Genomic DNA, 68,299 nt, shown 5'->3' on the forward strand with positions numbered 1-68,299 from the left:
ACCGCGCTAAATCGATAATTCGATCCAAAACAATATAAAACATGGCTAGTGATATAGTTTGTTATTGGGAAAAAAATCCGGCTATAATTAGTTTAGTTTGGTTTAATTGAAAAAAGTCAAACCGAATCAAACCAACTCGACATTACATGCATTTAATTTTTAAAAATGTTTTGTACATAAAATATTATTTTGTAATATAATTTACAGATATTTCTTACACCTTTCCATAGCTTCAGTCTTTTAACTTATTATTTCAAGCTCGAAATTAGAATTTTAAATGGTCTAATAAGTTTAATAGCCTAGAAATGTACTTAGTAACTCAAATAAAATTTAAATCAAAACCAAGTTAATACTAATGCTAACACAAGATTCACCTTTTGTCGTTTGACTAAACTTCTCATTCATAATCACATGAAAATCCATTCACTCTTTCAATCTATTTTGAGACTTTCTTTACAATCATATTTTTCTAATGACATGTCGAAAAGGGAAAAATCTAAACCTCATTGGCCATATGCAGGTTACATCAGGCCTTGACCTTTCAAAATAAAAAAGATATCAAAGTGTAAACTGGAACAATTACATTAGTTACTCCAAATTTTGAATTTAACCTTTCAAAATAAAAATATTGAACTAATGCGAGCACCCCAGGGTCACCTAACTCACCTCTTATGCAACTTCATTATTTTTGTTGTCGAATATTTTAGTATAATATCATCACTCATATCACATTTTAGGTTATTTTCTTAAAAAACATCTTAATTAGATAGTTGTATCTTACTAGGACTAAAGAAATATTTGAAGCACAAATTAAATGTTTTGTATGAAGCCAGTACCAAAAAAACCCCGAAAAAAACTAGAAAACCAAAAATCCCGATGTTCAAAAACTCGACTTTTATTGGTTTGGTTTATAAATATAAAAACCCGAGCCAATTGGTTTGATTTGGTATTTGAAAAATTCGAATCAACCCAGCCTATGTACACCCTTACTATTTACATTTTCTCCAGTATTTTCCTTAAATTATTGCCTCTATTTGTCATGTAATTTTAACCAAAAAAGATTGTTGGAACTTAATACTTAAATCTCTAAATATGGTGTATATAGGTGACACATTTGTTATCTATAAGTGTTCAAACCAGTATTTTAGTAAAACTAATTTTTGTTTTAAACAACAAAATAGAAACAGCGTTAAGAACATAAAGTAGATGAAACCGAAATTTCCGAGCTCATAAGTTTCTTGTATGCCCTTAAGAAATCTAATCCCCTCACAGTTGCTAAGGTTAATGGATTAATTTCTCCCAGGTAGAATGGAAAACTATTCTGCATTAGCGGCAATGCAAATTGTAGAACTTCAGCGAACTCAAATGGTGGCCGTAAATCACACCGGACACTTACGTTTTGCTTTTGAAAAATGATGCAGAATGCAAGAGAGAGAGACAGAGAGAGAGAGAGAGAGAGAGAGAGAGAGAGAGAGGAGATATAAAAATTCGTAATTTTTCAGTGGTTGAAAACTAAGGCAAAGCCTAGGAAACGGTCCGTGAATTTCATTTAAAATCTTGTGTGGAAATATTAAAAATTGGAAAATAAATAGTGGATCATTTAACCAAATTCAAATCCAAAGCCAAGCCGAACGACAACTACGGCGCGAGGAGACACTCTCTTCTCAACTCTTTAAAAGTTAGAAGAAGTGATGTTATATATAAGCACATAAGAGGTGCTTTCCCTCACCAATGTGATACAAAGTACCTTTGCACATATAAAATCTATTTGAATTTCATTTCCCTCCATTTCCAATTCACACTGCACTCAACTTTAAAGCTCATTTCTTTAAAACTTAACAACATATTCTTAAAAAATGACTTAGGACAAAATTGTCATTGAAGGCAAAAGCAGAACATTTAATCAAACTCAACCAGTTTATTATTCAAGGATGATCCTTTTATTCTTATTGGATATGCTATCTTATCCTATAGGTTCTTGATTCAATATTTCAATTTGAATATTTCTGAGAATGTGTTGACGTGGATCCACATTGTCATAAGTTGGCCAACTTATATCCAAGCCATGCCAATAACAGATCACATTGTCATGTAGCATGCATTTTGCTTTTTGGTAATATTTTATTTCTAGAAAAACGTATAGAAGAAAAAAGAATATGAAATCTAGCAAGAGGACTTTAAACGGGTGTTTGTCTGCTTGCACTAAAATAAAGAAATAATTCAGATTGTTACCGTCCCGGAAAAGACAAGACTTTTCCAAAAGTGTGCATATTCGTGACTTCGAGTAAAAGCAAATCTGGGTCTTTATATTTAAATATGACTACTTCGAATATTAAATTTAATGATTATAATGTTTTAAATTTAGCCGAGGGTCTATGGGATATAACTTCTCTACCTCACAAAAATAAGGATAAGACCTGCGTATATCTTACCTTGTGAGATTACACTGGATATGTTATAGTTGTTGAGACTTTTCTTGCAAATAAAATAGATATAATATTTAGGATAAACAATTAGATGATGAGCAAGTATTTGAAACATTGGCAAATATTACTCCCTTCGGACATCAAATTTAATATAATGTATTATATCAATTTTCTTCTTGCGGACAAGGGCGGAGGGAGGAAGGGTCAATTTCCTTTAGCGGAATATTACACTTTTTATACATAATTAAAATTATTTTTTATGTATATATAGTAGACGTTGAACCCCCTTTGGCTTCTTCATGTGTTTACTTATTTAAAATTTGAACCCCCTTAATGAAAATTCTAGCTCCGTCACTGCTTGCGAACAAAAAGTAATGTAACAAAATAATTAGGACAAACAATTAAATCAGAAGCAAGTCTCCGAACAATTTTAATTACATATGAAACAACAAGATTCATCATATTCCTGACAAAGAAAAATTGTTCCACAATGGAGCCTATAGAAATAAACTAAGATTAGCATTAAAAAAAAAAAAAAGTGTTGGAACTTTGGAAGGCAAATTTTATTAGACTGCATTATCCATTGCGCAACTTTTAATCCATTGCAACGACTTTTAGATTCCTTTCCCTTGTGACATGAACCACACCCGTTGCAACGGACTTTAGATTCCTTGCCGTTGTGACATGCAACACACCAGTTGCAACTGTTAACTTGACCGGTTGACCTATTTTGGAGCACGTGGCAGGAGAAGATAATAACTATGCAAGTCGTCTCATTTAATTCGGACAAAGAGCTTCGGTGGTGGCAGAAACTAATCCGCCAAAAGCAGTGACACCGGGTCATAATGGAAGAATAACGTTAAATGACCGGCCATAAAGGTGCAGACGTTATGATTCATCATTAAAACAATATTTATTTTCCATTATTGTTATTTATTAGAATGTAATCATAGCCTAAGAGGAGGGTTACTTGTATTATAAAAGGAAGCTGAAGGGCCCTTAGGGCGATCATCAAATACTACAAACTACACTTTATTCTTACAAGCTTTTGCTATTTAAATTCAGTCTCTTAAGTTGATCTCTTGCTCCGGAATATTACTATAGTTTGAGTACTGTCCCACTGGATAAAGCTCATGAAAGGATTTGCTCCAAGGATTAATTAAGCCCAGTATTTCATTCTTATTTATCTTGATCATTTTATTTGTCTATTATCACAATAATCTCCGTCAATCATTTTATATCTTTACTTATAACGAAATAAATCACGTATCTTTTAAATCCCTAAATAAATTTAACTGTTCCCTCATTTTTTTAGGTTAAACAGTTTGGTGTCTACCATAGGGATAAGGATAATAGTGATATTGTTTTGTTGCTCTAACCTTTAAACTTACAATTCTTATTTTTCTTTCACCAGATAAGTCTTGAAAGATGACGAATGCTTGAAACCAAGCAGATGGAGTGTTGAACAATGCAAACACTCAGGGAAGGACCCAAACCGTAGAAGACAACCTGACAAGAAACGAACAGATGCAGGAATCACCTCATGGATCCAAGCACACTGGTGATGATTTCATTCCAAATGATGATCATGAAGAAGAGGTGATTGCAACAGCAAATCCGGCAATAGCTAAGATATTGGAGTTACTGAAAAAGCAACAGAAAGCCATTACGGATTTGCAAGCAGGAAGAAACAATGCTGGAGGTGATCTACCCAATATAGAGGTGCGGAAAAAGAAGGTAATGGTGTAGCCCACGACAATAGGGGAGCACCCGAAATAATGCAGTACCTGGAAGCTCTTTCCAACCGGTTACAGCAAAATGAGAAAGAATTGAATAACTGGTTGGATAAAAGAGAAAAGGAATTCAAAGTGTTCAACTCCCAAATAGATCAGATTCCGAGAGCCCCGCCAGTATTAAAGGGACCATACTCAAAAAGATATATGCAACTGCCATACTCACCGAGTGCGGTACCTAAACTTATTTCAAAAAGATTTATGATGCCGGATTTGACCAAATACGATGGGACTACAGATCCTCAAGAGCACGTTACTTCGTACACGTGTGCTGTTAAGGGAAATGATATGCAGCCGGATGAAATTGAATTTGTGCTGCTCAAGAAATTTGGTGAGACTTTATCCAAATAAGCAATGACCTGGTACTCATTGCTTCCGGATCATTCCATTCATTCTTTCGAAATGCTTGCGGATGCCTTCATCAAGGCACATGCCGAAGTGAAAAAGGTGTCAGCAAGGAAGGCGGATATATTTAACATCGCCCAGGGAGATGACGAGTTGCTCAGAGAATTCATTATCCGGTTTCAAAAGGAGCCATTGCTGCTTCCAGCTATTCTGGATGAATGGGCATTTGCAAAAGGATTAAACCCAAGGAGTTCAAGTGCTTCGCTGAAGTTGAAGGAAAACCTATTGGAATTTCCTACCACCACATTGGCAAACATTCAATAATAGGTATGAGTCAAAAAGTCGAGTGGAGGATGATCAGTTTGGTTTATCAGCTGGTGCAACTAGTTGAAGTCGAAACTATGATAGACCAAAAAGAAACATTGATTCTGATTCCAGAGTTGGAAAGGACAGATATCAGCCGTATGGTCAACAAGAAAGGTCTCGAACCCAGAACGAAGTCGGAGCAGTCATTATGAGAGACCGTTCTGGATAGAAAGGGTAAGTCTGGTTAGAGAAAGCGTGGACTGTAGCCTAAGGTATCAACGATTGAATTGGTCACGAACAAAATTGAGAACCCAAGGCTATCAGAGTATAATTTTAACATTGATCTAGTAGAGCTGATTGCGACGATAGATAAAATGGACGGTGCAAAGCAACCTAGACCGATGAGAACGGATCCAAGTCAGAGAAATATGAATGTATTTTGTGATTATCATGGAACTCATGGTCATCGTATAGTCGATTACCGACACCTTAAGAATGCGGTCGCTCGGCAATTGAAGGATGGGTATTTAAGGGAATTCCTAAGTGATAGGGCTAAAGATAACTACGGAAAACACAGGGACTCGGTTAAGCAAGAACCACAGGTTGAGCCTCGTCATGTTATTAACATGATAATTGATGAGCCCGAACAATCTGAAGCAATACCAGAAAGGAAACAAATTGCCCTTTCGGATCGACAATCGGAAAGAAAGGTATACATGGGCACTGGATTACCCCCGAAGCTCAGGCTTAGAGTTTGTAGTTTTTTGTTAAAGAATGTTGATTGTTTTGATTGATCAAATTCAGATGAAGAATGATCTTCACCAGAAAGGGTGCTTTCAATAGTAAGGATGCAGGTACTCAAGCAGGAGACTACGAAATTGGAAAGGAAAGTTGTGTTGTCAGCAAGGGATAAAAACATACAGAAAATTTTGCCTCGCCCAAATGATTTGGTGATTTTGGCTTTAGTCAATGGTATTATGGTCTCTAGAATGACGGTAATGCCGAGGAGCATAAGGAATCTTATCCAGTGGGATGTTATTGAACAGCTGATTGAAATGGGGGAAATGGAATTGTCCGAAAAAGGAGTCGTTAGCCTATTTCGATCCGGAATTATGGAGCTAATGGTAGCCACTGGAGGTGGAGAAGGAAATGTGGAGTTTCGAGTAATCGATGATGATGAGGGTTTCAAGGCCGTATTAGGGAAGCCATAGATTCAAGATACAAACGTCGTAATATCGACTCCACTCAAACAGTTGGAATTTCCAAACTTGAAGTGGGTGTTGCATGTTCCAGCAAGAAGTTTTTTTGAATGGAATGGCCGGTAGCGGAAACTTTGAAGTTGCAAAAAAAAAAAATTTTAAAAAAAGTTTGAAGGTCATTCAGGCCAAAATCGTATGGAGGTAAGCTTAAAGTATGAACGAAATTCTATAATAAGGTTTTTAATATTGCAGGAACAAAAAAGACTGATCCAGGGACGCTACCTAGTAAGGATGAAGTCTGAAGGAAAAAAGAAGGATCAAACGGTCAGTTCTGAAACACTTCTCGGTAAAGATGGAGCCCGATGGCAAAGGATTAATCCCGAAATGATTCCCTATAGGGATGAAACCCATATGCAAAGTAGGAACGTAGCAATAATTCAGAGGACTTAACAAAATACGTGCTACACTCTTTTTTCCTACGACCGGTTTTTATCCCTAAAAATTTGAAGAAGGGTCTTTTCGACAAGATTTTTGACGAGGCAGTAACAGGCATGACTCCGAATGATGATCAAAGGATTCAATTTGATGATAATCTTAAGAAAGCTTCCAAAGAGAATGGCTACAAGAATCTTTGTTTGACTTAAGAGTCATATCAACAAAATGATTTTTTAAGATAAATGTTGTAAGAACTGGGGACTGTGTACTAGATGCAAAATTAAAGTATGACTGATTGCAATAAATTTGTTGTTCAAATTGCTAGACTCATAGCAGGAACAGAACTATGTTGATTGAATAAACTTTTTTCAACCAGAAATATTGACTGAATGATAAATCATTTCCAAGTAATATACGAAATGATAAGTTTGCATTCAAAGCAAATAATGCCTAAATGAATCGGAGACGTCTGATTCATTAGCATAGTTATAAGGCCTTATTCAAATAAAATTGAACCGGATGATTTATTCCCGGTCAATAAATGGAGGTAAAATACCTCACAAAAGACAAAGTCGATTTTTTTTTTTTTTTGCATAAAAACGCGATTAAGTCAAGTTCATGAACAGACTCTTGGGTATTTAATCTTGAAAAACCAGGCTCGTAATCAATTGAGTCCAAGATTATCGAGTTAAAATAATTCATCCCCAACAAACAATAGAATTATTTGAAGTCCAATAAAGTAAGAATTTGTTATTTCACCCGAGGAACTGTTGCGCAACTTATAAAAGTAGTAAAGGGAGACTCTTGGGTATTTAATCTTAAAAAATCAGGCTCGTAATCAATTGAGTCCAAGATTATCGAGATAAAATAATTCATCCCCAACAAACAATAGAATTATTTGAAGTCCAATAAAGTAAGAATTTTTTATTTCACCCGAGGAACTGTTGCGCAACTTATAAAAGTAGTAAAGGGAACGCCTTTGGGAAACAGCATATCCGGGTAAGTAATGAGTATTTACGTAAGTTTTAATTTATTTTGCACTAGAATAGTAAAGTCTCGGAATTATAGACAAAAGTACAACAATAAGATATGCATAAAAGTCATGCTACTTTAGTCAGAAATAAAAGACATCCATTAAGTTCGACTAGAAAATCGGAGATAAGTACAAAGGTATTGCAGTGTGCTGCTATTTCAAAACATCTTTTATCCTTAAAATTGGAGTGAGAAGTTCTGCCGACATAACTATGATAAAACAATGCCTAAATGATACTATTACTGCAAAGAACTCTTTTTTTGTCAAGACTAAGTCTATGAGTCGTCTCCTCTTCAAACCTCTCTGGAACCTTCTGCGAGGACGAGCAGGGAAAAGCTTAACAAGTTCATCGGTAGACACATCGAGAAGAATATCGAGATTTATTCCTGTGTAGCTGAACTTCTTAAATGTTCTTTTCTTTGGTTGCTGCCCGACAGTTCAGTTTCAGTATTCCGCTTGAGAGGCCTAAGAAGCAAAATAGCTAAGGGATTATTAGGTAGTCAAAAAGGAAAAAGAAATAAAATTGCTGGTATTAAAGAAGTTTAGAGCAAGTACATAGACTAATTGTCCGGGGCAATCCCAGCGGCTGGTGGAGACCCAGAGTCATCACTTCCCGGCTCATTTGCTTCAGGATCCTGGATGTCCTCAAAAGCCATTTTCGCAGCTTCCAAATCAATTATCGCTTCGAGAAATGCCGTTAGGAGATCAAAATCAGGAGCGCTTGCCTCTTCGAGCGTATCCTTCCTAGTCTCAAGAATGGCTAAATCACGATGAAGTTGAAATTTTTGACATCAGGCCCTCAAGCGTTCACGGGAAACTTCAGCACTAAGAAGCTGCCCCCGGATGTTGTTTAATCATCCTCAAACCGATCAGCTTTGTTCTGAAGTCCTATGTAAAAGGAAGTCAGAGTTTGTAAAGAGTTTTCCCGATCCCGTAACGAATTGGCCGCATCTTCCAAACGCATTATCAGAGAAGCCTGGAGGGAATCAGACTCCTAGATCTTGGCCTGCAATCTCTCTCTACTTCTGCTCAAAGGCGATCATTGTTTTCCTGGAGTTTTACCTCCTAACGGGAAGGAGCAAGTGAACGTACAAGTTCAGAAATAGAGGTAGAGGCAAGATGACCCTAAAAAAAAGGCACAAATTGCAAATAGGTTATTCGAAGATACTGGGGACTGGAAGAAAAGATTAGAAGAAGTGATGAAGCGGGAACCTGAAGGAACATATTGTCAAGGTGAGCTAAGGAGGCTTCCAGGTTAGCAACCGGAGGCTTGGGACGAGGAGATGAGCCCGAGGTTCCTGCTTCAATCGGAGGAACAAAGCTTCTTTGCTATGGCTCGCAAACCGAAGGAGTATGACTCCTTGGATGCTGATTGATAGGAGGGGTCTTGACCTCTCGAGACGCTTTACTGGAATCATCAGGCAATGGGCTTGGGGCACCACCGGCTTGTGTTTTATCATCATCATCATCAATAAGAACTACCCCGGGAGGACTGTTCTATTGAACCTTGCTCCAAGCTTTCATAAGCAAGCAACGACTACGCACGTTAGAACCAATGCCCACCAGAGAAATAGAGGCATCCTTTGGTTTGCATTTCCTGTTAGAAGAAGCAGCATTGATGATGTTCGACAGGGAAACCTTCTACGGGTGAACTCTCCGAGGAGTGGGTTTTCGAATCGGAAGATCTGCAATTTTCGAAAGTGTTAAAAGAGGGAGGGAGAGACTGAAACAAACATAGAGGAGTTATGAAAAGTTCATTTCACCGTGATTCTCTCCTCTCCACCAGTCAGATGTCATGCTCCTCCAGGAGTGAATCAAATTAGCAGAAGCACTCAATAATGCTACCAGTTATTCGAAGATCCCGACTAAAAGATCTGGCTCAACGGGAACCGTTGAAGAAAAGAAGTGTGAAATATGGCAATATTAAGAAAAGGTAAACTGAATGCAATTCATGGTGTTAAAAGAAAAACGAAGGAAAGGAGAATAGCAGAGCAAAGACTCACGAGTGGGATTCCAAGCCTCCGTGAAGGGCTCGAGCTCAAACCGGTGGAGCTGACTAGTCCGGATGATGAACCTACGGAGCCAACCTCGGTCAAAATCATCTTCTGGATTAACTAGGATGCGTCTTCCCCGGGGGTACAAGTGAATTAACCCACCCTGAAAAACTCGAGGATCATATAAGTGCATCAGATGGTCAAGGGATAAAGGAAATCTGGCTTCATCTGCCAGAAATTGAATATAATACACAATACGCCAGATTTGCGGAGCAACCTGATCGACGCAGACTCTATACCGGGGATATAAATCCTCAATTATTTGTGGAATAGGAATACTTAAGCCTATCGTAAAAGGATAAGTGCAAACCATAGAAAAACCATTCGAGGGAATCTTGGCTCCATCACTAACAACAGTGATTGCAATTTCGGGAGTAAAATTGCAATCTGTACAAACTTTAGGGATGGTGTCAGCAGTGATAAATGACTCAATTTCTTCGACACTTATCTGATCGACAACACTGAAGTCGTCGTGATATTTGAACCCAGTGGGAAGAATATCGGCAACAAGAGAGTTCAAATCAAACTGGAGCCTTTCCAAAACGGCGTCCAGGAGAGGGATTGTCATTATGAGCAGACATTGTTGAAATTTGGTATAGACGGAAAAGATGTGGGTGAAGAAGGAAGTGTTTTGCTTTAAGAATTGAGAGGATTTGATTGAGTTTGGTGATTGATTTCTTGCCTTATTTATAACCCAAGCAGGAAGATGAAACGATTGGCATTCAAGGGGACACAACTTCCAAAGAATGTCATTTTTATTTCAATCGTGTCGATTGAAGGGTTGTCGGCGTTTCGCAACAGATGAACTAACTTCAAATTTGGCAGTTGCTTTTTCGAATGAATCGAGGAGACAATTCGTTTTCCTTCCATTAAGTGACGGCTCTAGTGAAGTTTTCAATTTCACTTCATTATACCGGAAAGTGGGGAACTATATGTATACATGCCAAAATACAGCTTGAAACGTGGCAAAGTAGTATTGGAGCATGTGGCAGGAGAAGATATAACGATGCAAGTCATCTCATTTAATTCGGATAAAGAGCTCCGGTGGTATCAGAAGCTAATCCGCCAAAAGCAGTGACACCGAGTCATTAATGGAAGAATAACGTTAAATGACCGGCCATATACGGTGCAGACGTTACGATTCAGCATTGAAACAATATTTATTGTCCATTATTGCTATTCATTTGAATGTAATCATAGGCTAAGAGGGGGGTTACTTGTACTATAAAAAGAAGCTGAAGAGCCCTTAGGGCAATCATCAAATACTACAGACTACCCTTTATTCTTACAAGCTTTTTGCTATTTAACTTTAGTCTCTTAAGTTGATCTCTTGCTCCGGAATATTACTATAGTTTGAGTATTGTCCCACCGGATAAAGCTCATCAAAGGATTTGCTCCAAGGATTAATCAAGCCCAAGCTTAATCATTTCATTCTTATTTATCTTAATCATTTTATTTGTCTATTATCACGATAATCTCTGTTAATCATTTTATATCTTTACTCATAACGAAACAAATCATGTATCTTTTAAACTCCTAAATAAATTTAACTGTTCCCTCAGGTTAAACAAAGTTATTTGAAAATGAAATGCAAAATTTCACAAATTTAGTTCACGACGCACAATTGTATTTTCGGTAGATTGAGAGGTATACTCTATTTAAGTTGGGTTCATGTGTTGACAAAGAGAAGTTTAATTATGTATTTTTTGATAGAAATTGTTGTACCAAACTCTAATTTCTAATATCTAGTACTTGAAGTTTTATTATTATCACCATTTGACTTCAAAAATCATCTTTACTAATCAGAAACTTTTATTTGTTATCTTTTACATAGACTTTGGTCTTTTCACCCTTTTTTTTTCTAATACTTGAAGTTTACAATTTGGCTGTGCATCACAAAATAAAAGTGAATTTTCTAATAATAGTATCACTAAAATTGCTCATAAAATAATTGTAATTAATAATACATAATTAATAATACAAATATAATCATGAAAAATTCTCAAATATAACCACAAAAAATACAAATATGACCGAATTAAATTCCCTGATGTGCGCTTATCCTAGTCATGCGCACGTATCAAATTTATAACGTGCCTTTAATCGACATAATCATGCACTGTAACTAGAGCCGTCAAAATGGGCTTGACCCTTAAGGCCAGCCCAACCCAACCCGCTACTGAGGTAGGGTTGGGCTAGGATTTTTTAAGCCCATTTAAACTGAGGCTTATAAGCCCAACCCAAGTCAGTCCGCTGGCCCTTGAGGCCTGACGGAGGCTGGGCTGAGGCCGGCCCGTGGGCCAAAAGGCTATTCGGATTAATTAAAAATTTAAAAGAAGATTGTGAAAAAAGAAGTAAAAACTAGAAATTGTGATTACCAAATGAGTCTTAGTATCTTACACAATACTTTACTCATTTAACATTAAATCATAATCACCAAGTATTGAAGTTGTATTCTTAATTGAAATTTAAAAGAAAATTGTGAAAAAAGAAGTAAAAACATAGGAATAGTTATTATCGAATTAGTCTTAGCATCTTACATATTTTTTCTCATTTAGCGTCAAATTCCTAGTACTAAATTCCTAATCGCCAAGTACGCCTACTAAAATTTCTAATCACCAAGCATAAAAGTTCCACCATGAAATTGTCAAAAACTTGTTGTTACTCGAAATTAGTTGCAGAGCTTTGCTAAATTCAAAATGGTAATATTTTAAGCAAATTTAAATATTAAGTATTAGTTTCTAAAATCTAGTTATTTGATAATGCTTAACTAATTAAATTTGCATATGAATGTAGACAAAGATGGAGATGTTAATTAGGGCACCTTTATCACAAACGGATTCAAATGTGCTTGACGATGGATAGGTGTTTACTTATATAGGTTGTCGTAAAATTATGTACTTCCATATAATTGTATGTTAGAAATATACCAAATTAGTATACTTAAGAGGTTTGAATTTAGATTGAAAACAAATTTTCTTATAAAAAAAAAATTGGAAAAAAAATGAAGGGCTGGTCTGCCCCAGCCCACGACCCTTGTAGGGCTGGGTTGGGTTGGCCATTTTAAGGCCCTTACAAGTGAAGGGCCGGCCCGCCCCAGCCCATCAAATTCCTTGGCCAGCGAGGCTTGGGTTGGGTTGGGTTGGGCTGACCCGTTTTGACAGCTCTAGTTGTAACCAAATCAAAATTACATGACTGGTCACTAATCAATACTCTCTCGAGATCAAAAAGAGTATTCACTTAGTTTTTTTTTTGTCAAAAAGAGTGTTCACTTATCAAATAAAGAAAAAATTAACTTTATTTTTTCAGATTTACCCCTATTAAGTGCTATGTAATGAAAAATCCCAATACCTATTTAATAAACGGTAGGTTAGTCATATTGTCTATTTCTTTCTAGGAGTTAGTATTTTCTTAAGGGGTGTGTAAATGGATAAGTGGACACTCTTTTTTATTTGGAGGGAGTACTTCCACCTGATTCTTTTCGATTATGGAGAATTAATACGACTACTAACTAAAATTTAATTGGATTAGATCAATTCAACATTTTAAAATTAAAATTTAACTATTAAAAAAATGTATAGCAGGTACAATAATTTACGGTGCTTCTCATGCCAATATAATTAAAACATACACTTTAAAAATATTGATCAAATTCATATAGTTTGAATTTTGAAAAGATAAGCGTCATATAAATTGAGATAAAGTGAGTAATTTAGGACTCGTTTGGCCATAAGAATTATTTATTTTTTCAAGGATTTTTTTTTTAAAAGTTATTTGAAAATCAGTGTTTGGCCATGAAAATTCAAATACAATTTGAACTTATATTTGAAATTTGGAAAACACCTAAAATCCCATTTTCACTTTCAGTTTCAGACCATTGCATTTATTTTTTCTTTTTTTTACCCTAATTTTTTTATTTCTATAAAAATGACCCATCTATATCGGCCACCAAACTGTTGCATGCTCTACAACCCATTATTCAATATTATAAACTTCATAGAAAAGAAAATTGACAGTTTTTGGGAGTTGATCGGTTTTAAAAAAATAATAAGCAATAGAGTTAACAAATGTGGCTTTTATATACTGCATAAAATAATACTAAGGATTAGAGTTAAATGTGATTTTGATAGAGGAAGAAAATAATAAGATGACAAATTCGGGTAAATTAGTCAAGTTAAGTAATTTTGTTACTTTTTAAAAAAAATTAGGAGATAAATTATTGCATTTTTTTTTAGAAAAAATATACATTCAAATAACCAAATATTCTTTTAAAAAAAGTATAACTAAACACAACTCCATTTTTCAACTTCAGCTTCAAAAATTTCAAATAAGTGATTTTTTTTTTTGATTTCTATGGCAAATGCCTACTAATAATTTTATATTTCCTGTATTCCAATTTATGTGATACACTTTACTTTTTAATCTGTAAAAAAATTGATATATTTCTATATTTAGAAATAATTGAATTTAAACTCCCTCTTTAACCTTTAATGAAATGATTTAAAGCCACATAAATATCTATGACTTGTTTTAGACCACAAGTTTTAAAAATTCTCTCTTCTTTCTTAAACTACGTACCTAATCAAATTATATCACATAAATTGGGTCATACGAGTAAGATTTCTTTTCTCCCAAATAAACTCTTTTTTCCATTTACTAATCTAGCAGGCAGGATACTAAGCAATAGTTAGTACTCTCTCCGTTCTTTACTTGTTCAGTATTCTAAAAATATATTTTCATTTTTATTTGCATTTTTAGCATATCAAGATAAGACAATTTATTTTTTTATGTTTTACCCATAATATTAATTACTCACTTCAAATTATTTTTCAAATCCAAAAAAAATAATCAATTAATATAAATATATTAATAAATTATGTACTCTATTTATTATTTCTTAAACAGCTGAAAAGTCCAAAATGGATAAGCAAACGTGAATCCGGGGCGAGTAGTATATAATTTTATATAAGAATAATTTTTTTTTTTCAAATAAAAATCTTACACGCTGTCAGAATTAAACTCTTTTTTCCATTAAATAAGTGACCCTCAACAGTGGGTCAACGCCAACTCAAACTTGGCACACCCCGCCGATTGTATCTCATTTCCCTCTCCTAGCAGTCCAAATAATATCCTTCACCGGAAAAAAAAAAAACTGCAAATATTCCTTCTCCGTTAGTAAAAATGAAGGATGATTTGTGTATAGACATTGATCCTTCTTTAACGGAAAATAATCTCGCTACTGCTGAAGATTGGCGGAAAGCACTTAGTAAAGTAGTTCCTGCCGTTGTTGTGCTTCGAACCACCGGTTGCCGAGCATTCGATACTGAATCTGCTGGTGTTAGTTCCGCTACGGGATTTGTTGTTGATAAACGTCGTGGAATTATACTCACCAATCGACATGTTGTTAAACCTGGTAAGTAGCGGATTGTGTTTGACTAATCAATTTAAAAAATACTGTTGTGTACTTTATGCTCGGCTGATATTTCAAAAGCGCTCCGGAGAAAAGTTGTCTTTTTAAATCTTAAAAGTTTAGCCAAATATGTGCTTCTCAGAAGCTTGGCCAAACAGGCTATAAGTATGCATTTGGACAAAATTCTCTCATTTCTCTCTCCCAATCAGCTGAAGCTAGGTGACGTGGAAGTTGAAGCTTTGATAAAATTCACTTCAAATTACTATTCCAATATTCTACTTGAAGTTCAAATAATATTTACTGGAAACCCGAAACTTCGCAATCGATTGGACATAGATTTGGTTGAAACTTGAAAAAGGGAGTTTTTGAAGCTGTGTTGAACAAAAGTTTTTGGAAATTGAAATCGTGTTTGAACATGCATTTTACTTGAAAAAATGTTGAAGTTTTGTGAGTGGAAGAAAGATTTTCACCCAAAAACTGGCCCAAACCAGTTTTTGGAAATGAAAAGTTTTTCTTCAAAAATTGATCAAATTCCATGAACAAACAATGTTTTCAATTTTTTTGGAAAAAAAGTATAAAAAATTTACGTCTAAACGGGAGTTTCTTGTTGGGCCTAGTATTTGCAGATACTAGTTCAGTATTTAGTTATTTACAGATACTGTCATGTTGTATTTTGATGGATGTATGATTGTTCATTTGCTTGTAGGACCTGTGATGGCAGAAGCTATGTTTGTGAACCGTGAAGAAATACCAGTTTACCCCATATACAGGGACCCTGTGAGTTCACTTGAGACATCCTCTGTTATGTGGCTGTTGCATCCTGTTTATATGCATATATTTTGTTTACTTCAGCTGCACAGTTATTTTTCCACCTGTATTATCTGCACATTGGATTTGATTCACTGGATACAGCTAGGAAGAGTTACTTAATGGAAAGGAAAAATTCTCGGATATCTAAGCGTGGGTATACTACTGAGATATCATAGACACATCTTTAGTCCGTCGTACCAAAAGTGAACCTTAATTGAACTAAGAGTATTAGGATATAATTTGTGTTGCTCGGACTCTTCACTTTCGGTGCCGCACCCGTGTCGACACGACATGGGTGTGGGTGTGGGTGTGGGACTTGTACCCAATCTGGTCAACCAATTTTGGGTACTTTAACCAAAATCGAGGGAGAAATTCCGGACAGATGCAATGATCTATTTAATTAAAACAAAAGCTATGGTGAATTTGAAGAAAATGGAATAACTTGTATATAGAAATTTCTATGTCATTCCTTTTCCTTTAATCTCCTTCCGAGATGCTCCTCTTGATCAATATTTTTTTCCTCAAGTTTTCCACAGAATATCTCATAATTGAGGTTTTATAACTCTACTTTTAGAATTTTGAATTATTTGTTGTCGAATCCCCGCACCCGTACCCGTACGCACAAATCTTAAAATTTAGATCATGACGAATCCGGCCTCTAGATCCGTACCCGTATCCGACACCCGCACCGAGTCCGAGCAACATAGGATATAATGTGGCATTTCATAGATATAAGATATCAATTATGAACTTTTTGCTTGTGATGGTTGTGGCTGTTCTCTGTAGCTGTGTGAATCTGCCAAATGGATTGCCTAATCATGAAACTAGAATCAGTATCAATGTTAGACATCTTTGTTAATATTGTGAACACGTCGAATTACAAGTGTAGACTTTTTAGCTTGACAGAAGCCATACTTAGAAGCTCAATTGGCTTGAAGATGGTGGGTTTGCCTTGTTTAATGTGTTAGGAAAGTTACAGATGATGGTGTGGATCTATTGTATAGGATGCAACTTGGGAATGGTTGTGTATCTTCTTTAGGGATGCGAGCATTGGAGGTTCTCAAGGTGGACTAAGATAAAGATCAGGATAATCCCCTACAATTCCATCTTAGAGCTGATTCTGCCCGAGGCCCTGAAATTGGCTATTGTGGACTGTGAGTTTATGTGGTTTGTATCTTTTGTTATAGTGAATCAAGAAAGTGGCATTGTTATACCATTGCATGTTGGTTCAGCAGGCCCTATCTATGTGATTCATTATAGATTGTACCGAGAAGACGAGCACTAACATGCCCTTTTAATGCCCAGTTAGATAGAACTGTTTTCTCAATGAACAAAGTATACTTTTTGGTATTTCATGAATTCTCCAAAGAAGCAGTGTTGTCAAAGGATCGCTTAAGAGCGCTTAAGCCCTAAAGCTAGATGTAAAACAGGCGGAGGGATCCGTCTAGTCAGTGCTTCAGTGCAGTCACTAATGTGTATGCCTCATCTCCAATGGACATTGTTATGAAGAGGCGACATTAAATAAAAAATATTACCTTTAATTATACTTTTGAAATTCCTTTTTCCATATAATTGTTATTTAGGTTTATATGAATTGTCTTGACTATCTAGTAGTTTTTTTCCACATTTGAGCCTTTCTTTGTTAATTCCCGCGCTTTACCTGAGGCTGTGTGCTTAAGGCCCTGACAGACCTTAAGGTGTTGTTGTGTTTTTTTTTTTTTTGTGTGTGTGTGTGTGTGTTCTTCGCTTTTGATTTTGACTCTTAATGTCACTTAAGAAAATATTTTCTTAATTTATAGCTATCCGTGTAACAAATATTGTTGTATGTTAAATTTATCATTTTACTTAGAGAAGTTTACTTTTAAGCTACCTGCAGGTGTAGCTGTGTGAATAAATCATTGCTTTTAGCTCTGGATTACCTGTTCACCATTTTGGGTTTTGTGTGAATTGAGCAATTCGTCATTTTATCACTCCTCTAGTCCTCTGTCTATAGGTAATATCAACTAGTCATGTTTAAAGCTTATTTGTTGTTACATTTATATTAGATCCGAGTGTTTGCTAGGACTATGACTTTATAGAAAAAGAAAAGAAAAAAAAAGAAGAAAAGGTCTTTCTGAGGAGTATGATCAGAGACTTGTATGATAGTTGAGGATATGTGGGCCTTATAAAAAGATTTGAAGGAATTTGGAGCATGAGGGTCAAATCTTCCAATTGTTGGTCTCAGTTCGGAGATTAATTTCTTAATTTGAACTTTCTTTTTATGTAATTAGAAAACTAGATAAAAAATACCATAAACTACACCTTTTTATAATTAAAATATTTAAAAGATATATGAAAAGTTGTGTCAAAAAAAAAAAAAAAGCTTTCGACTTCCCAACTAGTAATAGTTTCATAAAAAGTGGAACAAAGGGAGTAGTATTTTAATGGATAGAGCATAATGAATGTAGAGGATTCATATATATAGTCAATTCATCATGCTTGTGATTGAGACATAGTTAATCGATTGGTTGACTATTCCTCTATCATGGATTCAATAGTCTTGAACTTTGAAGTTGTAGTTAGCTGAAAAAAGAAGAAGAGAAGCACATTATTGCGCGAGAATATCTCTCAGGTGTTGTCCAGTTTGATGACACTAAGGAAATTGTTTGACTTTCACGGTGTCATTGGTACCTTAATAAGGCTTCTGAATTTATGTCTCTTTTTGTGGAATGGTTTTCTAGTTCAATTTAAAACTTCTTTTTGATAAGGTAATTAATTCAATGTAAAACTTAACTTGGTCTACTCCCACGGTCCTACCTCGAATATCTCTCTTTCCGAGGATGGTTGACACTCATAGAAGCGTGTTAGGTGGAAGCCCATATCCATGATGCCCCTAAACCCTGTTCCAGTAAAGTTTCTGAGAGCAATTGGACAAACACAGATGCAATTTTCTGTGGGATGTCAATACTGATGGGAGAAAGATACATGTGATTAGATTGTCACATGTGAGTAGAGAACTTAAGGATGTATAAGAAGAGTCTTATGTTCAAATGGTTATGGAGAATTGATACTAAAAATGAGGAATCGTGGAAAGAAATAATCAAGTAAAAAATGGAGAGTAAATGGTGCACCAAGGTAACAACACCTTGTGGGGTGATAGTCTGGAAACAGATATGGAAATGATGGAATGAATTTGAAGTGATGGTAAGAATCTGGGTGGGGAAATGGAGGGGAACAGGGTTGTGGCCAAACAGATGGCTAGAAAACCAACCCCTTAAGGAGCTTTATCCGAATCTTGACAGTTTGTCCTACAAAAAGGATTACATTATAGCAGACTGCTTCAGTGGAAGTATCTGGAAACTCCATTTCATAAGGAACCTGCAGGTCCGGAAATGAAAGAATGCGAGATCACTTACTGTTAGACTGCAAGGTATGGTGTTAGTGGATGCATGGTAAGAAGGATGGAGTTTTTAAAGTAAAATCTAGCTATAAATGGAAATCGCACAAGAAGGATCAGTTGCTATGGAAAACCTTTGTGCCAACAAAAATGGCTGGATTAATTTGGATAACATTAAATGATGCCTGCCTCATGCATGATAATCTTCGAAGAAGGGTATGCAACTATGCGGTGTATGTTGCTTTTGTAATAAAACAAGGGAAAAGGTCCATATATGCCATTGAACTTTATGAAGAGGTCCAAATTTGCCATCTGTAAATAGTTGGGGTCAAATATACCCATGCTATTACAATATTGCTCCAAATATGTCCTTATTTACTAACGACAGAAGCTTTCCAACACGTGGACATTTTTCACAAGGGAAAAGGTCAAAGTTACCTTTGAAATATGGGGAATGATCCAGATTTGCCTTTGAACTTTGTGAAATTGAACAGATTTCAGTTTTCTCGGTCACTATGCGTCATCACTCTAAGTTAATCATCACCATAACAATTAATTTTTCCACTCAAAAATACCGCTTGAAGACTATCGTCACTCCACCACCACTTCCACCTATGACACTCACAAAAAAAAACACTTTACCTCTATCGTAAGACCACCTCAACCACTGTAACCCCACCTTGACCGCAACAATATTGTTTCAATTGATTTAGAAGCTAAATTTGTGTCGATGGATGTGGAAATTTAACTTGGTGGTGTACTTTTTCATTGCTTGAGTTCTATTTGAGATGATTCGAGGCTTGAGGGTGGTTGATTTAAGGTTTGGGAACAAAGACACTGTCGTTGGAGGTTCTGAGTGTTGAAGAAGGCGATGTTGCAGTCGCTAGAACAATGACCCCTTTCTTCAAAGTTCAGGGCAAATCTGGACAAAGTCCATAGTTCAGGGACAAATTTGACCCTTTTGCCTTGTGCAAAATGACTCCATCTTGGAAAGCTTCTGCCGTTAGTTAATAAGGGCATATTTGAATATCGTTACGATGGCGGTATATTTGACTCCATCTATTGACGGATGACAAATTTGACCATTTCACAAAGTTGAATGCCATATTTGGACCTTTTCCCATAAAACAGTGAGTATGTCGGACATCTACTACAACGATGCAGATTCCAATGGCAAATCTGGTGTATGTTTGTCAGTCTATTTGAGATAGTATCAAGTACGATGACAATGTTTTTTAAGTGAAAAGTGCAAAAAGGCCACAAGGTTCATGGGGCTTGAAGAGAAAAACCAGAAGTGAAGCGCTCACTTTTCAAAGTGAAAGACATTAAAAATACCAAACATATATGAATTTTGTACAATAATGACGAATTAATCCATCTTCTCAAAGTTGAGATTCAAGAATCGACCACTTCTCTCTGGGATCACTTTGTGTGTCATTGTTTAAAGCACACACTTCTATGAAGCTCTTGGCTTTACTTATGAATCATGAACCTCTTGCTTCAATTCTAACTTTAAAGATGTAATGGTGAGCTGAAGTGAACAGAAGGTGAAAAAGAGTCAAAGACCGGAAAACATTCATTATTTATATTTGGACAGTTCGAAAATTGTAAGGAAATGGACCTTAGGCCAAACTCAACACCAAAACCTAGCTCATGGAGGCAGGATTGCCCAAGACCATATAAGAAGGCCTTCCCATCCTTAAATGAACGATGTGGGACTCAACACTCCCTCACACGCCCAGGACTGGACATCTGGAGCGTGGACAACATAAGATGGGGATCCAACATCGGTAAATGAATAGGATGGGCCTGGCTATGATATCCTGGGCCTAAATCAACCTCAAAAGCTAGCTCATTGAGGGAGGATTGTCCAAGACCATATAAGAAGGCCTTCCCATCCCTAAATGGACGATGTGGGACTCAACAGAAATAAAAGAACCATAGATGTCTGAGTGTAAGTGTCTATCCTTATCTTTAAAAAGTTCAAATGTTTAAAAAGTTTATATTTTAAGTGTAACAGAAATGCCGTAAATGTTTTGGATCATTTACAGGAATTCATGGTATGAAGGACTGAACTCCAAACTCATTTATTGTAATATGAGCAGTACACGCATCAACACATATTATTGTTCCTTTCCAGAAAAGAAAAAAAGGGTAAACTTTGTGTAGTGTAGTAGAAGACACAAATTATGTCTTTGAAGAACTTAAAGTAAAGATTAAATGCAAAGAGTAAAATACATGTTGCAACATAACCTACTAACAAGTAACATCAAAATCGTTTATAGAACCCCCTTCCACACCAACCATAAGCAGCAACATGTATTTTACTCTTCAGTTTCAAAAAAGAGTAAACTACATGTTGCTGCTTATGGTTGGTGTGGGAGGGGGTTCTAAAAACGATTTTGATGTTACTTGTTAGTAGGTTATGTATATATAAAAAAATTATGGCTCATAATTTATGCTTCTCTGGTTAGAATGATTCTTGTAAATGAGGTGAGAGTTGTGGAGATGTATTAGATTGATGTGTCAAGTGGCTTCTCTAAGCTGATGGGTTATCTGTGTCAAATAAATGAAGGAGACAAATGTTTTGGGGAGGAATTTATATCATAAACCTTATGCATTTCATCTTCAAGTCTCTCTTTCTCTCTCACTCTATTTTTATAATGTCTTTTCTTTTATGTTATCTTTTTAGTAAGTTTATGAATTAACTTTTTGGAACTGATAAATATCAAGTGAATAATGACTTTTCTTTTACCTTATTGTTGTCTGCTCATTCTAGATGAGTACATAGATTATATACGACATTACGCCTTGTTATGTTTCAAACTACGTATGGTGAGAGTCCATGTACCGCAAGGTTTTGCCCTGGCTTGTAATGACTAAAATGATGATCTGACAACTGATGAAAGTTTCCAGCAACATGGAAAAATGAAAAGGAACAGTTTGGCGACTTCCTATGATGCATCTGCCCCAGAAATCCATGTTTGCTTGAAATGAGATCTTTCTTTGCACTTCAGCATGTTGCTCTGTGCAGATTTGTATAAGGATGACGATAGTTTCCTACGAATGCATGAACTTCATATTCTTCATTTAATTGTTTGATCATGAATAACTATTGATGTCCATTTTTTTTATAAGTACTATTGATGTCCATTTTTTTTATAAGTACTATTGATGTCCATTTTTCTAGGTTCATGATTTTGGCTTCTTTCGCTATGACCCTGGTGCAATACAATTTTTGAACTATGAAGAGATTCCTCTTGCTCCTGATGCTGCCTCTGTAGGTGTCGAAATCAGGGTTGTTGGTAATGATAGCGGAGAGAAGGTATGGCCTTGTATTTGACATCTTTATTAATTTATCGTATTGTTTGGTCATCTTCTGTCCATTTATGTTAGTTGTTTCCTTAATTCAAAGTGGAAGCAAACAAAATCTTTATAGCATCTTCAAGAGTCAATATATGCTTCTTCCGTTGCATCTTCTTCAAATTTGCTAGTGGTATTATGCGTCAGAATTTCTAGATTCTTATTCTTTTTGCCTTTTTTTTTCTGAATTATTCAGGTGTCTATTTTGGCGGGTACCCTTGCTCGATTAGATAGAGATGCTCCGCAATATAAGAAGTACGTAACTTGTCACTCAAAATATTCTTTCTTGAGTAATTCCTGATGCTAGAATGTGATGGATTTTTTTTTTTTTTTTTTTTTGGGATAAGTAGAATGTGATGGATTACTGTTTCATTGATCTTTGTTGTTGACTGTACTTGACTAAATGATAGTAGAGCCTGCAAGAATATTATCAGCGTTCAACATTAATTTGAAATGTCGTTTGTTTTGTGATCTTGGAACCAAAAAAGTATTTTCTTTTCTAAAATCTGATTTGATGTGTGTCTCAATAGCAATGTAGGATCTCCTTCATTTTTTTGAGAAGGTAACATATTTTTATATTTATATAAAGACTACACAAAAACTGTGTAGGCCCCGTTAGTTACAGATTACAAAAGTTTAAAGCATCTGATCCTGTATCGTCTCACAAGGATTCTAATACATCAAACATTGATTCATGATCTTCTAAACATATTCCTTTACACCAAAATAGAACAGCCCTAAACACTTCATTTTAATCTTCTGGAAATGGTTGGCTTAATCTTCAAAACATCTTTGGTTTCTCTCTTCCCAAACCATCCACCAAATACAAGCTGGAATAATCTTCCATCTCATTTTCTGAATTGCATTACTGCCTTCTCTGTTCCAGCATGCTAGCACATGAACTATCTTGGCATGGTTCAGAGAATCCCCCTGAAGTTGAGGAACATCCTCCATAGTTGTTCAGTCAATTTACAGTGCAAGAACAGATGATTAATTGTCTTAGCTTTCTCACCACATAAAAAACATCTGGAACATAGATGATGACCTCTCTTACCAAGATGGTCCTGTGTGAGTACTTTTCCTCTTGCTAGCAGCCAAGTAAAACAAGATACTTAATATGGAATTTTGACTTTCCATATCATCTACCAAGGCCAATGCCCAATCTGATTTTTGGAAAGGCGGATCTCCTTCATTTTTGCAAAAAAGTAAAAATAAAAAGGTATAGGATCCCGTTCATCCAAGTGGACTCTGCCATGTACTACCCCTCTGAAAGATTTGCTCATGGCTGACTTGTGGGATATCAAACAGTTCAGTTTAAATGAATTGACACTGATTATGGATCTCAATATCTTGTATGGGTAAGAATTAAGCATCAGCGATAGATTTATGTTAAATTTTGTCTTCCATCCCTGAAAGATTTTGGGTTCTATGTCTGTTGCATGGATTTAATGCTGCCTCATATCAATTTAGTAAGTTCTTTAAAGTGGGAGCAGCAGCGCAAGGTAATGGAGTATTTTCGGTCAAGTGAGCTTACCACTCACTCTTCTGGTACTACCAGCCAGATCCTTGGCAATTGAAGTCCATTTGGAAGAGTAAAGCTACTGCAAGTAGCTTGTTGTAGGATTGTATCTCATGATGGCCGTCTTACCCAGTCAAATTTACATGAAATGGGCTTCAGCATATGCAGCAGATGCTTTATGTGCCAGAGAGAAACAGGAGGTGAGTCATCTTTTGCTACACTACCGGATGGCTAGATAGATCTGGATGATATTCTTGGACACAGTAAGATAGATCTGGGTGATGCCAAGATCATTGAAGGAGCTGCTGTGGTGTTGGAATGGATGGAAACTGGACAAAGATATCAGGAAATTATGGTCTACCCATCCCACTCTGTGTATTTTGGGTGATTTCGTTGTAGAGTAACCAAAGAAGTTTCAAACAGAAAGCCGAACATGTCATAAGCTTAAGTATAAACATTTGCATTCTTTGGCCTTTTGACTTAAATTGCTTACTTTATGACACACCGTTTTTTAAGTTTTCTCTGCTCCATGAGTTTATTAAGGGACTGAGTTTGTGTTGTTCATATATGCATCTACTTGGTGCTATTTCTCCTTAATAATTTTATCTTGTCAAAAAAAAAAAATCAATCTGTTAAAGATTGTTGTAATGTTATTTGTGTTAGTGCATGTCAAGGACTTCAAAGTTTTCCAGTGTAATGAGTACGCTGAGGGGTTTGGAGAGATGTGTTCCGTTTAATCAACTAAATTACTACCTTGTCCTTTGCATATAGTAGATCTACCTGGCTTCCCAGTAATTATGAAGAATCTGTTTTTTTCTAAATGAAGCTCTGCAGTTATTTTCTATTGATGAAGCCATTATGTATGCATTTGATAACAATTCCAATTTTTGGTGCAGAGACGGCTACAATGACTTCAATACATTCTACATGCAAGTAAGCATAATGATGTTATTCTCCCGTTATTAGGGAGTAGCACTTGACATTTTTGCTAGTCGGACTGGATATGAATTTAGGATAATGGTTAATGTTGTCTGCCTTATTGTATCTTCGATTAGCAACTTGTTAGAGGACGTTTAAGCTTTATGCTTGTAATGATAATAACCATTGATAGAATGATAATGTTGTTGAAGAATGAAAAAAGTCCCAAGATAGGTGGTTAATGAGATGGGAGGTCTCCTTATATGGACATCGACAATTCTCCCCTTATGAGCTAGCTTTTGGGGTTGAGTTAGGCTCATGATCCATCTCTTTATACCATGTAAAGAAATGGATCTTCGGCCTAACTCAACTTCAAAAGCTAGCTCAAAGGGAGGAGGTAGGCCCAAGATTCATCTCTTTACATGGTATCAGAGCAGAACCCATCTCACCTGATGTTGGGTCCCCAAATTAAATTACCCATGTTCAGATGTCCAACACTGGGTGTGAGGTGGGGTGTTGAAGAATACATAGGTGGTTAATGAGATGGTGGTCTTCTTCCCTGCTCAATAAATTTTACATTCTCAAAAAAATAAAAAAATAAAATTGAGATGGTGGTCTCCTTATATGGACTTGGGCAATTCCCCCTCATGAGCTAGATTTTGGGGTTGAATTAGGCGCAAGGGCCAAGATTCATCTCTTTACAAATACAATTGTTTTTATTGCTATTAAATAGCTTTCTTAATGACTAATGAGTGAACTGAGACCTTAAACGGCATTCAAAATGGACCGGAGGGAGTATGTGTTTAGAAGCATAAAAGGAAGATGCTCACATTTTCTTCATTTTCCAAAAAGGAACACTGCCTGAGAAAAGTTTAACTCTTTGAGCATGTATGCATCTGTTGGTAAACAACGGAGAAGATAATTACATGCAAATGAGAGTTATTACAGCTTCTGCTGCTCCCTCAATTAGCTTATGACTTCCAAGTGTGTCTCTCTGCTCTTAGTTTGATAGATAAGATTTTGGGGAGAATTCTTTATCAATTTCATTTTGCCAAGTGCTAATGTCATATTTGTGTCAAAGCAGTTATTGTTTCAACCTGATACTCCTTTATGTTCTCCAATTTCTGGTTTTTGTACTTTACTTAATAGTAGTATCTTGGTGTGTTTTTCTCCTCCACTTCCAATGACTAACTTTATTATTCATTTTCTGTGTTCTTCTCCCCCAGGCTGCTTCTGGGACTAAAGGTGGTTCAAGTGGCTCGCCTGTAATAGATTGGCAAGGAAGGGCTCTTGCCTTGAATGCTGGGAGCAAGTTATCAAGTGCCTCTGCTTTTTTCTTGCCTTTAGAACGAGTTAGTACATGTTCTCTGTTGTCCTCCTATATGTTAAAGGCTTTTGTTATGTTATTCTATTTTGCAGATGTTGCTGACTTTCATTTGAAGCTCTAAGGATCTTAAATTTTACTGAAGCATAAAGTTGACCTCTGAGAAGTTTTTGTTAACAGAGTGATGAAGTGTCAGCCCAAATCATGCTTCCTAACAAAACTGTTACTCTGAGATATTATAGCCACGAATGGGCAAAGAAAAAAGAACTTTATTCTTCTCTGCAATTGGCTTCTTGCACGATGTTTTTTATGCTGATTGCTGTTTGGAGTTTTCTTCTTCTACTTATTTTTATCACTATTGAGGCAACTGGGAAGTGATCTGTGTCTTCGTTTCATTTCTGAGTTTGACTGACTCCTTTCAGATTGGTCGTGGGTCAGTATCCCCGTCACTTGACTCGTGGTTTCTTCTTCTGTATTATGAAGGATCCAAATTCTTTTACTCCTTAAATACCTCTGTAGACAAAAAAAATTCTTGTATGTTTCTGTCCCTCCCCCGTATTTATTCATGCATTATCCTTAAAAATAAGCTTGGTAGATGAGGGATGTTTGAAGCTTTCTTCATGCAACTTCTTGTTTCACTTCTCCTTTTCCTTATTATTTTAGGTCTATCCCATTCCCCTATTCCAACTGCTACCAGATAATGGTGTTTGGTTGTCTTTGAGTAATTTCTTCTGCTGAGAATCAAGGATTGTTTTTTTCTTAGCAAACCAGGACTATAGATTGGTTAGGAGTCCACACTGAGTTTTATGTTGAATTCCCAACTCTCAAGCTATACTTGTGATTCTTGTTGGTGCCATTTTAGTAGGGTTACATTTTTCTGTTTCTTGCTTCTTTCCAACTCTTTTTAGTTTTTACCGCATTTGTGTTAGGGCTCATCTTCTCTATTATTTTGTAAATCAAGGAAAAATTTGATCCCTCTTCTTTTGGATACTAGGTTGTCAGGTCACTCAAGTTCTTACAGGAAGCAGGAAATTTTTCTACAAATACATGGGCAGCGGTCACTATTCCTCGTGGTACACTTCAGGTTGGTTAGTTCTTTTCTTGCTGGTTCCTCCTATGAATGCCTCAAAAGGACTTTCATATCTTTTAGGGGATCTTTTGTTTAGATACTGTAATTATTTAGTTTATTCTGTGGGAAGACATAGTGAAAAAGACTACCGATCAAAGAAAAGATATAGAGAAAGAGATTTGGTTCTCGATGAATGACATCAAATCATCTACACTAATAGGAACTTTTTTTTTTTTGTTTTTGTTTTTTGAGAAGGTAACATATTGTATATATTTATATAAACAGCACCTGAGGTTGTGCTGAACCATATTTACAAGTGAAAGAAGAAAAACTGCTTTGGAAACCTAACAAAAAACAAGGGTGTCTATCATTGAAGCAATATCTCCTATATATCTCTGATTGGACCAAAAGCAAAAGAGTCTAAAGCAATCCAAACTTAATCTTCTGAACTGAATTGCTAATATCATCAAAACATCTGGAATTCCTCTCTTTCCAGATTGTCCGCCAAATACAAGCTGGGACAATCCTCCATCTATCTCTGTATATCAATCCTGCTGCTGCTTCATTCCAGCTAAACTAGACTTCAATAATCTTCTTTGGCATTGTCCAAACAATGTCTCTAAGGCTAATGAAGATCTTCCATAACATGTCTGTGACCCTGCAGTTTAGGAATAGATGGCTGACTGTCTCGGCTTCTTCACCACACAAGTAACACTTTGAACAAAGATCGATTTTCCTCTTGCTAAGGTTGTCAATAGGAACTTTTGGGTGTATAAATATTTCACAAAAGCAAAAGACAAGCATCAGCCTTACAAATTCGTTGTCTATCCTTTTGAAATGTTCTTCTATTCCTCTCTCCAAAGTACACCCACATAAGGAAAAAAGAAGCTACGGTCCCATTCCCAGCATCTTCTCCTACTAAACTATCTGTGCGTCCTTAAGTGTAATCGATATCGACCACTCTACTCCAAACAAGTTTAGCAGCATTCACCAAAACCGGTTTGCTATCTGATAATGTAGCAGTAAGTAGTTCTTGTATATGTGTCCCTGGAGTTTTGATACAACGATAAAGGTAATACAGCGCGGTATGTGTGGTAGGTGTATGTTACGAGTTTAAAACCTAGCTCTTGAACTAAGTCTGGTATCTAAGTGTAGAAGGATAGAGGAGCAGACCCAGAATCCCCAAGTTTTGAAGATGAAACAATGTTTTAGTCATAAAAAAAAAATGTGCTTCATGCACCCAAGGTTGTCTTCTTCGTTTCCCCAAGGTATGCAACCTTTCAAATCATCATTTCATAATTCACAAAGTTCTCAAAATGTCGAACAATGTTGACAAGACATCGAATATCGTTCACAAGCATTTTCATGTGCACACACACCATACAAACTTAATCACTTGGATTGTCTGCTCTGTATGCCCCATGAACATTTTCTTTTTAAGTATTTTACTGTAATTTATATAATGTGTTGCTTTATAGTTAAGGGGTTATCAAATTTTGGTAGTTAGCCTTTTTTATCTGTTAATCTGCTATCGTGCATATGGACACAGGGGTTTTCTCCTGGCAAAATTTGATTTTACTTAGATGTTTTTGATATAGGCGACTTTTCTCCATAAAGGATATGATGAGACACGCAGGCTTGGTCTTCAACGTGAGACGGAACAGGTAAGGATTTAAGATTTTGTATCCAGACAGTAGTTCACCAAAATGATGATTCGTTTATGTTTAACCTTGACTGGAATAGTTGGTGCGCAATTCAACTCCATCCACCGAAACTGGAATGCTTGTTGTCGATTCTGTGGTTAGTACACCATCCCAAGTGATAATGCCATAAATGTATATGCCTCTGCTTATCAAGATTTATTCTTTCTCTGGGATTATGGCAGGTTCCTGGTGGCCCGGCTCATAATCATTTAGAGCCCGGTGATGTGCTTGTTCGTATGAATGGAGAGGTAAGTCTTTCTTTGATCTCGTAGGACATTTAAAATTTGATGGTTTTGTTATGCTCATTCAAACATGCTTTCTAGATCATTTATAACTATACTATTTTCAGAAACCTAATTAGAGATTTATCTTCTTACACCTCGGAACTGTATTCCCTCTCATTTTCCCATATGGCTGCATCCCACCAAATTCTACAGACCCACATGAATTGTCCCATCCCCATTGAACTAGGTTGAATCAGAGACTTAATTGATTGAGTCATACACTAGATCTATCTGTCCCCTCTGCTGTGTGTTGTGTTGTGACGGACACATCCATTATCCTATTTGATTGCTTAGATCTTACTTGGATACAAGAACAGTACATTGTGGGGAATTGCTTTTGTCAGATGATTAGGAAAATTAATCATTTCACTGTTCATAGCTTCAAATTGAATCCTGGAAACCTCATGCAGGTTGTTACCCAGTTCCTGAAGATGGAGACTTTACTTGATGACAGTGTTGAGCAGAAAATTGAGCTTCAAATCGAAAGGGGTGGCACTCCTATGACAGTGGACTTGTTGGTAAATAGTTTCCTTGCACGTGATAGAATATCTCTACTCTTTATTTCTTTTCAAAGTTTTCTTTCACTTGAGATGGAGAAAAAATATGTCAATTCTCTTCATCAGGTTAACCCTTCGGTTTGGACCCTGGCTTGATTTTTGAACCCACGAAAGTGCAACCATTTTTAGGCAACGGTGGTCTTAAGGTTGATATCAGTCAATTATTTCCTAACTTAAAAGACTTCTACGAAATCACCATATTTTTTGGTTGCTCTCTGGACGCATTCAGTTTTTGATACCTAGCAAAATTTGGTTGACAACTGACATTACTCTGCTAAATCCTGGAAATTTATTTTAGGCTGTGTTAGGTGCAAATAATTGAATGTAAAAACAAAAAGGGCAACACCATATCCAAGGTATTATCGGTGAATAACTTGTCTTCCTTTGGTTCTCTTGGTTGCTTCGAAGCATTTTTTTTCTATTATCAAAATGAAATAGGAACAAATTACTGGAGATTGTGGATTACACTTATTTTCAGAATTTTAACTTGATTTAATTAAGCAATCTGACCAATTTGTGGAGTGAAATCTTCTTGCGAGAACAAAAAAACCGCATAATTTCATTCAGCAGTCGGAGGGAGAAGTACCATCATGTGAATACGTTTTCATTAGCTTAAAAACAGTTCAGATGAACCCCAGGAAATAGAATTAGGAAGGGGAAATGGATAAGGAGATACATAATGTGACTAAATGTTCTGACTTGTAATTAACATTACAAGTTTTAAAAAAAAGTGGTGATTTGTAATTTAGGCATGCCACTCAAAAGGTGGATTAATGTTGTATAGGTGAATTGTTAACATATGATTGTGATATGAGGTAGGTGTCTTTATTTCCTAAACTCTCGATTAATGTTATACATTTCTTATGGGCAATTGTTCCATCAGTTTTAAAGATGGCAATCTATACCATTTGGTTCTTTGCAACAGATATCTTTTTTACCCGTTCAATGTCATAAAGTTGGATGAGTTTTTCATGCATAGATGCAGCTTCATTGTTCCATGGATTTGTAAGGGGTACTTATTTACCTGATAGATGATTGTAATGGCACTCAGCTTAATTTCTAACTCAACCTATTTATCCAAAGAAAAAGAAGATTTTCTAACTTTAATTCTTTAAAAATTTTAGTAAAGGAATTGGTTCAAGAAAAGGGCTCTGAAACTACACTGATTGGTTTATAATGATTTCTTCTTTAGCTTGCGTTTTATCATCTGCAATTGTGACTTTTTTTCTTGCTGCAACTTCAGGTTCAGGATTTGCACACAATTACTCCAGACTACTTCTTGGAAGTTAGTGGTGCAGTGATCCACCCCCTTTCTTATCAACAGGTTTGTGATATTCTGCACTATTGCCTCCTTTGTCCTATGCATGCAATAAGAAACATCCTTTACCAGTAGACTCCCATTAGATGAGTTTAACTGCATTCTACTCATTAGTCATTCCAATGTCAGATGAATTCTATCAAATGTGAGTCAGGGAATTGTTTTTGACTTGCTCACATGCTTCTTCCCTGGAAGAAATCAGCAGTCTGTTCTGGTTAATGCAAGATATCCTGTAATCCTTATCAAATGTAACCTTCAACTATTTCAATTTGCTTGTTGAAATAAATTCATACCTATTAATTTGAATGACAATAAGAACTTAAGTTGAGCACATGAAAGCTACGCTGTACGGACTCCCCAAAAATGCTACCGCACTCGTGTACCCGCACCCGTTGAAATTTTGGTCCATCTTGGACTATCTTTGCTCTCTCAATGGTTTAGTAGGCTGTCGTTGTCCAGAACTAGGATAGTTTATCAGTCAAGGATTTCTTTTGTATCTCTCTTTGGAAGTGCTGAGACTTCAGGAGTGGATTTCTGGCTTCTGTGTTGAAGTAAACAAATAATCATCCCTTGTAGCAGTTCTAATCATGTTGACATTGTATTTGAAGTGCAGGGTAGTTCTTTAACTTTGTAATGAAGATCCACCGTTTCTTTGGCACATTTAATGGCTTGTTGATGTTCATATTGATGTAGTTTTCTCATCTTCTGTTCGTGAATTGAGTTCCCCATTTTGCTCACTTGCTTTGTCTTCCTTCTTTGCAGGCTAGAAATTTTCGTTTTAACTGTGGTCTTGTCTATGTGGCCGAACCAGGGTTTGTGCATTTCTCCTTTTCCATATGTTTAGATGATTGGTCTGATGTAGTTTTTGGTTTAAGTTCTCGCAATGCATGATTTTTAAGTATAAATGTGTCGGTGCAATCTTTAGATACTGGCTTGTATAACAAATTGTATTGACTGTGACTACTATTTTTAATTGTAGATACATGCTATTTAGAGCAGGAGTTCCTCGCCACTCCATCATTATAAAATTTGCAGGGGAAGGTATATCAAGGCTTGAAGACATAATTTCTGTTTTATCTAAGTTGTCTAGGGGTGCAAGAGTACCATTGGAGTATATAAACTACAAGGCACGTCATCAAAGAAAGGTATTAGCAACATTACTATCAAACTGTCTGTCAGAAAAAGTTGTTTCCGTCATTTATTGTTCCTGCTTTCTATTATCGTTCTCTTCTCTTTGTTGATAAGCAGAAATGGTGATACTTGTTTGCTTTGTCAATTTGATCTTGGTGATTTGCGTAAACTATGCCTCGTTGCGGTTCAGTAGTTGGGTATTACAACTGATGTGTTAGTAAGAAGGGAGCAGTCCTCTTGAAAAGGGTAAAGGGAAGAAAAAGAAAAGTATTGACAGGTCCCATCTGTTTTCAATTTTATGTGCTTGTCAACGATGATATTAATGATCACATTCTTTTATTGCATATAAACATAATGGTTGGTAAAAAAATTGAATTTGATCATCGAATCTGGAAAAGGGATAAATTACTTCTGCTATGAAGATGTAGTTGCTAAATATGTAATGATCGGGAATGGGTGAATTACAGTATTGTGCAGGACACTGAGGCTACCAGGGCTCTGCACAAAACAGAGCACGGGTGGGAGATTAACTAGGAGAAACTCTAATGATTGTGAAGTGGGTGGTATGTCACTATTGCTACAGACGCTGTAAGTAGTACCTTAGTGGATATTCCAGATTCATTAGCTTGGGAGCCACAGAAAGGTGAGGTGTTTACTGTCAACTCCTGCTATAAGTGCCTGATCTCCTCTGGTGGTGAGTTGTCACTTTGTCCTTCAAGAAAATTTGGAGAAGCACAGTTCAAACTAAAGTAGCATGTTTTTTCTGAACTTTGACTCATGAAGCTGCTCTCTCTCAAGATAATCTTCAGAAGAGGAGACACTATTATGCAATAGGCGTCAATATCTGTGGCTGGAGCTGACAATGTCAACCACAAATTTGTACAATGCCCCATGGAAACACATGTGCAGCGATTCTTTCTCAGTTTTAAACAGTGCCAAGTGGTCTATGCAAAGATCAGTAAAGGAGTTAATGTTATGCTGGTCTAACAGAGAACTGTGTGGGTAGAAAAGGAAGAGTTAGGACGCAATATCAGCATGTATTGGTGGGTTATGTGGAAGGAAAGAAATCAGAGACTGTTTAAAAGCAAAAGTGAATCTTTTAGACTGAAATCCAGATATATATATTTTTTGGCAGTTTGGTTTAAATGAGAAATGTCAAGATAATGTGGGAATCATAGTGGGGATCCTCAGTCTCCTTGAGTGAAGGGACTGGAGTTATTGAACCTTGATGCACATTGCACGAGCTTTAGTGCTTGTCCTTTTGGTTTTTCCATGTCTTCTTGCATGGAAGTATGACCTTCTAATAAACCTTATTTTTGCTGCAGTCTGTCTTGGTCACAATTGACCGCCATGAGTGGTATGCACCCCCACAGATCTATAAGCGCGATGACAGTTCTGGCTTATGGACAGCGAAACTGGCTTTGCAGCAGGAGTCCCCACTCTTGGTATCTGGCATTTATCCAGTCGAACAAGATTTATCAAATCATGCCGGGTCTTGTACTGGTGAGGTTAGTCCAAAGGACTATAGACCTGAGGAAGTCAGCCAAGAACCCACTGATGGAGTTACTAGTGTGGAAATTAGTGGTGAACTTGCTGCTGAGGGACCAAATGCTCAAGATGATTCTGATAATGAAACAAAGAAACGGAGGGTGGAAGAGCACTCATCTGAAGACGGCAATGTAATAGCCGATTGTTCTTTAAATGAGCGTGCAGAAGAAAGGTTGAAGGAGTCCGGATCCCCGGAAGATTCAGTTCTGAGAGATTATCAAGTTGCAGCACCTGTAGAAGCTACATCAGTTGCTGAACGTGTGGTCGAGCCAACTCTTGTGATGTTTGAGGTAACATTAAGGTCTCAAGTGACTTTTATACTTTTATTTAAAAACATTTGTATTTGTATATCATGAATGTTGATTATTAAAGTTTCTCCGTCACTGTCTCTCTTTTGGGTTCCTGGGAGGTGGGTTTCATTTCTTAAGCAGTATCTAATAAATGACCTTTGATCTTCAAAAATTTTCTTTCTCCCTTGCTTCTTGGTTCCTGGGAGGTTGTCTTTTTGTGTACTCAGACTAAGAAATGTGTTAGCCAACCCGCAAAAAAGATGACTTAAACCCCAGTGATGGAGAGGAAAGCTTCTCTTTTGGGTCCGTGGGAGGTGGGTTTCATTACCTATCTCTTTCTCCTTGCTGCTTGATTCCTGGGAGGTGGTTTTTGAATGGTAATCAGATTAATCAGACTAACAAATATGTTAAATCCAATGATGTTTCGGGTGGGGGTTCTTTTGGTGGACTTCAGCTTTGAATGTTAAACTTTGCAATAGCTGCATATGCATTGCAATAGAAAAAGTGTTAAAAGTATTCTCTTGACACATCTAACATTCCTTCATTTTTAATATGAACCATAAGGTTTTATAAATGTGATAATGATGGTCATATGGACTTTTGTAGTAATGCTTTAGGCATTACACTAAGGCAAAATTATGCTATTGCAACTGCTAGTTATACTTCATTCACCATTCAATTTAATATTCTACATAGAACATGCTGAAATAACATCATAAACTCTTGATTTCTTTTCCCCACTGTTGGTCTAAACTTGAGATATCTTTTAGCTATAACCAGTGTTGATCTCATATTTAATCTGTAATACAAATGACTAATATCAAATGACAATTGCAATTAGGAGGTATCTCTGGATATTTTTGTATCCTGGTAATTCCTGTTCCAATCTGCTCAGTTAAGTACCCCTAATGGAACTGCAGGTTCATGTCCCTTCATCATGTATGCTTGACGGTGTTCACTCACAACATTTTTTTGGAACTGGGGTAATTGTATATCATTCCCAAACCATGGGCTTGGTTGCTGTTGACAAAAACACAGTTGCAGTACCAGTTTCTGATGTGATGCTATCGTTTGCTGCTTTTCCTATTGAAATTCCTGCCGAGGTGAGGTTTTAGGGGGAAATTATTTTTACCTCCTGGCACTTCTCCTCTGTCATTGTTAAGAAGCTCAGTGACCTTTCAGGTAGTCTTCCTCCACCCTTTCCATAATTTTGCTCTGGTTGCATATGACCCCTCTGCTTTGGGAGCTGCTGCCGCCTCTGTGGTTCGTGCTGCTGAACTTCTTCCTGGTAAATGTTAAACTCTTTGGATAATTCTTGTCCTTAATCTGCTTCCCTTTCATGTTGTTGCTAGCGTGTGGCAAAGTGATTTGTCTTTATTTCAGTTGCTTACCGTGTGTTGTTTATGCATTATACGCTACCAAGTGGAAAGATGTGGTTCACAAAAAAAATTAGAGGTTTGAAGATCAAATTCAACTGTCCGCTTTTATTTGCTTTCTGGTGTAAAATAGATTATATAAAGTACGCTGATACCATACTGGAGGCTTTAGAACTCCTATTGTATAGATGAGGCTCTAATAGTCAGTCAAATCTAGTTTTGCTTCTGTCTTCGTGCTCTCTGATCTCCTTTCTTTTTCTCTATTGAAGATGTTGTAAATATCCGAGTTCTTACCAAGTTCTGTTTTAATCAATGAGACGCCATTTACCCTTTCAGAAAAAAAAAGGGAAGAAAAATCCTCATTCTAGAGGGGAGTTTTCATCCAGCTACTGATCCGGACGTTATCCTCTTTGACACCATCTCTATTTTAAAAAAATTCCCCTTACTTTGATCAACGGTCTGTTACCCAAGTTGAACGTAAATTCTGTAGTCTCCGACTACACTGATGTGTTCTTGCAGAAAGTGGGGATGTTTCACATTCTGGTTTTATGAATTAAAATATTGTAAGACAACATTTTCTTCTTCCCCCGTCCCAAAGTAAGAATATCTTTGGACAAGTAAGATGCTGTCCTTGAAAAGTTTCAACATAAGGTTGTGACTTCTGGAAATCCTCTTTAACCTGCTTACCTTGTTATTATAGTTCCCCTAAATTGATCTCCTACGCAGAACACCTTATTTTTGTTTGTTAATTTTTTGTTGCCAACAGAACCGGCTCTTCGTCGTGGAGATTCAGTGTTTCTAGTGGGATTAAGTAGAAGCCTGCAGGCAACCTCTAGGAAATCAATCGTGACTAACCCTTCTGCTGCTGTGAATATTGGATCCTCTGATGTTCCGCGATACAGAGCAACAAACATGGAAGTCATTGAGCTTGATACTGGTATGTCGGAACCTAAAGGGTCCTGTTCATATGTTGTGGTACTGATCCTATAATCCTTGCATTTTAGCACTCATTTTGTGACCTTTTTCATGGTGCCATTGTGTTTGATATTTTAGATTTTGGAAGCACCTTTTCTGGTGTGCTGACTGATGAGCGTGGAAGGGTTCAAGCTTTATGGGGAAGCTTTTCAACACAGGTATGTAATTTGAACTGCTTTTCTGAGTTACTGACTATCGAAACTTGTTTTAAGTACTTCCACACTCTTTCCAGCTCAAGTTTAGCTCGAGTTCATCAGAAGAGCACCAATTTGTCCGAGGTATCCCCATATATAAAATAAGCCAACTCGTTGACAGGATCACTTCTGGCACTGAGGGACCGCCTCGTCTTATAAATGGTTCGCGAAGACCTATGCCGTGTATAAGAATGTTAGAAGTTGAACTTTACCCTACTTTGCTTTCTAAAGCTCGAAGTTTTGGACTAAGTGATTCATGGATCCAGGTAATCTGCTACTTCTGTTGGTTTCTGTTTTCTGTGGGTTTATGTACTTGTGTATTCCTCTTATCTTCTCTTGGGTTGAATGAGTTTTTTTTTTTCTAATTCTAATAAAAGGATCTACTTCGACTCAGACACAGAAATTCAATCTACTTTGTTTAAAGGTCTTTTAGCATCTGGGTCCACAGGAGATGGTCGCTAGGTATTTGACCAAATAGTATCGTCCAGTTCCTATAGAAACCTATCACTAAAATACCCGATAAGGCTAGCGGAGTGAAAAGGGTTATCAATATGCTTGTTAGATGTGTCCTCACTCCTTAAAGGTTAATCACAACTCCCAAGTAGAATACAACTCAAGCTGTAGATGGATCAACGATTCTATGGTTACTATGCTTACCTGGTCCTCATCATGAGTGTATCTATCCGCGTATGTGACTTGTGTATCATGTTACAAGTGTATGAGTAAAATATGTTTGGAATTAGCTAGATGTGATGTTTATGGATCTGGATATGATCATGGACATCTCTGGTTGCCACCTCATTAGTCTGCCAGGCAATATTTACTTGATAGACATGTCGCGATCACCCTAAGGATTAATTCCTTCTCACATTTAGAATTTAGGTGAAGCTTGAAGCTGGTAAATGAAATCATCAATTGTATAATTGTTTATTGAGCATGTGTCGTGGAATTCATACATGGGCATATGTATCTATCTGCTTACTGAGACATGTTGCAAGTGTACGGTAAATTTTGTTTTAGCTTGTTGGATCCAATGTGTATGGATTCAAACATGACTTTGCCTGTTAATTTTATGTTTCCTGAAATATAGAGGGTCACTATTGATGTTTATGCATGTTGTTTTTGGCTTGTGGAATCCAATGTGTGTGGATTCAGGCATGACCATGGACATGTCTAATTGCTCAAATGATTTGCCTGTTAATTTTATGTTTCCTGAAATATAGAGGCTCACTATTGATGTTTATGCATGTTGTTATTAACTTAGGTCTCACTCAACTGTTTCTAGAGGATATCTTTTGAATAATCTTAGGAATTTTCATGTGACCATAAAGAAAATCAGAGTGTCTTCCTAAGATGGTTATAAGGGGTGAGCATAGTATGTGAGTTGGGGATTTTCTTAATAGTTGACATATCTCATTTAGGCCCTCGTGAAGAAGGATCCTCTGAGACGCCAAGTATTGCGAGTCAAAGGTTGCTTCGCCAGCTCAAAAGCTGAAAACTTGTTGGAACAAGGGGACATGGTCTTAGCAATCAATAAGCAGCCAGTTACATGCTTTCGTGACATTGAAGATGCATGCGAATCGTTAGGCTATTCCAGTCACGACGATGGAAATCTAGACTTGACAATTTTCCGTCAGGTTAGCAAGAAACTATATGACATTAGCTTAACTTTTTTTATTTGATCAATAGATATTTATTATCGTCATTATTTGTTTATATCAAATCAGACATTTGCTATGGTTCTACTTAAGTTGTCTCATGGTTTCCCAGGGAACTGAAATTGAACTAGTTGTGGGAACGGATGTGAGGGATGGAAATGGAGCCAAACGAGCAATAAATTGGTGTGGTGGTATTCTCCAAGAACCTTATCCAGCCGTACGTGCACTTGGGTTTCTGCCTGAAGAAGGCCATGGAGTGTATGTGGCAAGGTGAGGAGATGCTAGAATGTTATAACAAATGAAAGATGATAGGAGAGCTTCTTATCCATTTGCTTCTCAATTATCTCCTTAAATTTTCCTTATTTTTGGCACGTAGTAGTGATATTACGTGGTTTTTAAAATTCTGCTATACTTTAGCTAGTGCAATCTCTAGTCAGCAAGTAGTAACTAGTCTAGTTTGCTTTGGCTGACCTGATTGTGCACTTGTTATAGGTCTCTTTTCCAACTATTTTGTCACAAGGGCTAATGTCTATTTCTCAGGTGGTGTCATGGGAGTCCCGCACATCGTCATGGTCTCTTTGCTCTTCAATGGATAGTTGAAGTCAACGGGAAACCAACACCTAACTTGGATGTTTTTGTCGATGTGACCAAGGTATGGGTTTTCTTTATTGAGAAACTTCGCAAGATATTTTGTATGAAGATGTATCAGTTGGGACTTTAGAAATGAACTACAGATACATTTCTTTTCGTACGTGGTTCTAGCAAGCTTTGTTAATGATTCTCTTTTCAGTAACAAATTATTTCTATGTTGAAATTTGTTGTGATCCTAGTTTTACTCATCTACTTAAATGAGTTCCTTACAGGCAATCGAGCATGGAGCGTTTGTTCGTATACGAACAGTCCACCTGAATGGGAAGCCTCGAGTGCTTACATTGAAACAAGATTTACACTACTGGCCAACATGGGAACTCAGGTTTGATCCTGAAACTGCAGTGTGGCGACGCAAAGTAATCAAATCATTGGATTCTGGTGTTCTGTGAACTGTCTCAGCTGATTGTCCAAAGCATTTACCCTACTTGGTAATTAGAGTACTGTTGGTATTTGAAGTTGTCATGTATAGTACGAGAATCTTAATGAAGCTTTGAGTTGATGCCTATATGTTAAATAACAAATCATCTGATCATTTTATAAAATAATATAAAAAATCTTTTGTATGAGTACTTGATGTTGAACAATAACTCCAACAATATGATCATTGCGTGGCTCATTAACCAAGAAAGAGGAAGCAGAAGCCATATAAAAGAGAACCAGCCGATGATACTGGTTCCTCCTCGTGGTTGTAGCCTTGTGGTAGTATTTGTTAACCCAAAAAACATAATGAAAAAATAGACGAATTGAGGTGTTTACCCCTAAAAAAGGTTACAATTGAATTTATATGTGGTTGAAAGAATATGCGGCTTGATTTGTTTGTAGAACAAATGGATAACAATGACGAAAAATAAAGATTGCGAATAGAGGTGTAAGAAATGGCCTGAGTGTCAATTGCAACAAATGGCCTGGATTGAGGCCTAAATAACTCGAACCAATCTGTAAGAAATTTTACAGAAATTTGTCACTTTGATGCTTTACAGAACTTTGAGAACAAGTTGTTTTTGTATGATCGTATAGAAGATTGTAAAAAGAAGATGCCCCTATGAGGATTTACTCCCCCTTATTTATAATACAAGAATTTGCATTTTACGTGCCGTGTGGAGTGAAATCCGCAACGGATCGGATTTCTTGCACTATCACCAACTGGAAACGCGCCCTTAGGGAATTGCTGGGTCCGAGTGTATGAATCTGAAATGTTCCTGTCTGGTTTGTCGAGCTCTATTATCCATTGCCCCTCGCTTTTTGTTTGGGCAATTGGTCGTTGGGTGGGGAACGCAAACCCCGGTTTTTACCTTATACAGGAGGATTTGTTTTTAAATGAAGTCGTTTCTTGAGGCGATTTTGATACATATTATATTTCATTTATATGACGGTGTTTGACCGGAGACAAAAGTTTTTAAGAAAAGATTATTAACATGTATAAGAGCACTTAGTTTGAACTTATATGATGGTAAGCATGCTATAATATTTTAATGGCTATAAAAGTATATCATAGCGTAAAATGAAAACTTTAAATTACAAAGTTTCTAAATGTTTAAAAGTATCGTTCTTTTCGGAATAAACTAAGAAAAAGAGTGTTTGAAGTAATTTGTTATTGAACAAATTAGTACTGATAAAAATCCGATAGGGACTTAATGTTTTTTAAAAAACTAAACTATCACACCTGAAATTTAAATTTATAAGATATAAAGTAATTGTTGAACATTTTTTTTATCACTTTACTAGTATTTATTCTAGCGTTAAGGTAATTCAACAATTTAATATAATAATAAGATTTCCCCTCCTATTTATATAATATAATTTTTCAATAAAAAGAAATTTTCAGATAAGATATATTTAGTAGATTAATGAACTAAAAGAGCTTAAGATAAAAAAAGTTGAAATTAATCAAATTATTACTTTTTTTTTTTACATTAATGATAAATAAGTTAAAAGAATTGTTACAAAAAATCAAAGAAGGTAAGCTTAATATTAGAAGCCACATGGGTAATTTAGTATCACACTAATTGTACTCTACTTTACGTGTCTTACTTTTATTTAAGTATGTTTCAAAAAGTTTGCCGCCTTTTATATTTAGTGACTCTTTAAATTCAATTTTCATGACATATTTAAAATCACAAAACCCAAATGTCATTTTAGTACTTACACATTTATAGTTTAACATCACAAGATTAAAAAAAAATATACTTTCTTAAATTTTATACCCACTTAAACTAAGACACATAAGTTGAAATCGGGGAATAAGTTAAATCATTCTTCTTAATTTTAAAAGGAAAAAAGAACATGCTTTTGTAGCCGACAAACATGCAGTGGTTTTAGCAGTATGGGTCTATGTTGATTTGGACGTGGGCGTAAGCTTTCAATTGTAATTACATGTGACTTACTAAGTTAAGCATTGATGGATCAGCTCATTTTGGTTGGAAGAACAGAACACATTGTGACCCACTAGGCTACTTTGGTTACTAGCTTTGGTGCGAATCAAGTATATATATTAAGAAATTCATTAAATATGTATTTCTTCAGTTTCAATTTATTTGAAGGTTGACCAGTTTAGAGAGTCAAACAGCTTTTTCTTTTATTTAATTTTAAACATAGATTCTTTGAGTACTTTTCTAATAAAATTTATATATTTGAAAACCACAAAAAAAGTATTGTAAGTCTGCATAATTAATAATTCAGAATATATGAAAGAGTTGGAGAAAGTCGTAGTAAAAAAAAAAAAAGTTGTTTGACTCCCCAAACTGGTCAACCTTCAAACAAATTGGGACGGAGGGAGTGTGCGTTATTAATTTAGAACCCTATAATTCAAAAAGGCTAGAATCTCAAACTCATAAATTTTAAATTTTCTCCCCAAGGAAGGAGTATCAAAAAAAAAAAAAAAAAAAAAAAAACATAGATGTAGGGGTATTAGACTAATTGTATAGTGCGACACATATTAGGAGCCCAAGAGAGGGGGGCCATATATTTTGATGTCCCTTCCCTTGCAAGTGCATGTTACGTCTAACAACAGTCTCTATGGGGTCACGTCTAACAACAGTCTCTATGGGGTCAAAGGTCATGACTTTTGCTTACAACACAGTTACTCCTGAACTAACATTAGCTGCACGCTATGGCCAACATCTTTAATTTATGCAACAAACTGTTGAATCTGCTGGTTGTCTTCGTCATTAGAAATTAGGTTCCAGAGTCAAGTTTTAACTTCTACAACGAGAAGTGAAAATATATGTCTTGTTTCATCTTATGTATGTACATATGTATCTACAGGCTTGGGCATCGTTCCGAGTGAGCCGGGCGAGCCGAGCTCAACCGAGCTTTTTATAGTATCGACCCGAGCCGAGCCGAGTCAGCACTTTAATATTTAGTAGTGCATGTGTAATGCTACATCACTAAAAAATTAAGTTTATGATAAATTGTCTTGAAAATATAAGAATTACTAGTTTAAGTTGGCCATTGCATTCAACTATGATTGAATTAATTATATATAATATTAGTCTAGTTAGAACTTAATTCAAATGACGCTAATCAAAACTGAACATAGAATAAAACTTTCAGGCAAAAAAATAAAATTAAAAATTAAAAATAAAGCAACAACAAATTCAAGAAAAATTGTACAATGTTAAATTTCATTACTAATTGAATTATCAAATTAAAATATTAATCATATTTCGTAACACCCGTAAAGTATCTTAAGTAACGATGTCTAAAAACTTAATTGCATCAAATTGATTAAAGAAGTACAAAATTATAAATAATTATAATAATTATTGAATTAACATTTTACTAATTTAATTAAGATTAATAAATGAATTTTAGTTTTAAAGTAATTATTACATGATCAAAGCGAGCCAACCGAGTCAAGCCCCAAGCCGCCTCGACTCTATGCCCAGGCCTATCTCTACAATTAACCCTCTGTAAGAATTGAAATAGTAGGTTACATATGCTACGAGTAAAGTTGACACGATAGTGTAAAAAAACTCATCTCTGTTGGTGAATATTGGTTTAATTTTAAAGAATAAAGTATGAAAGAGATACTTGCTGCAACAGATTAAAATACACTAATATAATAAAATATTTTACAACATTAACATATTAACATATATAAGTAATAAGTTAAATCCATGATGTAACTTGGCGCCAAGAAGCAGCCGTCCATACGTATAGTAACTTTACTCTTCCTTTTGTCACCAATCATCTTTCTTCCTTCTCCATCTTTCTTTGCTTGAGAAGCAACATTTTTGGTCATGGCTAGGAATATCCCTAGCATTCGTCTACATAAACTTTCTTTACTTCCTCCTTCTATAACCTTTATGATAACTATAATAATAGTCTTTCCCATATTTTCTATGGTGTCCTTTTTATGTGGAGTTGGCACTCACAAAAGGGAAAATGAGAAGAAAAAAAGTGAGCAATTGGGGAGTAAAAAGCCAGTCATAAGTAGTAAAGTTCTTCTTCTGGCCAAAATGATATGTTGGAGGAAATTGCAAGATGAAGATGAGGAAAATGCATTGTGGAAAAGAACCATTATTAAAGGAGAAAAATGCCGACCCTTGGAATTTTCAGGCCAGATTTGTTATGATGATAGAGGAAACCCCGTGCTGGATTAATTCATGTGGATTCTTTTTCTTGTTTTTTTTTGTTTTTTGTTTTGTTTGTGTGTTGTATTGGAAAACCTTCCAAATTTACTTGTTTACTAGTATATGGTGTATTTTTAATCACACCCGTCGTTACAATTTTGGGTCATTCATATTTTTCCTGTTAGTAAATCTTTTCATATTTGTCCCAAATCTTAGTGAAGTTCCAGCGCAAATTCCACTAACAAAATTGAGATATTTTATACGGTGAAGGAGAAACTGTAACCCTTTTAATTCCCTTTAATGTACGTTTTGGGTGTGGGAGGAAGAGATATCTGTATAGAGTGTTGATTATTCTGTCCCTTTCTGTAATTCTCTTTCTTTTATTTTTGATGTTTCGGATTTTGCTTTTAGATGATCGTAACTATTGGGTTAAGTATTTGCTGAAAAAATAAGTTGAAAGAAGCAACTTCATGTTCATGTATTTTAAATTTTAGCAGGCATTTCTAATTTTCTATTAATATCCTCAACGTAAATGATGAAAAAGTAGTCATTTTTAGTCACATATTTTGGAATATATTATCTCTTGTTTTAACTTGTTATTTCGGGGTAGAAAAAGGCTCTTTCAACCTTACCTTTTCTAATTTTTGCGGAGATGTTAGTCCGGAATTTTTCACCTTCGTAGTGCAATTAGTTTCATGATCAGAGTATATCTAAAGATTGCTTAATGTTCCTATGAAAGAAATCAAGAATATAATTTAGTGTTGAGCTCGTTATTAAACGTAAGTGAATATTAGGCTAATCCTGAGTAGATTAACTTAATCAGTCATACAGGAGAATTTATCAATCATATAATTAAAGACAGATATTTGAAGTTTATGAGTTCTTACAGTGACGTCAGGTTAATATTACTATAATAACTGAGTTCATTATTAAATATTTATAGATACTCAGTGAATTTCTTCATACATATGTAGAGGTTAGATAAAAGTTACTGATCACTTCATGTTTACACACGTATTACATTGTGAAACCAGCCCCTATATATATGTGTGTGTGTTTTCACACCAAATAAATTAATATTAGACGTGTCTCTCTTATATAGAGTGATATAATTGTTGTGGCTCTTCAGGTTAAATTGTTGTTTTTCTGCGGGCAATTCGCTGAATTGCCCTTTTTTTGGAGTGGTCTTTAAATTTTGCCCCTCATATTTGCGATCTTTAAATTTTGTCACTCATATTTGTGGTCTTTAAGTTTTACCCTTAGCTTGGATACCTGAGGTTTTGGGTTCGAACCCCACTCAGGCATAAAATAAAAAAATAATTTCACAAAGCAGGGCTAGAGGGAGTGTATGCCGGATCCGGCATAAAGTCCTTAAGGAAAAACTAAAGTTATGCCGGAGGGGGCATAACTTTTCCTCAAGGCATAGTTTAGTTATGCCTTATGGAGAAAAACTTTTCCTTAAGGAACTATGCCTTATGGGGCATACTTTTAATTAAGGCATAACCAAAAGTATGCCTCATAAGACAGAACTTTTCCTTAAGGCAAACTTTTAGTTATGTCTTACGGAAAAGTTCCGCCTTATGGGACATACTTTTAGTTATATTTTATGGGGCACACTTTTAGTTAAGGCATAACTAAAAGTATGCCTCATAAGACGGAACTTTTCCTTAAGGCATAATTAAAAGTTTGTCTTGAAAAGTAAAATATATATATATGTCTCAAGGCAAAGTCTGCCCCCCTCCGGCATAACTTTTCCTCAAGGCATAGTTTAGTTATGCCTTATGGGGCAAAACTTTTCCTTAAGGAACTATGCCTTATGGGGCAGACTTTTAATTAAAGCATAACCAAAAGTATGCTTTATAAGGCAGAACTTTTCCTTAAGGCAAACTTTTAGTTATGCCTTAAGGAAAAGTTCCGCCTTATGGGGCATACTTTTAGTTATATTTTATGGGGCACACTTTTAGTTAAGGCATAACTAAAAGTATGTCCCATGAGGTGGAACTTTTCCTTAAAGCATAATTAAAAGTTTGTCTTGAAAAGTAAAAATAATAATAAAAAAAAAATATATGTCTCAAGGCAAAGTCTGCCCCCTCCGGCATAACTTTAGTTTTTCCTTAAGGATTGTATGCCCGATCCGGCATACACTCCCCCCAGCCCTGTCTTGCGAAATTATTTTTTTATTTTATGCCTGAGCGGGGGTTCGAACCCAGAACCTCAGGTATCCAAGCGAAGGCAAAACTTAAAAAACGCAAATATGAGGGGCAAAATTTAAAGACCACCCCAAAAGAAGGGCAATCCGTGCAAAAAAATGTTTTTCTGCACGCATACAGAGAACAAGTATTTTTCTCATGCTCTAATGGGCCACTTTTCTCATATTCAAGCCAAGTGGTTGGGCTGGATAGTAATGTAGAATCTGACGAATGAACAAAGCTCCTTCTAGTTGACTATGGTTCTTGGGTCTGAAGCCCATTTTTCTAAAAATGTTTGGCTGATATATAGACTTTCAAAGCCACTGAAGTCAAGCTTAAGCAACCTATAATTTGAAGGCCCTAAACACTACTAGAAAATAAGAAATTAACAAAGGACAAAATTTCATAGCTAAACAACAAAAATTCCATACTAATTTCATTTAACTACAGATTAGCTATCGATAAATTTTGTAGCTAATTTCATATTTTCTAGTAGTGAAAATAGGAATTTCTCCAATCAAAACACTGACAGATTGATCCTTATGAAACTCTGGCCAACAACTCTTCCGTCGAAGTCCATCGATTTTTTCCGCTCGAAAAATGGCCTTTATACTGGTGTACTACAATTTGGAGTACCATGAGAGAGTATTTATTTCAAGTAAGAGATAAAAGCATATTTTTTTCTTCTGATCGAGTTGATTACCAATAGAGAGAATGCTAGACATGCAAATCATATGCATTCATAAATTTATATAGGTCTCTTTTGAGGGGGAAAAAAAATTGGCTCGCACCCACCGCTTAAAACCAAAAAAAAAAAAAAAAAAAAGAGGCTTTGGGACTTTATAATTGGAAAATTTTCTATTTTTTATAATTTAGAGTATGGATTGGTTAACTAAAGATTAATGGCTAAAGAAATATTCAAGTGAAAAGATGATCATTCCCTTGAAACAAGTATTAGCAATCTTCAAATTAAGTACTTGACCTGATATTTAACAAAGTGGTGCTCAAGTTGAAAAATGGCAAAATGGTCCCTTATGTTTGAGGATAGGTTCGAAATAGTCCCTTAAATATGCAGTGAACAATTTTGGTCCTTTAAGTTTGCCAGAAATTAACATGTTTAGTCTCCGTCAAACATTTATCTAACTCTATCAGTTAAATTTAAGTGGAACTATGTCAAGAAAAAAAAATAGCGGAAACTCGCATTTAGAGGTACAATTTTTGTAGTTTACGCTATTTTAAATTTATTCCTAAAGTCTGATACAACTTTTTGAGGTATAATTTCTGTTATTTTTGTATCTTTTTACTGTTCGGTGGAGTTTTTTACTCAATGGACTATTTTAATCTTTACCCTCGAACATAAGGGATCATTTTTTTTTTCATTTTCCCTTCTAAAGTTCCTCCTTTTTTTCCCAACTTTGCATGATGCCTTCTTTTAGTCTTCAAATTAAAACCAAAAAGGGTTCACCAAATCCATAAAGCTACCTAAGAGGTTCTTCGTAAATTAAATAGTTTTGATGGATATATTCTTCAGCCAGAGTGTGTAACTTTATTTTTTTCTCTTTTTTGGTAAAAATTTGGAATTTGTTTACCCCAAATTTGGATAATCAATTAAATTTATGAGTGAGGTATAGGATATGTGGTAAAACTTTAATTTATTCTTTGATTGAGAGAAAATGGAATGTAATCAACTATGAATAATCTAGATGGTAGTTGATGGTCTGCGCTAAACGTATATGCTAATATGTTGAATATTGTTTGATTGCACAAATCTAAAGATGAACACAATAAATCTGGACCAAAATCTGATATTGAGAGAGAGAGAATTCGTATATATTTGCTATTACAAATGTTATAGAGTTCAAGAAGCCAACCCCTAAAAGTAAGATAATGACCCCTATTTATAGTTTTGCCTCATGAGCTTCATATAACATAAGGCCCTAAAGAATAAAGAAAAACCCTAAAATGGATAAGGTTGGTTGTACGGTTTGACACCCGTACGATTGGCAGTACAATGCGGCAGAACGGTATTGACGCGTGGCAATTATGTAACGGATCACCCGGACTAACGGCCACGATCAAACGGACCAACGGCCACGACCAACTCGGCTATGGAGAAGTCGGACTAAATGATGCCCTTCCTTAGCTTCGGTTCAAGCACTCCTCCGGTTCAGAAAGAAAGTCTTCGTGCACGTGCTTGTCCCTTTCTTCCCTCGGTCTCCGGTTTTACCGGTTTAACATATATCCGATTTTTACCGTATACAGATAATCCCCACACTTCCCGGACCATAGTTTTATCGGAGTAACGAGAAGTGGATGAATAAAAAACCGGCGGTTCCGAATGCTCGTTCTTAACTTTTCATTTTGGCGGGAACAGTTGCGTCACGTCCCGTCTGTCATCAGCCACGTGTCTCGTCCCGGGCGGTCAGCTCTGACAACCGCCGTAACGCACGTCGTTTCAAGTCACCTCTCATTAATTATGGGACACGTGGCTCTCCCCGGTTGGCTGGGATCTGTAACCGCCTCAATCTCATGCCTATATAACGTCCTTTACCTCTTCATTTGAACATTTTCACCTCTTCTAACTCACTTCTTCTCTGTTTTGAGTTCTTCACTTCTTGTCTTTCAACTCACATTTACTCACATTTCTTGTTGATTCGCTGCTTATAGTACGTTAAAAGAAACGATTCTGCCAACTTCCCCTCTAATTATTCTTGCGTGTTGCTGCTTCTTCTCTTTACTCTTTACCACTTCGATTCCTCATTTGACCGTTCTTAACTTCCCTTCGAATTTTGCCAAATCTTTCTTTGTAATCTTCAAATGTCTGCTAACACCGAAACCACTTCCCATGATATTCCCTCGGTTTCGTCTCAAGGAACCGAGCCAACTTCACCACCTAAGACAAAAATCACCTTCGAGCCCACTGCCTCGGATATTGTTCCGTCCAAACCTAATTTCAACAAAGATTTCGAGGTTGAAAAACCTTCTCCGGTATCCGATAGAGGGTTTGATGTGAGATGATATCCCTCATCCATTACCGAGGATAAACTCGACTTAGTCCGGACTGATTGTGGATGGGACAGTCGTTCAGTCCAAGTTTTTGCCCCCGGGCTAGACGAATCAGTCACCGACCATCGGGAAGGCTTCTTATACGTTTATACTTACCCTTTCACCCTCAAGCTCGACCCCCCGGTCGATCCGGTCATCTTAGACATGTGCCGGACTTACAACGTAACCTTGGCACAGATTGGTCCAATTTTTTGGAGGGTCGTGTCCTGCCTCTGGCTGTTGGCCAATAATGCAGAAAAGGAATTCACACTGGCCCACTTAATACGGTTATACTCCCCGAGGTTGTTCCGGGGTGGTGTAATAAAACTCGCAAAGCGTAGCCGGAATCCAATTTTTTCAAAAATGGTCGAAGATAGAGACTGGGGCTGGTTGGAGCGATATGTCCGGGTGCGGACATCGGACATTATTCCGGACAACTACATGCCTTTTCCAGAAAGGTGGAATAATAATCGTAAGTCTGAACTCTTTTAATGATTGCTTTTGTATGTTCGAACTTCAGTTCTTCCACCTTCTCACTACTTTTCTTATTTATCTTAGCCCTGGGTTGGATTCCTCCGGTCGTCCGGGATCTCAATGAATGGGTTACTGCTCTCCTCAGCCAACATGCCCACGACAATCGGACGTGGGGACACCTGTCACGTGGCCGATGGGTCGCCTAGAACCACGGTAATACTTTACTTCTATCTGTATTCATTGCATCTTCTACCCTTCTGTAACATCTTCGATTTTCAAGTTTACCTAAGGGCTCGGTGGATGCAAGACCGGAGTCAGCAGCTGAACCCGCAACGTCGGCACCCGAGTTCCATTCAGCGGGTGCATCTCGTATCCTTGCTGCTGCCGCCAAGAGAAAAAGGCCCTCGGACAAAGGGCAGAAACCAAAGAAAAGGGCGAGGAGCGTTGTTAGGACTTTAAGGGATGAAGCTGAGCCCGAGCTCCTCGTTCGGAGGATCAGTGTGGCCCCTTTCGTGGCTCCCATTCCGGAGGAGGGTATCACCGTTTCACCATTTCCTTCAGTCGGGGAAGGAACTTCGGCTTCGGCATTACGCACAGGTAGGGAAGAAATTCATTACCCGGCTCCTTTAAGGTCGATTGAATTCGTTGATATTTCAGGTGATGCTTCTTCCGAAGAAACCCCTCTGCAAAGGACAAGAAGATCCGGGGAGGCACCTGTTGCCGGAGCCGGTCAAAGTACTGAGCCGGTCCCCGAGACCGAAGTCCCCACGGATGTTGATCCGCTGCCCCACTACGAGACTGCCGCAACTTCGGAGTTCCCTGCCTTTGTCGAAGCTGCTGAGGTCCCTCCGAGTTCTCCAACTTCGGCCTCAAGACCGGATGAGTTTGATGAAATGTTCATGGACACTCCTCCTACTACTGGCGAAGCTGCTGGTTTTGGACATCTCCCGATCCCTCGAGCCACGAGGGCGGCTAGTCGGACCACCGAGTCCGGTGCCAGGGATAGCTTGGTGCGCACCTTTTTGGCCCCAAGTGTGGAACCGAGGAGGACGAGATTGGCTGTGATCACCGCTCCCAAGGATTGCAGCTTTCTTTCTCGCTCGGTGGGTGTGGCAAACTACCTGAGGCCCCTTGTCTCGGACTCGGACAAACGAAAGATGAACAGAGTCCCTTGGTAGTGCCTCATTAACGAGGGTAGGCATGCGGGCAATCGAGTAAGTTTATCAGCCATCCTTGCATGATTTCATTGAGAATTTTAATCTCGTTTATTCAAGTGTTTAACTTGCCTCATTTTGTAGAGTGTGGTGCTCGTTAACGAAGCCTTCGTTCGTGCCTAGCAAGAGGTGGACGATCTCAAGGGTCAACTGGATGCTCAAGGACGAGAAACGGAGACATATCTGCACCTTCTGCGGGTGAAGGAGGACGAGTTGAACCGAGCAGTCACTCTTCCCAACCTCCAACCCGAGCTTGATGCAACAAAGGCTGAAAATCGTCAATTAAAGGGTGAGCTGGCTGAGATGGTCGAATATAACCGGCGACTCGAAGCGGACAAGATCGGTCTTAGCCGAGATAACACCCGTCTTTCCTCAAGGCTTGGCGAAATCGAAACCACCATTTCTCAACTCCGGGAGGAGCTGGACTCTGCCAAGTCCAATGCTACGAGCATGATCGAGAGGAATCGGCTGCTCGAATCTGAGAGTGCCCGGTACAAAGATCGTATGAGGGTGTTTGAGGAGAAGGCGGAGAAGAGGTCCCAGATACGTGATGATCTAAAAACCGAGCTCGAGGAGACGGTCGATGCTAATGACACCCTCAAGGCCGAGCTCGAGTCGTACATTCAAATGCAAAGTGTCCTCAAAGAGGCTCGGGATGTTCTGGTGGCAAAGCTAGCCCAAGTCGAGGCCGATTTGGAAGAAGCTCTAAAGAGCGTGGAAGCCACCGAGGCTCCTACTACTATTACTGTTGAGTATGAAAAGTGGAAGTCCCGGAGGATCACCCTTGAGCAAGCCGAGCATAGCTTTGCGGATCTTCCGGCCCTGATACTCGAGGCTAAAAGAGTCGAGGAAAAGGCTAAGGGTGCCCTTGAGGCTGACTCCGACGACTCCGAGCCGACAGTGTCCGAACACTCTGGATCCAGCCATACCAGATAGATTAGGGCCTGTACTTAGCCTTTTATTTTTTGCCTTTGTAGGAGTCTCCAATGTAAAATCTTTTGTATAAATATAACATGCATTTTTCTTGATTCTTTACTTTGTTTGAATGTTTGTTATGACTTCTGCCCGAATTGTCGGTCCGTTTTAAGGAGTCATTATTTCTGACTGTGCCTGAATATCGGTTTTTCTCTTCATCCGGTACATTTTGTCCGGGAATTTTATGGAATTTTTGCCCGTGGGACTTATCTTATGCTTTGTGAATTCAGACGTCTCCGAATCACGATGGACATTTTTAGGGCCGGTATTTTTCGGCTATGTTTTAGGGACGGCATTTTTCGGACACCTGAATCTTAGACTTAGCTAAATTTTGATGTAACAGTCCCCGTTTGAGGGATTAACGATTTTGGCTCGGTTCACTGACCTTGTTACCTTTGTCGAATTTTGACCGTAGTGCCCGGAATAGGGTATATGAATGAAGTAATGCTGAAATACGGCGATAATCATCGGGGTAGAGTGTTTTAACAAGAAGACATCCGAGATATCGTTATCCGAACTTTCAATGATTTTTGTATTACAAGTATTTGTACAAGATATGAGAAATTTTCCTTCTGCTTTTGCCGTAGCAAATACTAAATGGACACGATTCATTCTGATCGTTTGGTCCTTACATCGAAACCTAATGCGGAAGGTCCAGTTCTTGGCTTTGCCGTAGCAAATACTGAGTGGACACGATTCATTCTGATCGTTTGGTCCTTACAACGAAACCTAATATAAAAGGTCTGGTTTTGTTTTGTTGAGCTCCTCCGATTTTCGCTAACCGGGGTAAACTTCGAAGTGGGTATAATAGTCCCCTAGCGCTTATCCGAGCTGCAAGATCGGATAAGCGCTATTAAGTCCCCATTCATAGGGTGTGACCCCGAGTTTCCGGACGTTTGTCCTTGTCTTCGTCGAGTAACACGTTGTACTTGTTGACTCATTAAAAACCTTGTCGGAAAACCCATTTTGGGACACAACCGTACTAAGGAAAAGAGTGCAACACGTGTTTTCAGACCTAGATTCTAACTTTATCCGGTACTTGACTTCCTGCAAAAAAGAAAGGTTAATAGAAAAACATGGGGAGTCCATACCTTAGCAGTAGTATCTTTTCAAATGAGCCACATTCCAGTTATTGCGCAACCGTCTCCCGTCTATGGATTCCAACTGGTACGATCTTTTTCCCGTTATCTCAGTTATCTTGTACGGTCCTTCCCAGTTCGGACCCAGTTTTCCTTCGTTGGGATTCTTGGTGTTCAAGGTAACTTTCCGAAGCACCAAGTCCCCAACTTGGAAATGCCGAAAATTGGCTCTCCGATTGTAGTACCTTTCCATTCTCTATTTCTGGGCTGCAATACGGACCAACGCGTTTTTGCGGAGTTCATCCGTGAGGTCGAGTTTTACGGCCATGTCCTTCTCGTTTGACTCCTCGGTGGTATAGCTGAACCGGAGAGTCGGTTCACCAACTTCTACAGGAATAAGGGATTCGGCCCCGTAGACCAACGAGAAAGGAGTTTCCCCCGTGCTAGATTTCGATGTGGTTCTGTAAGCCCACAATAACTCCGGTAATATTTCCCTCCAGTGATGCTTTGATGCTTCGAGTCTTTTCCTCAGATTTTGGATTATTGTTTTGTTCATGGATTCCGCCTGTCCGTTTGCACATGGGTGATATGGAGTTGATACAATTTTCTTGATCTTCAACCCTTCGAGGAAATCGTTGACTTTGCCGCCCATGAACTAGGGACCGTTATCACAAGTTATCTCGGCAGGGATGCCGAAACGACAAATGATGTGGTCCCATATGAAGTCAATGACCTCATTTTCTCTAATTTTTTCGAAGGCCTGTGCTTCAACCCATTTGGAGAAATAGTCAGTCATAAACAAAATAAATCGAGCTTTACCTGGTGCCCATGGCAATGGACCAACAATGTCCATTCCCCACTTCATGAAAGGCCACGGTGACACCACCGAATGCAGCAACTCCCCGAGCTGATGAATCATCTGTGCATGTCTCTGACACCCGTCACATTTCCGGATAAAATTCTTTGAATCTTCCTCCATCCGGTTCCAATAATAACCGGCCCTGATAATCTTTCGGACCAGAGCTTCAGCACCGGAGTGGTTGCCGCAGGTTCCTTCGTGCACCTCTCTCATCACATACTCCGTTTCTCCGGGACCCAAACACTTGGCCAGGGGTCCGAAGAAGGACCGTCGATACAATTGGTCGTCTACCAAGCAGAAACGCGCAGCTTTCATCCTTAATGACCGTGATTCTTTTGGGTCATTCGGGAGCTTTCCATCACGCAAGTAATCGATGTACTTGTTGGGACAATCCCAAGTTAAACCCATTGTGTTTATTTCAGCATGTCCGTTTTCTATCGCTGTATTCATCAAGTGTACCGTAGTCCCGGGGTTGATTTCTTCCCCTTCGACCGAAGATCTCAAATTGGCCAATGCATCGGCTTCACTGTTCTGCTCCTCTGGTACATGCTGTATGGTCCATTCTTTAAATCGGTGTAGTATCACTTGGATTTTTTTCAGATACCTCTGCATCCGTTCGTCCTTGACCTCGAAGACGCCATTCACTTGGTTAACGACAAAAAAAGAATCGCACTTTGCCTCGATTATTTCGGCCCCCATACTCCGGGCCAATTCTAAACCTGCAATCATAGCCTCATACTCGGCTTCATTGTTAGTCAATTTAACAGTTCCAATGGACTGTCGAACGGCATCCCCGGCCGGGGTTTTAAGGACGATTCCTAGCCCGGAACCTTTGAGGTTCGAGGCTCCGTCCGTGTGTAGCGACCAAATACCCGAGGCTTTCCCCGAGGTCACCAGAAGTTCTTTCTCAACCTCGGGGACCATAGCCGGGGTGAAATCCGCCACAAAATCGGTCAAGATCTGGGACTTGATGGCTGTCCGAGGTTTGTATTCGATATCATATCCGCTAATTTCTACGGCCCATTTAGTTAGTCTACTAGATAATTCTGGTTTGTGCATGAGGTTTTTTAAGGGGTAAGTAGTCACTACACATATCGGATGGCATTGAAAGTAGGGCTTGAGTTTTCTATAAGCGCTTACCAATGCCAATGCCAATTTTTCCAAGTAGGGATAACGGGTCTCCGCATCCCCCAAAGTTCTACTTACATAATAAATAGGGAATTGCGTACCTGATTCTTCTCGGACCAAAACGCCACTTACCGCTACCTCGGAGACAGCAAGGTAGAGAAAAAACTACTCGTCCGCTTTTGGTGTATGCAACAGCGGTGGGCTGGACAAGTATCTCTTTAATTCTTGTAAAGCTCTTTGACACTCTGGTGTCCAAACGAAGTCGTTCTTCTTCCTCAGTAAGGAGAAGAAGCAATGACTCTTGTCCGAGGACCTCGATATGAAGCGAATCAACGCCGCTATTCTTCCGGTGAGCCTCTGCACTCCTTTGAAGTTATTCACTACCTCGATATCCTCGATGGCCTTGATCTTGTCCGGGTTGATTTCAATCCCCCGGTTTGACACCATGAAACCTAAAAAATTTGCCGGACCGGACACCGAACGCACATTTTTCCGGGTTGAGCTTCATGTTATACTTGCGGAGTACATTGAAGGTTTCCTGCAAATGCTTTAAATGGTCCTCTGTTTCCAAGGACTTGACCACCATGTCTTCAATATAAACTTCTATTGTTTTCCCTATTTGTTCTTCGAACACCCCATTAACTAGGCGTTGGTAAGTTGCACCGGCATTTTTTAATCCAAAAGGCATGACATTATAACAGTAAGTCCCATATCGGGTAATAAAGGATGTTTTCTCTTGATCCTTCGGGTACATCCGAATTTGGTTATACCCGGAGTAGGCATCGAGAAAACTTAACATCTCATGCCCGGCCGTCGCATCGATCATTCTATCGATGTGAGGCAACGGAAATGAATCCTTCGGGCATGCTTTGTTTAGATCCTTGTAATCAACACACATTCGAAATTTATTACATTTCTTTGGCACCACCACTACATTAGCTAGCCAGTCCGGGTACTTTACCTCCCGGATAGAGCCTATTTTTAAAAGCTTTGTTACCTCGTCTTTTACGAAGGCGTGTTTTGCTTCTGCCATGGGCCTTCTTTTCTGCTTTACCAGGGGAAACCTCCCGTCCAAACTGAGCTTGTGAGTTGTTACTTCCGGTGGTATACCTGTCATATCTATGTGGGACCATGCAAGCAATCGGCATTAGCTTGAAGAAATTCAATTAACTTGTTCCTGAGCTCCGAGGTTAACCCCGTGCCCAGGTATACCTTTCTGTCTGGTAAATATTCGAACAAGATGATCTGCTCCAGCTCCTCTACTGTTGACTTGGTTGCATCCGAGTCATCTGGCATGACGAATGATCTGGGTATACCAAAATCATCCTCTTCATACCCCAGATCTAACCCGAGTGCTTTGATTGCTATTTGGTATCCTTTCCCTCGGTTGAATCTTCTTCCTTTTGATCCGATTTTTTGGGCTGAGGTTTCGCTTCCTCGACCGCGAACATCTCCCTTGCAGCGGGTTGTTCACCTCGGATGGTTTTTATCCCCTCCGGAGTCGGGAATTTTAGCAGCTGGTGCAATGTCGACGGCAAGGCCCTTATGCTATGTATGCAGGGTCTACCCAGTAATGCATTATACTTCATATCTCCTTCGATTACATAGAACACCGTTTGCTGGATAGTGCCATCGATGTTTACCGGCAATGAGATCTCCCCCTTTGTGGTTTCGCTCGCCATGTTGAATCCGCTGAGCACCCGGGCTACCGGTACAATCTGATCGAGTAGCCTTAGCTGTTCGACCACTCTCCACCGGATGATGTTGGCCGAGCTACCTAGGTCAATCTAAATACGCTTATTTTGAGTTTTAAAAATAAGAATAGAGATTACCAATGCATCATTGTGCGGTTGAATGATGCCTTATGCGTCCTCGTTGCTGAAAGAGATGGAACCCTCGGGTATATAATCCCGGCCGCGCTTTTCACGCACAGCAGAAACCTTGGTTCGTTTGATCACCGGCCCTCGTGGGGTATCGGTGCCCCCGATTATCATGTTGATTATATGTTGGGGTTCTACTGGCTCGACCCTTTTATGAGTCTCTCTTTCCTTGTAGTGACCTTTGGCTCTTTCACTCAGCAATTCTCGGAGATGGCCATTCTTCAGTAATCGAGCTACCTCCTCTCTTAACTGGCGACAATCCTCAGTTCTGTGTCCATGGGTTCCATGATATTCACACATCATGTTCGGGTCCCGTTGACCCGGATCCGACCTTAAAGGTCTCGACCATCTTACATCCGGGATACGGCCAATAGCCGAGACGAGGTCCGAGGTGTTGACATTGAAGTTGTACTCCGATATCCTCGGCGAGTCTTTGTTGCCGGCGGAGCTTCCGACATCACTCCTGAATGAGAGACCTCGACTGTTCGACGGGCGCTCGACCCGTTTATCACCCTGATTGGAGAAATGGCTCGGGCCAACCTTGGATTTCTCCGACCTGAAGCTTGGTTTTTCCGAATGAGAATATGGCCGATACCTTTCCGTCGATGATCTGGGCTCCGGTGCGTAATTTTTCCTTGGTCTCTCAAAACTTTTGTTCATATTTACTGGCCCCGAGGGAAGCTCGAGTTGGTCATCCTCCACCCAAATCATCGACTCGTATCGGTTATGGACATCTGCCCATGTGACAGCCTCGTATTCTAGCAAGCTTTCCTTTAATTTGAACGAAGCCGTCGAGCTCCGAACATTGAGCCCCTTTGTGAAAGCTTGTGTAGCCCATTCCTCCAGAACCGGGGGGAGCTCTATTCGTTCCCTTTGGAATCGGTTGACAAATTCACGCAGTAACTCATCGTCTTTTTGGGCTATAAGGAAAATATCTGCCTGCCGAGCCTGCACCTTTTTGGCTCTGGCGTGTGCTTTTACGAACGCATCGGTGAGCATTTCGAAAGAAGTGATTGAATGCTCGGGCAGATGGTCGTACCAAGTCAATGCTCCTTTCGACAGAGTTTCCCCGAACTTTTTCAGCAACACGGATTCGATTTCATCTTCTTCCATATCATTTCCTTTTATAGCGCAGGTGTATGAGGTCACGTGTTCGTGAGGGTCCGTTGTGCCGTCATATTTCTGGATATCCGGTATTTTGAATCTCTTCGGGATCAATTTCGGAGCCGCACTCGGAGGAAAAGGCCTTTGGATGTACCTCTTTGAATCCGGCTCTTTCAAAATAGGCAGAGCCCCCGGGATTCGATCCACCCGAGAGTTGTATGTTTCCACCCATTGTTCGGTCGAGTCTACCTGCTTCGCCAATGTTTCGAGCATTCTCAGAACCTCGGTGGATGAACCAGCTTCGGACCCATTGCTTTCAACCATCCGTGACTTATCTCTTCTGGGCTCAGCAACAACCTTCGCCTTCTCCGGGGTCATTTTATCTCTTCCGTTTTGCAACTGGGCTATTGCGATTCCTTGTTCGGCAATCGCCGCTCTCTGTTCCTGCAACATTTCAAAAATTAAATGTAAGTCAATATTATCATTCGGGGTATCCGATTCTTTCCGGCCCTGGGTCCGGGACAAAGTAATAGAATTGTGAGTATTTAAAGGGTCAGTGGCCGGCTGAGCGGCATTCTCCTGGTTCACGGTGTTTTGTCAGTTGAGGCCCTCTCTCGAATTAACAAGGTTAGGGTCAGCGGGGTTTGGTAATCCTCGTGGCCGGCTGTCTTCATTTTCGGCCACGATTTCGAGGTTGTTGACGTAACCAGTTTGTCCACTGTTAGCCATTTGGTCCGTTTTCACAGAGAACGGATTTTTTCGATTCTGACGGGTAAGAGATGAGTACGATCAAAGAACACTATTATCCTAGCTCCACGGTGGGCGCCAAACTGTTTACCCCAAATTTGGATAATCAATTAAATTTATGAGTGAGGTATAGGATATGTGGTAAAACTTTAATCTATTCTTTGATTGAGAGAAAATGGAATGTAATCAACTATGAATAATCTAGATGGTAGTTGATGGTCTGCGCTAAACGTATATGCTAATATGTTGAATATTGTTTGATTGCACAAATATAAAGATGAGCACAATAAATCCGGACCAAAATCGGATATTGAGAGAGAGAGAATTCGTATATATTTGCTATTACAAATGTTATAGAGTTCAAGAAGTCAACCCCTAAAAGTAAGATAATGACCCCTATTTATAGTTTTGCCTCATGGGCTTCATACAACATAAGGTCCTAAAGAATAAAGAAAAACCCTAAAATGGATAAGGTTGGTCGTACGGTCTGACACCCGTACGATTGGCAGTACAATGTGGCAGAACGGTACTGACGCGTGGCAATTGTGTAACGGATCACCCGGGCCAACGGCCACGATCAACGGACCAACGACCACGACCAACTCGGCTATGGAGAAGCCGGACCAAATGATGCCCTTCCTTTGCTTCGGTTCAAGCACTCCTCCGGTTTAGAAAGAAAGTCTTCGTGCACGTGCTTGTCCCTTTCTTCCTCGGTCTCCGGTCTTACCGGTTTAACATATATCCGATTTTTACCGTATACAGGCTTCATACAACATAAGGTCCTAAAGAATAAAGAAAAACCCTAAAATGGATAAGGTTGGTCGTACGGTCTGACACCCGTACGATTGGCAGTACAATGTGGAAGAACGGTATTGACGCGTGGCAATTATGTAACGGATCACCCGGACCAACGGCCACGATCAAACGGACCAACGGCCACGACCAACTCGGCTATGGAGAAGTCGGACCAAATGATGCCCTTCCTTTGCTTCGGTTCAAGCACTCCTCCGGTTCAGAAAGAAAGTCTTCGTGCACGTGCTTGTCCCTTTCTTCCCTCGGTCTCCGGTCTTACCGGTTTAACATATATCCGATTTTTACCGTATACAGAATTCCCTTCAGATATTTTTTTTGACCCGTCTTATCTATATAAAGTTGTGTGCTGGAATTTTTTATTCTTCAAATATTCCTTGTAGAAGGATGAAAAAATTAAACACTCTCTTTTAAGACTATCAAATAAAAAAGAAAAAGTTTATTGCCTTTTGCTTTACGCGGCAAATTGTTGCAGCAGACTTTTTATGCCTTTCTCCATAAACATGTTTTACAATACAAATATTATACACTTTGTACATTATTAATACTATTTCAAAATTTTATTTATTCTAGTGGTGAAGAACAATGTTATTATCGTTGTTGTTACGACTTATGATAGACTATTTAGTTTCCTCAAAAAATTTATTAGTACAGCTGAATTTAAGTAGATATATTAACAAGTGTTTAGGACTTCATCTAAACTTATTTTACAAGACTCAAAAGCTTATGGTTGTGATTATACATCCTAGGTCATTATCCCGATAATCTATTATAAATCACGACATCACAAAATATTTTCTAATATGACTGCTTGGTTGGTGTGATCGATCGGACTAGCCTGCTACATGTAATTATCGTCTTACAATTTTTCAATATTAGTGTTAGATAAGTAACATTAATGTCAATATCCTAGATGTTCTTATTTGTAATATCTTTGGTCAATTGGTCCTTATTTAAGGAGTGGAACTTTTCACTTTTGAGCACAAATCTTACTTTCGGAAAGAAAAGAGAATTTTGCATCTCTCGAGTGCTGGTGTAATCAAGTTCTATAGAAAATTAGAGATTAGACAGGACCAAATAAAAGTACTGTTTTTTTTTTTATCACAGAAAAGTAAAACAAAGTTTTTTTTTGGGTATCCCGCTTGATGTTCGGTATTCTTATTGGAGTCTCGATTAATCTTCATTGCACTACGTACATTTAAAGAAAAAACACTCCCTAACAGAATTTTTCATACCCAAAGTTCGAATCCGAGACTTCTGATTAAGAGTGATAAAATCTTATCTATCCCAATACAGCTCTTATTGGTAAAGTAAAGCAAAGTTCCAAAAATTGAAAAAATGTTGAGCAGCTAGTTAAGTGCACAGCTGTTGAGCAGCTAGTTAAGTGCACAGCTGTCCACTAATAGCCTTGACAGCTAGCACAACTGGCACAATTGTATTAGTTAGATACTCAATTATTTAGTCGGTTAAGTTAACTAATTGGCATAGATAAATAGACAGTTATTTCTTTCACTTTGTACTGAATCATTCAATTCATTTGAGAATAAAAATATCTTCTCTCAATCTCTTTCTATTCTCTTAGTTGCATCATATCTTGGTTTCAGTTGATGAAATTAACATGGAATCAGAGCGATTATGAACAGATATAGGGATTAATCTCAAGGATTGTGAGAGAAAATCGAGAGATTTTGTTCAAGGAAGAGATTTTGTTTTCGATTTGCGATTTTAATTTCGTGAAATTGATCAATTTTTTGTTTCGGTTGTAATTTCTCTGCGATTAATTCCATGGCGATTACGGAACAATCATCAGGAACTGGAAATGCAAGTGTAACAAGCATCGATCATCATCATCCACTCTACTTGAGTTCATCGGATGCACTTGGAGCAGTGTCTGTTGGGATTCAATTGCTTGGAATGGAAAATTATACATTGTGGAGCAAGGCAATGGAATTAGCCTTACTAGGAAGAAACAAATTGGGATTTATGCATGGATCTGTAACTAGGGATAAGTATGAAGGAGAAATAAAGAAGATCTGGGATCGATGTAATGCAATTGTTACCTCAGGGATAACTGGCAATGTTAGTAAGAACCTTTTGAGTGGAATTCTATTTTCATCAAGTGCACACAAAGTATGGCTTGATTTGAAGGAGCGTTTTGATAAGGTAAATGCATCTCGATTGTATCAGTTTCACAGAGGAATTTTACAATGACACAAGGAGTGTCAACTGTGCCGACCTATTACACAAGACTCAAAAATCTATGGGATGAATATGATTCAATCTTGCCTCCACCAGGATGTGATTGTCCTAAATCCAAAGAATACACTGAGCAGTTGGAATATCAGAGAATTCTGCAGTTTTTAATGGGGTTGAACGACAACTATGCTCAAGCAAGGAGTCAAATTTTGTTGAAAAGCAACTTACCCAACATAAATCAAATATATGCAATGATACTTCAAGATGAAAGTCAAAAGGGGATTGCAAGATCAATTTATGAAGGATTGGAGCCTACTGCTTTGTATACTTCAAGGAACCATGGTCACAGTGATAGTCATAAGCCATAACAATTTCAGCCACAACATGTTACACCTCGAAAAATTTTCCGTGAGCATACAATGAATAGACCAACGAAGAGTATGAGTGTACAATGTTTTACTAAGGGAATGACTACCCATGAGTTTTGAAAACGCGAAGGTTGCAGATTTGCATTTCGGCCCAGTGGTAGTAAAACAGAATATGGCCCGTAAAGTGATTTACGGACCGTAAAGTGATTTACGGACCGTAAAGTGCCATCGTCTTCCAACTATCAAAACTTCAACTTTCTGTCAAATGTTGAAATGGTAAAATACGACTCAGAATACGGACCGTAAATTGAAATACGGGCCGTAAACTGTTACCGTAAACCACCATGACCTACAGCAAACCTTTCTGTTTCTGATATGCTTAAATACGGTCATGAAGGACGGATCGTAAATTGGGTTTACGACCACTGTACACCCCGACTACTGTTCACAAAAATCAGATTTTTAAGTTAAGTATAAGGGACCCCAAGCTCATTTTATTTCATTTCTCATCTTCACAATTCAAGAACTCTCTAGAATACTCCAAAACACTTCATCCACAAGAATTCAAGAGAATCAAAGGAAAATCAAGATCAACAACGCCAAATTCATGAAAACAAGAGTGTGAAACCTAGCTCAAGTTCATCTTCCTCAAAGAAAACCAAAAGAGGTGAAGTAGGGTTTTGGTGCTAGAGGAGAAACTCCACTCAAGACTTGTTCAATCATCATCTAAGGTAAGTTTCATGCCTATACCATGTTGTTTAAGGTGTTGGAAGGTTAGGATACCCGAATGGTAGAAAAGCATAGCAAATGGGTCATAAATGAGTGAATAGTGCCATGGCTAGGTGGTAGTTGAATTGAATCATGAATGTTAATGTGTTGTGATTATAAATACGTTCCAAATGAAATCTAGACCATGAAATAAGTGTTATATACGAGGAAACGTGATAATGAGTTGTAAGTATAAATGTGGAGAAATTATAGAGAGAAGTGGTGGATTGTGGTTAATGCATGTAAATGATGATTGTTGATTTCAATATTGTGGATGTTTTTGTGAGCGTTTGCGAGTGGATATAGAGTACAGGAAAAGTAGTAGAAACAAAGGAAGTGCTGCCCAATTTTCTCTAGAAATGATAACGCATTCTTATGGTTGATTAACTAATGTTAGTGCGAATTCCCTCTTGAAGGTAGAGACGTGATATCGAAGGAGAACACGCGAACGATAGCTTAGTTAAACGTCAAAGGTATGTGAGGCTAGTCCCTTCTTTCTAATGGCATGAATCCTATAGCGTAACTTCTTTCTTATCCATGAGCCTATGTCCATAATTAGCTACACAAGGTAATGAGTTAAAGTATAGGGATTCTAATGATGTTACTTATCGCTTACACTCGCCTTATATGATAATTCCTTCAAGGTGAGGCAGAATGTCAATGATTGTCCATAATGCAATCGGGGGATCACGACCTTACGTCACCCCGATAAAGTATGGTTGGTCTTGAGCCTTATACATATATTATGATAAGCAAAGCATATCATGATGAGCATATGATGATATTACTATTACACCGCGCCTATTTGGCCGGGCAGTAACCGCTAAGGCGGGCAGCTAGACAATACACCATGGCCAAATGGCATGCGCAGACACCACTAGTGGGCGGCATGAGATGGTACCCCGGACGTGGGAGGCCTGGACGCAGGCTAATGTTATGATTATCACACCGATCTGATATGTACGGGCAGCTTATACATTATTACACTGTACCTACATGGGCGGGCAGCTTATATACATATATTTATGCACACATATCCTGATGATGACTATAAGTAAGCCAGCATGCATTATTTCTTTTACACTTGTCAGTCAGATACAGTCATTCCATATTGATGCTTCTTGTATGTCGTTGTCTTATTTCCTTGTTTATGCCTCTCATACTCAGTACAATATTCGTACTGACGTCTGTTTTCTTTGGACGTTGTGATCATGCCCACAAGTAGACAGGGAGGAGAGCTCGACCCAGACCAGCAGTAGTTGTCAGCCGATTGAAAGCACTCCTTTGTTCGGATGTGCTTATGACGATTCTTTTGGGTATATTCATGTATATGTATTTCTGGGCATGACGGGGTCTTGTCTCGTCCTTATGTTTAGTACTCCAGTAGAGGCTCGTAGATGTGCAGTGTGGGTTAGATGGTCTCACGAAATGCTATTATATGTACATATTATTTTGATGGCCGAGAGGCATATGTATATAAAGGTATTTATGTTTTCATATAAAATATGATTTTCCTACAATTTGAGTATAAAGTTGATAAAAGAGCATTAAATGAGTAAGACGAGTAGTAGAACGAGCGGTGCTTGGTGGCTAGCCCCGGGTACCCGTCGCGGCCCCTAGCTGGGTCGTGACACAACAGTTCCAAAAACCACAACAGTTTTAGAAGAAGTATCACAACAATTACAACAATTTGTACTGTGATTTCTGTCACATGAAGGGGCACACAAGAGCAGGATGTCGTAAACTAATAAAATGTGATCACTGCCATGCTACAGGGCACACCATTGGCACTTGCTACCAGCTGATTGGCTATCCAGAGGATTTTAAGTCTAAGAAGAAGGCAAATGCATATAGGGCTGTTCACAGTTTTGGTTAAAATCAAAACCAAACCGAAAATTTAACCAAACCGAATAAAATAACCGACATTTGGTTTAGTTTGGTTTGGTTTGGTTTTAAATTTGAAAAACCGATAATATTTGGTTTGGTTATGGTTATAGTAAAAAATAACCGAATAAATAACCGAACCAAACCGATAATTATATACATAAAATTTATAATTATTTATATGTATAATATTAGCTTTTCATAAATAATTAAAGATATTGTATACCTTTTAATTATTAATTTAATTTTGGTCTACTTATTTTTAAGGCCCGTGTCTTAAAAGAATATGTCCAACAATCCAAGCCCAACGTTAATAAGTCGTAAGCATAAGGGTTGTTTGTATTTTGAAACCTCTGTTTGACTTGTTCTTTTGAATCTAAACTGCGTTGCAAGTTTGGTCCACTTGATTTGCCAACAGCGTGTCTTTCCCTCAATATGCAGCAAAGTTCACCCTTGTGGGCCATGAGGAAAAAAAAGCTTCATAAGAAATTTGAAGAATGTAGAGAGAGAATATTTGAATTGTCACGGCTAATTATAAACCGAAAAATCGAACCAAACCGAACCAAACCGACAATAACCAAACTGGTGTTTATTATTTTACTTGGTTTGGTTATGGTTTTAGACATTTAAAAACCGACTAAATTGGTTTGGTTATGGTTTTAACCAATAACCGACCCAAACCGAACCATGAACACCCCTATGTTGAATGCACAAGCAAAGCAGCAAAATAATAATGGGAGAATCACAACATTATCTGCCATCAATAAAGAACTTGATCCTGACTTGTGGCATAGGAGGTTAGGACATGTTCCAATGGGAGTACTTAGGAGAATAAAGGAATTTCCTATGTGTAACAAATTTACTACTAATCAGTGCATTGTTTGTCCACAAGCTAGGCAGACTAGAATTCCATTTCCCACTAGTAATAGTATGGCTGTTGCAGTTTTTGACTTAGTTCACATGGATATTTGGGGTCCTTACAGGGTGGTCACCCACAATGGAATGAAATATTTTCTGACATTTGGGGTCCTTACAGGGTGGTCACCCACAATGGAATGAAATATTTTCTTACTTTAGTTGATGATTGTTCTAGGTGGACATGGATTTTTTTGCTTACTCTGAAGTCTGATGTAATTGTGGTTCTTAAGCAGTTCCTTGCAATGATAAAGACACAGTTTGGGAAACTAGTTAAAGTGTTTAGATCTGATAATGGTGGTGAATTTTTCAATGCTAATTGTGATGAGTTGTTTAAACTGAATGGTATTATTCATCAAAGTTCTTGCGCTCACACCCCACAACAAAATGGTGTTGTGGAGAGGAAGCATAGACACATTCTAGAGACTGCCAGAGCTATTAAAATTCAAGGTCATATACCTAACAAGTTTTGGGGGAATGCATAGAAGTTGTTGTATATGTTATTAATAGGATACCTCTCTCTGTGCTGCATAACAAGACTCCTTATGAGATATTGTTCAGGAAACAACCTTCTGTAGCACACTTCGGAGTTATTGGATGTCTTTGTTTTGCTACTAATTTGATAAAAGGTGATAAGCTTGCACCTAGAGCTAGGAAGGCAGTGTTCCTTGGATATACTGCTACCCAGAAAGGCTACAAGTTATATGATTTGCATACCAAAACTTTCTTCATTAGTAGGGATGTGACTTTTCATGAACATGTTTACCCATTTCAATCTAGTTCAATTGATTCTGGTGAAAATGATGTGCAATTCCTCATGCTTCGTACTCCTGAGGAACATCGGGATCTTATACTTCCTCCTGCACCAATGGTGCTTTCACAACCACCTGAGAATGATCATGGTCAAATTGATGTTGTCCTCACACTTCCTACTTCTGCAGATGTTACCTCACATTTTCTTGCAGATAATGCCACTAGTGATACAGTACATGTTCCAGTTGAAGAGGTCATTTATCCCACATCACCTGATTCTCATGATATAGTCCATGCTCCAGTTGAAGTAGTTGTTCCACCCGTATCACCTGCGCCTCAGTTGCCTGCAACTGTGCAAAGGAAGTCAGACAGATCTATTAAGCCTCCTATCTGGCATACTGATTATGTGATCTCTACCAATGGCACTGTTGGTAACTGCTTATATTCCATTGATGATGTTGTATTTTATGATCACATTTCAGCACCTTATAAGAGTTTTGTCACCAAGTTTTCTATGGAGCAAGAACCCAGAAGCTATGGTGAAGCAGTTAAAGACAAGAGATGGATTGAAGCTATGCAAAATGAGATTCAAGCACTAGAAGATAATAATACCTGGAGGTCACTCAACTGCCTATTGGGAAGAAAGCTATAAGATGCAAGTGGGTTTACAAGATCAAATACAATGCAAATGGAGAGGTGGATAGATTCAAACCTAGATTGGTTGCCAAAGGATACAATCAGAAGGAAGGTTTGGACTATCAAGAAACATTTTCTCCTATTGTCAAAATGGTAACTGTTAGAGTTATGATTGCCTTAGCTGTTGCTCAAGGATGGGCCATTCACCAAATGGATGTATTTAATGCATTTCTCCAGGGTGACCTAAATAAAGTAGTGTAAATGGTCATGCCATAGGGTTTCACTAGTCAAGGAACAAAAGGTCAAGTGTGCAGATTACTTAAATCCCTGTATGGCCTAAAGCAAGCTAGTAGGCAATGGAACATTAAGTTGACTACTGCTTTGCTTAGGTCTGGTTTTAAGCAAAGTCATTCTGATTATTCTCTATTCACTAAGCATCAAGGTTCTAGTTTGGTAATGGTCCTTGTATATGTTAATGACCTTCTTATTACATGTAATGATCACCAACTGATACTGCACACCAAACAGATTTTGAAGGATAACTTCAAAATCAAAGATTTGGAGATTTGAGATATTTTTTGGGAATTGAATTTGCAAGGAATGATGCTGGCATTCTCATGCATCAGGGAAAATATTCTCTTGAATTGATATCAGACTTAGGTCTCTTAGGTTCTAAGCCTGTTGGGGCACCCATTGAACTCAACCAGAAGTTGACCAGTGCTGCATTTGACTCATATTTTCCTCCTGATCGTGATTCTAATTCTCCTCCTAACAAGCTCATAGAGGATCCTACTGTCTATCAGAAATTAGTTGGCAGGTTGCTCTACTTAATAATTACCAGGCCAGATATTGCCTTTGCTGTCCAGAACTTAAGTCAGTTCATGAATACTCCTAAACACTCACACATGGATGCTGCTCTTCGAGTGGTCAAATATGTGAAACATTCACCAGGTTTAGGAATTTTGATGTCCTCTATAGCTGCCAATCAACTCACAGCTTATTGCGATGCTGATTGGGGTGCTTGTGCCAATACTAGAAAGTCCATCACTGGCTATTTGGTTTTCCTTGGGAACTCTTTGATTTCTTGGAAGTCCAAGAAGCAGAATATCATCTCTCGTAGCTCAGCTGAAGCTGAGTACAGGAGTTTGGCATCCACTATAGCAGAAGTCATTTGGTTGAATGGTTTTTTTCGTGAACTGCAAGTTCCTTTGCAACTGCCTGTTACTATACATTGTGATAGCAAGTCTGCTATTCAAATCGCTGCAAATCTTGTATTTCACGAGCGTACTAAGCATATCGACATTGATTGCCACTTCATTCATGAGAAAATCCAGCTTGGCTTCGTTCAAACTCACTACTTACCTACCTCTGACCAGCCTGCTGATGTTCTCACCAAGGGCCTCACATCTGTTCATCATGCTCATCCTGTGTCCAAGCTAGGAATGAAGAATATCTTCATTGCTCCTAGCTTGAGGGGGGATGTTGAGCAGCTAGTTAAGTGCACATCTGTTGAGCAGCTAGTTAAGTGCACAGCTGTCCACTAATAGCCTTGACAACTAGCACAGCTGGCACAATTGTATTAGTTAGATACTCAATTAGTTAGTCGGTTAAGTTAACTAGTTGGCATAGATAAATA

The 68,299-nt window shown here is 38.0% G+C and overlaps 2 protein-coding genes across 2 annotated transcripts; both read left to right on the plus strand.

The window, feature by feature from the left end:
• Window positions 1–5,244: 5,244 nt before the first annotated feature.
• Window positions 5,245–5,713, plus strand: LOC132620090 (uncharacterized). Its single transcript, XM_060334804.1, has 2 exons — window positions 5,245–5,580; window positions 5,675–5,713. The coding sequence occupies exons 1-2, from the start codon at window positions 5,245–5,247 to the stop codon at window positions 5,711–5,713; spliced, it is 375 nt and encodes a 124-aa protein (XP_060190787.1).
• An 8,922-nt stretch (window positions 5,714–14,635) lies between these two features.
• On the plus strand, window positions 14,636–39,631 carry LOC132617958 (protease Do-like 7). The gene is made up of 24 exons (XM_060333021.1): window positions 14,636–15,004; window positions 15,708–15,778; window positions 22,378–22,512; window positions 22,747–22,805; window positions 24,966–25,002; window positions 26,214–26,339; window positions 27,306–27,395; window positions 28,979–29,044; window positions 29,124–29,180; window positions 29,266–29,331; window positions 29,778–29,885; window positions 31,168–31,248; window positions 32,005–32,054; window positions 32,222–32,387; window positions 33,699–34,211; window positions 35,132–35,314; window positions 35,394–35,499; window positions 36,354–36,524; window positions 36,641–36,720; window positions 36,795–37,022; window positions 38,178–38,393; window positions 38,527–38,684; window positions 38,955–39,066; window positions 39,278–39,631. The coding sequence occupies exons 1-24, from the start codon at window positions 14,773–14,775 to the stop codon at window positions 39,452–39,454; spliced, it is 3,288 nt and encodes a 1,095-aa protein (XP_060189004.1). The 5' UTR covers window positions 14,636–14,772; the 3' UTR covers window positions 39,455–39,631.
• The last annotated feature ends 28,668 nt before the right edge of the window (window positions 39,632–68,299 follow it).

This window comes from Lycium barbarum, chromosome 11, assembly GCF_019175385.1.
Source record: "Lycium barbarum isolate Lr01 chromosome 11, ASM1917538v2, whole genome shotgun sequence".
Classification (NCBI taxonomy): Eukaryota; Viridiplantae; Streptophyta; class Magnoliopsida; order Solanales; family Solanaceae; genus Lycium; species Lycium barbarum.

Bases quoted from the DNA above. Each gene is read 5' to 3' on its own strand.
- LOC132620090 (XM_060334804.1), top strand. From the start codon at position 5,245: ATGGACGGTGCAAAGCAACCTAGACCGATGAGAACGGATCCAAGTCAG. The intron at 5,581-5,674 runs GTATACATGGGC...GATCAAATTCAG, and splicing joins ATCGACAATCGGAAAGAAAG to ATGAAGAATGATCTTCACCA.
- LOC132617958 (XM_060333021.1), top strand. From the start codon at position 14,773: ATGAAGGATGATTTGTGTATAGACATTGATCCTTCTTTAACGGAAAAT. The intron at 32,055-32,221 runs GTTTGTGCATTT...TTTTAATTGTAG, and splicing joins GTCTATGTGGCCGAACCAGG to ATACATGCTATTTAGAGCAG. The intron at 35,500-36,353 runs GTAAATGTTAAA...TGTTGCCAACAG, and splicing joins TGCTGCTGAACTTCTTCCTG to AACCGGCTCTTCGTCGTGGA.